This window comes from Convolutriloba macropyga, chromosome 3 (genome assembly GCF_964194025.1).
Source record: "Convolutriloba macropyga chromosome 3, txConMacr16.3, whole genome shotgun sequence".
NCBI classification, from domain to species: domain Eukaryota; kingdom Metazoa; phylum Xenacoelomorpha; order Acoela; family Convolutidae; genus Convolutriloba; species Convolutriloba macropyga.
The window spans coordinates 27,091,421-27,161,125 of NC_134470.1; the positions used below are offsets into that span (position 1 = coordinate 27,091,421).

Genomic DNA, 69,705 nt, shown 5'->3' on the forward strand with positions numbered 1-69,705 from the left:
GTAGCTTTTTCTGTTACGGTGAAAACTTCGGCCTATGAAATCGGTTTGACTAAGTCGAGTGCGTATGGCATCCTCAGATACGAATTGAGGTGATTTCTGATAAATGACCACAGAGTTTTGAAATTTGGTATGCGAGTTCGGAATAGTAGGAAAACCCACCTCCCAAAAAACTGGAGCTTTTTATTTGTGAAAAAGTTGAAATAAAACTCTAAAAAAACGGCCTTCAAATATGGGTAACAGTTTTTGGATAATTTTTGGCCCAATTCTGATATTTTCTAATTGATTGCAGAATTTTCCCTCAAATTTACTTTTTTGGAAGCGCAAAGATGAAAAGTAGGAGGTGACATGCTGGCCATGTGTAGAAAAAGTTAAAAAACATGTTTTACTTACGTAAAAATATTAAATGAAAATTAAAAGAAAAGGTTTTTCATAAAAAACTGTGGCCATTTCGATCTGGATTGTAGTGTTGGTAAACAAATTTTTTGATTAACCGGAAATGATGCGTTTTAAGTCTCATTTATAAAAAAACAAATTCAGGCAAAAAAGTTGTTTTAAAACCACACCAAATTCTAAAAAAACACAAAGTATTTTTTTAATGTGTTGTCAGGCATTCCTTGATTTCAACCATTTCCCAACCGTTTCCTTATCCAAAGAGTGGACTTTTTGAAAAGGACGCGATCTAAGCGATCTCTAAATGATCAAAGTGAAAGTTGGTTCAGAAATCACTATATCAATAATTTTTCTACTCAACCTTTTTCGAAAATCCAAAATGGGTAACGGTGAGAATTTGGAAGTCAAATGAGCAAGGGTTACAGAAATGTCTACAAAAATCACAAGATAGTGATCCAAAAATGCCAGTTCTAAAACAATGAGATCTTTCAATTATTATCTGAGAGGAAGTTAAGTTATGGCACGCATCAAAACAACGCTTCTGAAGCAAAACAAAACGGCTATTAGCAAAATTTGAGATCAGTTGGTCGAAAATGAGAAAAAACTATTTGAAAAATTTGATAGCAGCAAGAAGATTTTCTAATTGTCTAAAGAAAATAAACAAAATAATATTTAGTGTCTCCGTATGCAGGTTGCACGTTCTTTTGAAAAAATCTTTTAAAGCACTTTTCTCTGATAATCAATTTTTTTAAAAATGGGTACGTTGTTCGAGATGTTTATTTGGCCATTTCAAAAAAGTTTTTCCCTAAAGAAGAATGAACTACAATTGCACTCTTTCTTAGACTTGGTTTATTTTTGAAAAAACCTCTCCATATTGGCCAAAACTAAACCCTATAAAGAATAAAAAAAACAGAAAAAGCCTTATGCGTAAGAAAACAATTCTACGACAGCAAAAGTAAAAAAACAAAAAAAGTTATAATGTTTTCATTTTTCTGATCACGAATTCTTTTAATTTTTACTCAAACTATTTCAGGGCATCGAGACACCATTTCTTGAAAAAAAAAAACAAACTAAAATTGGCAAAAAGTTGCCAAAATCTGCACAGATGTTAAAACAACATATACAAAATTGAACTACACTTGAAGCTGTTTAACTTTGTTTTTGTTGAAACTCAACGCCCTATTCTGTTTCTCAGGTTTTTTAAAAAACAATTATGGATCAATTACTTCCTCTAAATATTTTTGAGACAAAAAAGTACATATTTCAATTTTGATCAGAAAATGGAATATGGGTAATGGTGAGGTTTTCGAACTCATATGCGCCAGGATTACAGAAATGTTTCCAAAAAGACAAGTTAGTGATCAGAAAATGTCAATTCTAAAATGCTAAGGTCTATCAATTATTATCTGAGAGGAAATTAAATTATGACACGCATCTTCTGAGGAAAAAAAAACGGCTATTATCAAAATTTGAGGTCAGTTGGACGAAAATGAGAAAAAACTATTTGCAAATTTTGATAGCAGAAAGAAGTTTTTCTGATTGTCTAAATAAAATAAACAAAATAACATCTAGTGTCTCTGTGTGCAGGTTGCACGTTCTATTGAAAAAGTCTTTTAAAGCACGTTTCTCTGATAATCGTTTTTTTTTTCAAAATGGGTACCTTGTTCGAGATGTTCATTTGGCCATTTCAAAAAGTTTTTCCCTAAAAGAAGAATGAACTACAATCTTAAAATGCCTTAGACCTGGTTTATTATTCAAAAACCTCTCCATATTGGCCCAAATTCAACTCAATAAAAAATAAAAAAAAACAGTAAAAACCTAATGCGTAAGAAAAACATTTCTACGAAAGCGAAAGTAAAAACAAAAAAAAGTTAAAATAATTTCATTTTTCTGACCAACAAAATCTTTTAATTTTTACTCCAGCTCTTCTAGGGCATCGACATACCCTTTTTTGAATAAAAACAAACCAAAATTGGCAAAAAATTACCAAAATCTGCACAGTTGTTGAAACAACATATACAAAATTGAACCACACTTGAAGCTGTTTAACTTTGGTTTTGTTAAAACTCGACGCCCTATTCTGTTTCTCGGTTTTTTTAAAAAACAATTATGGATCAACTACTTCCTCTAATTATATTTGAGACACAAAAAGTACATTTTTCATTTTTGGTCGGAAAGTGGAATATGGGTAATGGTGAGGTTTTTGAACTCAAATGCGCCAGGGTTACAGAAATGTTTACAAAAAAGACAATTCTAAAACTCTGAGATCTTTCAATTGTTATCTGAGAGGTAGTGAAGTTTTGGAACGCATAAACATCGTTTGCTGCAAAACATATACAAAACTGAGCAAAGAAAACAAGAAAAATAGAATTTGGACACAAAAGTTGGACCTTATCACAAGAGACCTAGGACAACAATTCTAAAATGAATAAAAAAAACACACAGTGCTAATTTCACTGTAAATACGGAGCCATTGACACTAACAAAAGATTAAATGTTGCAACATAAGCTTTGCCTAATTCAACCTTAACGTTTACAGTAGAGCAAAGTTTTATCAGGACAAAAGCTGAAACAAGTCACAATTTATACTGGAGCAATTTCTGGTTTCTGCAAATAGATTTAAAATGACAAACATAAACAGCATTTTTTTCGTCCGCCAAAAAAATGGGGGAATATCCCGAATTGGAGGTTAAGCCTCCAATTCGGGCGGTCCCCCATTTTTTTGTTGAAATTTTTTCCTTTTTTTCAAGGTTTTCATGTAAAATCCAACTTTCTTTGCCAATAACAGGCACACTGTTGCCTACACAAATTTGAAATTTTTTTTCGGAACCCAAGAAATGATCTTTACACTTTGCTGGAAAACTTAAACAAAAATGGGCAAAAGAGAACAAGAAAAGTAAATTTTGGACACAAAAGTTGGACCTTATCACAAGAGACCTAGGCCAACAATTCTAAAATGGATCAAAAACGCACACAGTGATAATTTCACTAAAAATACGGAGTCATTGACACTTACAAAAGATTAAAGCTTGCAACATAAGCTTTGCCTAAATCAACCTTAACGTTTACAGTAGAGCAAAGTTTTATCAGGACAAAAGCTAAAACAAGTCACAATTTACACTGGAGGAAATTCTGGTTTCTGGAAATAGGCTTAAAAAGACGAACATAAGTAGCAGTTTTTATGGAGGCCCAAAAAAGGGGACCATCCCGAATTGGAGGCCAAGCCTTTAAGTCGGGCGGTCCCCCATTTTTTCTTTGAATTTTTTTCCCTTTTTTTCAAGTTTTTCAAGTAAAACCCAAATTTTTTGCCAACAACAGGCACACTGCTGCCTACACAAAAATTTGAAATTATTGTTAGAAACCCAAGAAATGATCTTTACACTTTGCTGCGAAACTTAAACAAAAATGGGCAAAAAAGAACAAGAAAAATAAATTTTGGACACAAAAGTTGGACCTTATCACAAGAGACCTAGGTCAACAATTCTAAAATGGATCAAAAACACACACAGTGATAATTTCACTGTAAATACAAAGCCATTGACGCTTACAAAAGATTAAATTTTGCAACGTAAGCTTTGCCTAAATCAACCTTAACGTTTACAGTAGAGCAAAATTTTATCAGGACAAAAGCTAAAACAAGTCACAATTTATACTGGAAGTGTTTCTGGTTTCTGAAAATAGGCTAAAACTGACGAATTGTAATAGCAGTTTTTATGGCGGCCAAAAAATGGGGGACCATCCCGAATTGGAGGCCAGGCCTCCAATTCGGGCGGTCCCCCATTTGTTTTCTCTGAAATTTTTTTCATTTTTTCAAGTTTCTCAAGTAAAATCCAACTTTTTTGCCAATAACAGGCACACTGTCGCCTACACACAAAATTGAAATTATTGTTAGAAACCCAAGAAATGATCTTTACACTTTTTTGCAAAACTTAAACAAAAATGGGCAAAAGAGAACAAGAAAAAGAAATTTTGGACAAAAAAATTGGACCTTATCACAAGAGACCTAGGCCAACAATTCTAAAATGGATCAAAAACGCACACAGTGATAACTTCGCTGTAAATATGGAGCCATTGACTATTACAAAAGATTAAATGTTGCAACATAAGCTTTGCCTAATTCAACCTTAACGTTTACAGTAGAGCAAAGTTTTATCAGGACAAAAGCTAAAACAAGTCACAATTTATACTGAAGGAAATTCTGGTTTCTGGAAATAGGCTTAAAAAGACGAACATAAGTAGCAGTTTTTATGGAGGCCCAAAAAAGGGGACCATCCCGAATTGGAGGCCAAGCCTTTAAGTCGGGCGGTCCCCCATTTTTTCTTTGAATTTTTTTCCCTTTTTTTCAAGTTTTTCAAGTAAAACCCAAATTTTTTTCCAACAACAGGCACACTGTTGCCTACACACAAATTTGAAATTACTGTTAGAAACCCAAGAAATGATCTTTACACTTTGCTGCAAAACTTAAACAAAAATGGGCAAAAAAGAACAAGAAAAATAAATTTTGGACACAAAAGTTGGATCATATCACAAGAGACCTAGGTCAACAATTCTAAAATGGATCAAAAACACACACAGTGCTAATTTCACTGTAAATACAAAGCCATTGACGCTTACAAAAGATTAAATTTTGCAACGTAAGCTTTGCCTAAATCAACCTTAACGTTTACAGTAGAGCAAAATTTTATCAGGACAAAAGCTAAAACAAGTCACAATTTATACTGGAGGTGTTTCTGGTTTCTGATAATAGGCTAAATCTGACGAATTGTAATAGCAGTTTTTATGGCGGCCAAAAAATGGGGGACCATCCCGAATCGGAGGCCAGGCCTCCAATTCGGGCGGTCCCCCATTTGTTTTCTCTGAAATTTTTTTCATTTTTTCAAGTTTCTCAAGTAAAATCCAACTTTTTTTGCCAATAACAGGCACACTGTCGCCTACACACAAAATTGAAATTATTGTTAGAAACCCAAGAAATGATCTTTACACTTTTTTGCAAAACTTAAACAAAAATGGGCAAAAGAGAACAAGAAAAATAAATTTTGGACACAAAAATTGGACCTTATCACAAGAGACCTAGGCCAACAATTCTAAAATGGATTAAAAACGGACACAGTGATAATTTCGCTGTAAATATGGAGCCATTGACGATTACAAAAGATTAAATGTTGCAACATAAGCTTTGCCTAATTCAACCTTAACGTTTACAGTAGAGCAAAGTTTTATCAGGACAAAAGCTAAAACAAGTCACAATTTATACTGGAGGAAATTCTAGTTTCTGGAAATAGGCTTAAAAAGACGAACATAAGTAGCAGTTTTTACGGCGGCCCAAAAAAGGGGACCATCCGGAATTGGAGGCCAAGCCTTTAAGTCGGGCGGTCCCCCATTTTTTTCTTTGAATTTTTTTCCCTTATTTTTCAAGTTTTTCAAGTAAAACCCAAATTTTTTGCCAACAACAGGCACACTGTTGCCTACACAAAAATTTGAAATGATTGTTAGAAACCCAAGAAATGATCTTTACACTTTGCTGCGAAACTTAAACAAAAATGGGCAAAAAAGAACAAGAAAAATAAATTTTGGATACAAAAGTTGGACCTTATCACAAGAGACCTAGGTCAACAATTCTAAAATGGATCAAAAACACACACAGTGCTAATTTCACTGTAAATACGGAGCCATTGACGCTTACAAAAGATTAAAGCTTGCAACATAAGCTTTGCCTAAATCAACCTTAACGTTTACAGTAGAGCAAAATTTTATCAGGACAAAAGCTAAAACAAGTCACAATTTATACTGGAGGTGTTTCTGGTTTCTGAAAATAGGCTTAAACTGACGAATTATAATAGCAGTTTTTATGGCGGCCAAAGTAATGGGGGACCATCTTGAATTGGAGGCCAGGCCTCCAATTCGGGCGGTCCCCCATTTGTTTTCTTTGAAATTTTTTTCATTTTTTCAAGTTTCTCAAGTAAAATCCAACTTTTTTGCCAATAACAGGCACACTGTCACCTACAAACAAAATTGAAATTATTGTTAGAAACCCAAGATATGATCTTTACACTTTTTTGCAAAACTGAAACAAAAATGGGCAAAAGAGAACAAGAAAAATAAATTTTGGACACAAAAATTGGACCTAATCACAAGAGACCTAGGCCAACAGTTCTAAAATGGATCAAAAACGCACACAGTGATAATTTCACTAAAAATACGGAGTCATTGACACTTACAAAAGATTAAAGCTTGCAACATAAGCTTTGCCTAAATCAACCCTAACGTTTACAGTAGAGCAAAGTTTTATCAGGACAAAAGCTAAAACAAGTCACAATTTATACTGGAGGAGTTTCTGGCTTCTGGAAATAAGCTTAAAATAACGAACATGAATAGTAATTTTTATGGCAGCCCAAAAAATGGGGGATCATCCCGAATTGGAGGCCAAGCCTCCAATTCGGGCGGTCCCCCATTTTTTTCTTTGAATTTTTTTCCCGTTTTTTTCAAGTTTTTCAAGTAAAATCCAAATTTTTTGCCAACAACAGGCACACTGTTGCCTACACACAAATTTGAAATTTTTATTATTAACCCAGGAAATGATTTTTACACTATTTGCTGCAAAACTGAAACAAAAATGGGCAAAAAAGAACAAGAGAAATAAATTTCGGACACAAAAGTTGGACCTTATCACAAGAGACCTAGGTCAACAATTAAACATAAACTTAAATAAAAATGGGCAAAAGAGAACAAGAAAAATAAAAATAAACAACTGCTCTTCAAAACTTCCCTCAGAATGATAGTATTTTGAGCAATTTTAAGTTTTATTTTACACGTAATCAACAATAAGAAGTGACAAGCAGAAAAAAATAGTTAAGACAGGCCACAGAATTTAGGCTCTTTGCAAAGTTTTTAACCAAGTAATAAAATCAAAATCCATCTATTGCTTCGCGCTCTGAGTACACAGCCAAACATATTTCTTTAAATGACGTTCAAACAAAGTATTATCTACTGACAAAACTATGGTAAAGCGGGCAACAATATCTGCAGCATAGATTACATTGTTACTGAGAGAACGGAAAAACGTGTGGTAAGAAACACAACAAACTGCACCAATCAAGAAGATATTTAACGTTTTTCTCAAATTTCTATTTTTTGAATTCCATAGAATTGATTCGTAGTCCGAAATACCCGCAATTTTTGCGATGAAAGGGCAACCCACAAGGTTAGTAACGCTGTAAATGAGCCGGATTATAGAATGTAAAATCTGCATTTTGTTGTAAAAATTTGACATCACATTTCGAACAGACAGATGGAATTGACTGAAATTGTCTACGCTTCTTCTGTAAAAAGCACTCAAAATTCTGTGAGTTCAGAATCAATTAAAATTTGTCTTCTGAAGTAAGCTTTTGTAAATTTTCTCTAATTTTCAGTAAAAAAGAAGCTGAGCACTGTTCTGACGCGAATGAAACGAAAAGACAACTCACCAAAAAAAATTTTTTAAGCAAAAAAACACAATTCGGAAGTAACGACACATTTTCAACTTTTTCCTCAAAAAAATAGTTTATCTAGACTTATTATCGACCTTTTTTTCTGATTGGCCACAAAATTACAAAATACTACCCAAAATTTATTCTAGTCAAATAAGTCATATTTTTGTGATCGAAAATGGATATCGGGCCAAAAAGCAAAATAGTCGTCAAAACAAAAGTGTAAAATGGGCACTCTCGGATCTTAATACGGGTACCTACTTCAAAACTTAAGTTGGTCATCTTAATATGGGTAAGGGTAATTTCTGTAGCCAAAGTGTAATATGGGTGAAAAATGGACCATGTTACTACTACTACTACTACTACTACTACTACTACTACTACTACTACTACTACTACTACTACTACTACCACTACTACTACTACTACTACTACTACTACTACTACTACTACTACTACTACTACTACTACTACTACTACTACTACTACTACTACTACTACTACTACTACTACTACTACTACTACTACTACTACTACTACTACTACTACTACTACTACTACTACTACGGCCGACTTGAAAATGGGGTAAGCGATCCACGGATTACGGATTTGCTCGGAGATTTCTCATTTCAGTTCCCAGAGCTCAAATAAAGCTTGTTTTCGTTAGCCAAGATGTTAATCTAGCCAAAAATGAAAATAGCCCTATTTGAAAAGCATTTATTTGATTTTTATTAGGCTTTAAAAAATTAAATTATTTTTGAAAAAACTGCACTTTCTCTCAATTTTATATATAAAAGTTACTTTTTCTCATCGTAGATTGATAGTCAGGCTTAAGAGCTTTCCAGAAAAAATTTTTTAAATCATTCTAGCTCTCTTATTTGATGTTTTATTGAACGAGCGCAGTAGGGTGACATCCGCGGCCAAACAGTAAGGGAAATTGAAAACTCTGTTTCTTCATAAAAAGCTAATTTTTTTGATTTTTTCTTTCAATTTTGGTGCTGTATGACTAAGTTCTGGCATTTTTTTTCTTGTAGTGCAGTTGCGTTTAGTGCCTGGAAACGACCTAATTTTTAGGTCATAAAATGAAAGTGAACCAAACGAGTGACCACTGAACTGCAAGAAAAGTGGAATGAGGCAAAAACTCAAAAATGAGTCCTGTAGTCTGAAATTTTGCATGACGACTAAAAATAGTCATACAAGACAGGTAACATTTTGCTGGATTCTAACATCTATGAAAAACCCAGAAAAAAAGGTTTTTAAATTCTTGACTTGAATTTGGGTACGAATTTTTTTCATAATTTTTGGCCGGATGCGAATATCTGGAAGACGATTGATTTTAATGAGCTCAGCAAAGTATTTATGGAACCTCAATTTCAGAATGCTATCCGAGTTTAAAAGGGCCGATTTTTTGATTCAAATAGCATAAGAAAAAATGAAAAACAATTTCGAACACCAGAAGCAATTTCCGACGAGACTCAGCAAAAATAAGGCCATTCACAATTTATGCTACTGAGGATTGTGCTTCAAAATGTTTTGAAATAAACATGTTAAGAGTCAGCGATCTGGCTATTTTCAGCTCCCAATTCTAAAAATAGAGTTCTAAAAATTATGTCAAACTCTTGCCAAGCAGCAGAAAATTATTAAATTTGATAGGTCGTTTTTGCATTTTTTTATTTTCTTTTTAATGTTTTCAGTTTGCTTGTTGGGTCACAAAGCTTACCGAAAATAATTTTTTTAATACAACTTTTCACAGGAAAAGCCGTTTTGTTGTTGTTTTCAGTTGATTTTGATTTTTGGAAAAAACTTGAATTTGGGTACATCGCAGTTTGTTGAAGTCAAATTGAAAAAGATGAGATCCGGCATGGAGAAGATTGGTATAACAATATAATAAGAATTAATTGTTTTACAGTTGCGAAATTCAGAGCTTTCAAAATTTTTTTTTGCGGCTTTCGGATTGAACATTTTTGTGACATCGATGAGTAGCCATTTTGAATTTGAACACTATATCCATCGATGAGTAGCCATTTAAACACTATATCCACTCATCTATTTATTTGAAGAATTCTAGTTATGCAGATATGCAAAACCGAATTAGTTGCCAGTTTTTGATCGTTTAGGCACGTTACGGGCCTCTTGCAGCGTCTACTGCAAGAACGTAAAATGTTGAACTCAGTTCGAGATAAGATAGGTCTTGGTCCTCAAGATCTCATATGAGTCTCATTTTGAAGCTCAGTACACCTTCTATTCAAAACTGGATTTTGCAACATCCGTTATAATAGTGGATCCATGCAGGAATTGATTATAATCCAAAATTATAAAGTTGGAATATACAAGTTGAAAATCGTAAATGGTCAGTTTTATTAGCCTTTCTATGCTTTTAAAACAGCAGAACCACATTTCTACTAAATTTATCACACAATGTTAAAAAAAAAGTTTAGTCGGCATCAAGAACGTGATAATAAGGTCTCGAGAGACTTCCAGCCAGGTGTTTATTTTAGTTCAAATAATTTTTGTTTAATTAGTTTCTTCACTGTCTCCCGTCACGTTGAAATATAACTAGCGATCAAATAACGCAAAAAACAACGTTCAATAGAATATTGAGCTAGAAATAGCTCACATAAGTGACAGAAGCTAAAATTGTACGTTTTGCGTAACGACAAGATCAAGCTGAGACTTCAGCTCGAGATAATCTTCTAATTTCTTCAATTTGGGTTTTTTGGTTAATTGTAAAGTCGTTTTACACTCAATTTTTTTTCAAAACAGTCCTATTCGACTCAATAGGTAACAGTTGCGACTTTGGTTGAATTGCAGACAATTGTTAATATAATTTTTAGGTATATCTTCATAAAGTTTATTAAAACTTACTTTCTGCTAAAAAAATTGCAGATATCATTTTCTTTATTGTACATCACCTGACTGAATACGTGTTAATTTCAGCAATCAAACATTCGTTTTAAAAAGGCAAAATTAAAACTTTTCAGGGGGATCAAGAAATAGGGGATCTTCCCCAGTTGACAGCCCCACAGAAAATTTGTCAAATAACAAAGTTTTAAAAAATACAAGATTTTAGTTGTTCAAAATTTTGAGAAGGATTTATGCCTTTTAGTTAAATTTATGTGTTTTAAGTAAAACTATTGTATTGGCCGCAACAAAAAATCAACCATACCCATTTTTTTGTCGAGTCATACTACTCATATGAGTAGACATCAAAATGGGGATCGGGCCAAACTGTAATTTGGTCTCATTTTGAGAACTTGAGAATGGGCATCACAAAACTGGAATTCGGGTCCGACGATTTTAGCTCGGAAATGGGCACTTGAAATTGGGTACTGAGATTCTGTAGCCAAACTTGAAAATGGGCCAAAAATGGACCAATTTCAAGTTAGGCTACAGCTACCACTACTACTACTACTACTACCACTACTACAACTATTACTACTACTACTACTACAACTACTACTACTACTACTACTACTACTACTACTACTACTACTACTACTACTACTACTACTACTACTACTGATACTACTATTACTACTACTACTACTACTACTACTACTAAGTTTACCTAGATTTTGCAAACAAATTGTTCCTTAATGCAACTCACTTTGAATCTACCTGCAAACAGATTACAGTTGTAGTAGTAGTAGTAGTAGTAGTAGTAGTAGTAGTAGTAGTAGTAGTAGTAGTAGTAGTAGTAGCAGTAGTAGTAGTAGTAGTAGTAGTAGTAGTAGTAGTAGTAGTAGTAGTAGTAGTAGTAGTAGTAGTAGTAGTAGTAGTCGTAGTAGTAGTAGTAGTAGTAGTAGTAGTAGTAGTAGTAGTAGTAGTAGTAGTAGTAGTAGTAGTTGTAGTAGAAGTAGTAGTAGTAAAATTTCGTGCAATTTTTCAGTTGTACCTTCATAGAATTTTTTTGCAAAAATACTTTCGTGTTAAATTTAACTGCAATAAACATGCGCAAATTGCAGTTAAGATTACCTAGAATTTCAATTTTGCAGGTAGAAGTTTACGTATGTTTAATTGCAAACTACCTAGAATTTGCAGGTAAAACACCTAATTTCTCACCTGCAAAAAAATTTCTGGGTAAATTTAATTGCAAGGTGCTCGTGTTTTTTGCAGGTAAATTTATCAAAAAAAATTTTTTGCAAGTAAAATCCGAGGCGTTTTAAGGGCATTATACCGGTAGATTGCACTTAAATGTACCTTGTACCTGCAAAAAAGAATTTTAGGTAAGTTTAGATTAAATTTGGGCATGTTTTTTTAGGTTAAATTCTAGCAGGCGTTAACTGCAAATTCTAAGCAACTAGCAAGAAATTTTACCTAGAATTGCAGTTAATGCAATGTGCTTGCATGTAGATGCTATTTGAGTTATTTTGATGAACAATTAATTGCAAAACATAGCCAAATTTACTTGCAGTTTATAATCATTTTACACACAAATTTTAGGCTGAAGAGGCAAAAGTGAGCAGCTAGTGTCAGGTGTGCAAAAAATACCTGGTATGACCAGGTCATCAGTTTTGCATTTCCCATTATAGTTTAATTTTTACGTGGGTCTCAGCTCGCCAAGTAGATAAGAGACAACTTAAATAAAACCACCAACTGGAATGCAACCACAAGGATTCGACATTAAGATCAAGGATAGTCATTTTGAAGCACAAACAATTGTAATTAATCAAAGCTAACCTAATTTGTTGCATGTTGAGTTACATGTTTTACATGAATAATGCATGAGTAGAAATAGATTAAAAGCTCCGGAAAGAAGAATGACCACCCAAGATCCACTTTCCAAAGTGAAAATATCAAATTTTTTTCCGGAGCCATGAGAAAGGAACAACAGAAAACCATAAACATAAATCATAACCTTACCGACCAAAGAGAATTTGAGGCTGATAGGGCAGTGCCCTCTGTATAAATTACTCCATTTATCTGGCGGAACACTACTCCAATAAGAATTTGTACAGTTAAAACCTTAGTAAGGCATGCTTTTTGTGAGGGCGGTACCAAATTTTTAGCCATGTAAACAAAAATGAAAAGCCGAGAGAGCATGCCAAAAAACTATATACCGACAACAAGGATTATAGCTGTTAGTACTGTTATGGCATTATAATTTCCGCTAAATGTTTCCAATTTTCTGCTGGGACTGACTTAGTATCATTCTAATCTTCCATTGAATCATATTAACTAAACTTAATCACAGTTTTTGAATGTTTCTTCACGGCAAAATCTACATACCTAGTATAAAATTGCCGTTTGAGTTTGCAGGTAACATTTAGGTAACGTTTTCTAAGTTAATTTCACGTGTCATTTTTTCAGGTAATGTTATCTGCAATTTTCCTTACCTGCAAACATTGCAAATAAATTTACCTGGATAGTTTTAGAGTCTACATCGACAACTAACATTACTACTATTACCACTGTGACTTCGATTACTAATATTTCTACCGAATACTATTACAAATATTGCCACTTTTACTACTATTACCCCTTTTACTACTATTACTACTGATAATACTAATACTACTATTACTACTATTAGTTCAAATATTAATATTACTACTTGTGCTACTGTTACTGCTTTAAATACTTTTACTACTGTTGCAACTATTTTCTAATGTGAGTACTGTTACTACTTTAACTAGTACTACAACTGTACGTAGGGGTTGCTTTGTATGCTTGGGTGCCTAAAATTTGTGTCTAAAGAGAATGTAACATCTCTAAGAAATGCAACCAAAGCACTCTTGAAAATATGAAGCTCTAATCAAGTTAGTTTATGAAACGACTCATGCCCAACCCATGAAAAGACCAAGCTAAAACTTAATTTGTTACAACAAGACATTAGCTGGACCCATGAAAATACTTTAGCTCAACTTTAAATAGGTTCTGGATTGTCTATTTATAGTTATCCCACTTTTCATGTAATTTCATATGGCGATGTCTGAACCCGGAAGAAATAAACTGAAAAAGTTAAAAGAAACTAATTTGAACTCATTTGAAACGTCTAGATGGTTAAGCAAATTCAGCGCTTTTCAGTTGACGCATTAAAACCAGTAGTATGATCAAATTCACATTGTTTCCTGAAAAACACCAACTTTGTTCAGTGAGAAACAGCTGGTGTCTACAATTTGGAGCCGCAGACTGCGTGGTCCAGACTTATTCTCTCCTCACAAATCACTAAGAGTCCAAAACAATATATTCTCCAAGAAAAACAATTATAAAAATTACTAATTAGAAAGGAAGAAAAGGTAGTGCCGAAAAAGTGTCCCTGAGGGAATTATCTTTCCCAAATTTCCCATTCATAGAAGATTGGAACCTTCGTCCAGTTCTTTCATCTTTTGAGACCTTAGAAATTAACCTCAGATTTCTGATCAATATAACAAATTTCAATTTCTTAAACAATATTCTGGGAACAGTTGATTTATCGGTCTTATGTACATGTGAGAGCCAGTATGTTTCCAGCTAATTTTGATTTTGGGACAGTGAATTTATTCTTAGCTGTTGTTACGTTTGCTTGTTGTTACTCGGAACTATTCCCAGTCGCAGACAGGTACGCCTGTGCGTAATTGTACTTGAAGATTTTCGATATAACTCTTGAATAAATTCTGATATAAGTGTTAGCTATATTTTTATATTCTTACAAAAATCCCAAAAAGTACCATAGTTTTTCCAAAGTATACTTTTATTACGCGTGTACAATTATTCATATAAATTCAAGTCAACATCTAAAGATCGAGTTGATTTATTGGCACAAACTGGTCACTTAATAATTAGTTCTTTATTTTTGTCATTTATCAATAAATAAATTAAAAAGTAAACAGGAATAAAAGCAATTATTATTTTAGACAGCAGGTCATATACACACTGAAAAAATGTGAGCAAACTGTAAATTTGCCTGAACTCTGTTTTGAGATAATCTCAGGTTCAAGTGAACCTCGGGTGTAAAAACCTTGTCAGAAAAATTAAAATTTTATGTAGCTATTCAATACAGCATCTACGTTTAAGATTATGAGAGCAGAAACAACAGTTAATTCGAAGTTTACAAATGCTAATTTTTTTTGCGAAATTTGCGGCAGTGTGTCAAAATAAATGTCAAAACTATAAATGGCTTTAAAAGATCAACCACTTAAAAAGATCAACCACTCTAAATGGCTTAAAATGATCAACATACGCCAAACGCTATCAAACGTTCTGTTTTTCGAATGCTAGCTTCCAACTATTTTGTGTCCGTAATTAGTTGATTAAAACTTGAAGAACTAACTTTATAAATGCTTTTCCCAAACCCGAAAAAGAGTTCAGGCAGATTTTTTTGGTTAAAGATTTTTAATCCAAATATTACAGAAAAATTTCAGGTATTTTTAACTGAATTTACTAGGTGTTATTTGGGTAATTTTACTTGAATAACGTCAGCAGTTTTTAGTTATTTTGTACATGAAATTTTCAAGTGACATGTAGGTGAAAGAGACCCAAAACAGAAAACCTTTATTTTTTCAGGTAGTTTTTTTTCTGGTAAGATGAGGTACGCTGGGCAATTTTGTGGTGACGTACGCGTTCCAATTTTTCCAAGTTATATTTTTATGATGCTGATGGCAAAGCTTGTTCTGGATCAAAAACACGAAATAACAAAAAATCTTTCCTCCAATTCTTTTCGTGCAAAAGCTAGGGATCGACTCTATCTGTATTGTTTACATTGGTTGCTCGATTATTAAAATTTTTCGTCAATTCGATACCAGTTGGTCTCATAATGGTAGCTCAATTACCGTAAAGGGGTCTAGGAAATAAACCGAGTGGGGGTTTTTTCCGTGGTTTTTTTCCGCAACCTACCGTAAGGTTTAGGCGGCTGCAGGTTCAAAGTAAAAAAGAGAAATTACTTTCAAAGATCAGATATGGCCAAGAAATTTTAAGAAACACAAAACAAGCTGTTATGTTTTTTTTTACCAGAATTTTTCTGAAAATCTATTTTTTACCCTCACGGTACTCAAGTTAAATTGTCAAATACGTAATGCGTTTCAAAATTTTCCTGATCATCCTGGTAACTCTCCAACTGGAAATAGCCCAAACGGCCGGAGATTTGATACTATGAAAGTTTTCACTCCAGGATTTACTGGGAATGGATGCACCAGGCTTTGGCGTGTATTACTCTGAAGTTGGAAAATTTTTTGAATAAATTGCTTGAAATGGGATTCCTTTGAACATTAAGTTTACGATTTCTACTTAAATTTTTTGAGATTTTGAGATTTTTTTCTGATTGCGTCAAAAAAATTTATGAACAAATTCGAACTACTATCTATCTTTCAAATAGTTTGCCAAAAAAAAATTTCAGCAAATTTCTATCTTGTACTACGTATTTCAAAAACTGAAATTTTTCACATTAGGAACGTCATCAAATACGTTCAAGAAATGATGGGAAGACTCAGCAATAACTAAAGTGAACTACCACTCAGAACGAAAATTTAAAAAAATAGATCTTAGTTCAAAATACTGCATCCCAATATAAAAACTTGCAATTTAGGTAAGTATTCTACCAATACTGTAGTAAAAAAACTCAGCTAATACGTTACTCGAAACAGAAGAAAAGTTCTGATAGAAGCTATGAAGTTAAAAATCCCCCTAAATGGGGAAAAGACCAGAATGTAAGCAAAAATGTCTTCAAAACAAGTTTGAAATCTTTAGGACTTATCAAAAAGAACTATTACCGCCCATATGAGGATCAAAGTGCGTCAAGAACTTCTTTTTGAATGTCTTCAAGGAAACCATCACTTATGAAACTGTAGTTGCCAATTATTGGTAATGTTGACTGAAAGTCATTTTTACATTTCTTGTACGAAAACTGTCTGTCATCAAAATGTTTACTGGATAACCAGTCCATCAAGTCTAATCTCAGTTAATATTCTGTTGCTCAGTTATGCCACTTTCAATTAACCCCAATTTTTTCATGTTTACCTTTTGTTTGATTGATATATGTTGTAGAGAAAACCAAACTTTGTTGAAATACTACAGAAAATTTGTCCATCTTTGTTGAAGATTTATTTGTATGCTTATAGACTCTTTGTACTCTTCGTATGTTTTCATTTAAACGAAAGTTGCAACCCAATGCAAATAAAAGGTATCATGAATCCTCTAACTGAAAGCAGATTCAGCAATTCCTATCGTCTAAATCTTATTGTAATAAAGAAATGAGAGCAAAGTGTTGACGAACAAGACGTTTTTTTCCTTTTTTGGCCGAAAAACCACATTTCAAAAGTTCTTGTAGAAACCATATTTTTACCACAAATCTTAGCAAATGAGAATAGTTACGATCAAATTTGGTATTATATGGAGAAATTTTTGAGACAAGGAAAATTTATCTAATCAGAAAAACTCCATTTTTTCTGAATTTGACTTCGAGCGCTTCGGTGAAAAATATATTTTAGAAGTTATTTAGAAAATCATCGACTTGATTTGCTCCTAATAAAGCATAAAGAAACAAGTTTTCAGAAGCCAGTTTTTGAACCAATTTTGAAGATCTACCCCAGTCTAAAACCACATTTCAAAATTTCTTACAGAAACAATAAATTTACCACATAATTGAGCGAGCGACTGAGAATAGTTACAATCAAAGTGAAGATATCTTTGAGACAATAAAAAATCTATTCAGAAAAAAACCCCAATTTTTTTTAATGAAATTGACTTTGTGCGCTTCAGTCAAATTTATAGTTTAAAAGTTATTTTAGGAAATCATCGACTTCATTTGGGCCTAACATAGCATAAAAAACGAGTTTTCAGAAGCAAGTACTTTGAATCAGTTTTGTAAGATCTACCTCAGTCGAAATCCACCTTTCAAAAAATTTTGAAGAAACTATAACGTTACCACACAATTGAGCGATTGAGACTAGTTACAATCAAATTGGAGAAGTTTTTGTGATAACAAAAAAATTATCCATTCATAAAAAACTCACAATTTTTCTGAAATTGACTTCAAGCGCTTCAATCAATTATATAGTTTGAAAAATAATTTATAAAATTATAACTTATAAAATTATAAAATATAAAATCAACTTCATTTGCTACTAACATAACATCAAGAAACAATTGTCCAGAAGCTATTGCTTCTAAAAATTTTTGTTAGATCTACATCAATCGAAAACCACATTTCAAGATTTCTTGTAGAAACTATAGTTACAATCAAATAAGAGAAATTTTGAGATCTACCAAATTTGTAACATTCACCTCAGTCGAAAACCAACTTTCAAAAGATCTTGTAGAAACTATAAATTTGCCGCACAATTGGGCGATTGAAAATAGCTACAATCAAATTGAAGAAATTTTTGTGATACTAGATATTATCCCTTCAGAGAAAACTCTCTTTTTTTCTGATATTGACTTCAGGCGCTTCGGTCAAATATATAGTCTAAAGTTTAAAATTGGAAATAAAGGAGTTCATTTGCTCCTAACATAGCATAAAGAGACAATTGTCCTGAAGCTATTACTTTTCAGAAATTTCGTTAGATCTACACCAGTCGAAAACCACATTTCAAAAACTCTTGTGGAAACTAAAAGTTTCTCGCATAATTGAGCGATTAAGAATAGTTACAATCAAATTGCAGAAGTTTTTTTGATAATAAAATTTTATCAACTAAACTAAACTCCAGTTTTTTTCCGAGTTTGACTCCGAGCGCTTCAGTCAAATATATAGTTTAAAAGATCAAATAGAAAATCATCGACTTCATCTACTCTTAACATAGCATAAAGAAACAATTGTCCTGAAGTTTTTAGTTTTCAGAAAATTCGTTAGATTTACACCAGTTGAAAACCACCTTTCAAAAAATCTTGTAGGAAAAAAAAGTTTCTCACATATTTGAGCAATTGAGAATAGTTACAATCAAATTAGAGAAATTTTTTGGTATTAAAAAACTATCAACTCAACAAAACTCCATTTTTTCTTCAGATTTTGACGTAAAGCGCATCTGTCAAATTTATAGTTATTATTATAATTATAAAATTAGGAAATCATCGACTTCATTTACTTCTAACGTAGCATAAGGAAACAAGTTTTCAGAAGCAACTACTTTGAACCAATTTTGTATGATCTACCTCAGTCGAAAACCAGCTTTCAAAAGTTTTCGCAGAAACATTAACTTTACCAAATTATTGAGCAATTGAGAGTAGTTACAGTCAAAGTGAAGGTATCTTTAAGACAAAAAAATATGTATTCAGAAAAACACCCCAATTTGTTACAGAAATTGACTTTGAGTGCTTCAGTCAACTATATAGTTTATAAGTTTTTTTTAGGAAATCATTGACTTCATTTGGTCCTAACATTGCATAAAGAAACAAGTTTTTGGACGCTAGTACTTTGAATCAGTTTTGTAGGATCTACCTCAGTCGAAATCCAGATTTTCAAAAAATCTTGAAGAAACTATAACTTTACCATACATTTGAGCGATTGAGAATAATTACAATCAAATTGGAGAAACTTTTGTGATTTTAAATATTTATCACTCAGGAAAACTCCAGTTTTTCTCCAAAGTTCAACTTCAAGCGCTTCAGTCAAACATATAGTTAAAAAATTTGTCTAGGAAATCATCAACTTCATTTAAAGATAATCATAGCATAATGAAATAAGTTTTCAGAAGCTGGTAATTTAAACCAATTTTGTATGATCTACCTCAGTCAAAAACCACCTTTCAAAAGATCTTGTAAAAACTCTAAAACACAATTGAGCGATTGAAAATAGTTACGATCAAACTGGAGAAGTTGTTGTGTTAGTAAAAATTATCAACTCCATTTCTTCTCTGAGTTTGACTGCAAGCGCTTCAGTCAAATATATAGTTTAGAAGTTTAATTAGGGAATCATCGACTTAATTTGCTCCTAACAGAGCATAGAGAAATAATTGTCAAGAAGCTATTACTTTTGAAAAATTTTGTTAGATCTCCACCACTAAAAATCCACATTTCAAAAATTCTTATAGAAACTAATATTTCATTACTTAATTGAGCGGTTGAGAATAGTTAAAACAAAATTGGAGAAGTTTTTGTGAAAATAAAAAATTATCGACACAAGAAAAGTCCAGTTTTTTCTGAATTTGACATCAAGAGCTCCGGTCTAATATATGTTTTAGAAATTAAACTAGGAAATCATCGAATTAATTTGCTCCTAACGTAGCATAAAGAAACAAGTCTTCAGAAGCATTTTTTGGGAACCAATTTTGCCGAAAACCAAAATTTCAACTTTTCTTGTAGAAACTATAACTTTACCACATAATTCAGCAATTGAGAATAGTTACCATCAATTTGGAGAAATTTTTGTGATAATAAAAAAAAAGTCCATTTAGAAAACATCAGCTTTTCTCAGAGTTTGACTTCAAGAATTTCTGTGCAATATATAGTTTAGAAGCTTAGTTAGATAATCATCGACTTAATTTGCTCCTAACATAGCATAAAGAAACATGTTTTCAGAAGCTAGTACTTTGAAACAATTTTGTAAGATCTACCGCAGTCGAAACCACTTATCAAATTTTTCTTGAAGAAACTATGATTTTACACATAATTGGGCAAGAGAAAATAATAAGAAATTATCCACTCAGAAAAAACTCCAATTTTTTCTGATTTTGATTTTAAGCGCTTCAATCATTTATATTGTATAAAAGACAATTTAGAAACTCATCTATTTCGTTTTCTCTTAACATAGCATAAAAAAACGATTTTCCAGAAGCTAATACTTTGAGGAAACTGTATTAGAACTACCCCTGCCGAACACCACATTTCATAAATTTTTGTAAAAATTTAAATTCACCGCATAATTGAGCAAATGAGAAAAGATACAATCAAATTGGAGATATTTTTGTGATAATAAAAGATTATCCATTCAGAGAAAATTCCAATCATTCTCTGATTTTGACTTCAAGGGTTTCTGTCAAGTTTATAGTTTAAAAGTTTATTTTGAAAATCATCGACATCAATTGATCCTATCATAGCATAAAAATCTTCTCCAGAAGCTAGTAATTTGAAGAAATTTCGTTAGATCTACCCCAGTCGAAAACCACATTTCAGAAATGTTGGTGGACACTTTTAATTTTACCAGATAATTAACCGATTGAGAATAGTTGAAATCAAACTGAGGATATCTTTGATGCAATAGATAATTATCTATTCAGAAAAAAAACTCCATTCTTTTTTCTGAATTTTACATCAAGGGGATCTGTCAAATATATAGGTTAAGAGCTAATTTAGAAAATCATTGACTTCCCTTGTTCCTATTACAGCATAAAGAGACAATTTTCGAAAAGCTATTTGTTTGAAGAAGCTATGTTAGAACTATCCCAGTTGAAATCCACACTTCATAAAATCTTGTAGAAACTAAAACTTCACCACATAATTCAGCAAGTGAGAATTGTTACAATCAATTTGAAGAAATTTTTGTGATATTAAAAAATTATCCATTCAGAAAACATCAATTGTTCTGTGATTTTGACTTCGAGTGTTTCAGTCAAATTTATGGTGTAACAGTTAAGTTAAAAAATCATCGACATCATTTGATCATATTATATCATAGAGAAAAATTTTCCATAAGCTATTACTTTGAAGAAATTTTGTTAGGTTTACCCCAGTCGAAAACCACATTTCAAAAATTCTTGTAAAAATAATACCTTTACCACTTAATCCAGCAATTGAGAATAGCTACAATTAAATCGGAGAAATTTTTTAGACAATGAAAAATTATCAATTCAGAGAAACTCAAATATTTTTCGAATTTTTCTTGAATTCCTTTTCTTGAATTTTGTTTTTTGTTGCTCAGATGTCATTTTTGAAGTCAATTTCCTCTTCTCTCGTTATACAGTCTTGATTTTTTTTCAAATAAATCAGGTTACATGTTGCTTAAAACAATGAGACATCCATTCTGACAGAAAGCAGATAGTCGAAATAATAATTGTGCTCTGTAGTAGGGTCATGATTTTGCTGTTCTCACATATCTTCCGATACGCATCTGAACGAAAAAAGTTCAATGCATCAAAACTTATACATGGTTCAGTATTTGATGGGTGGGAACATAGGAGGAAAGGTACATCAATCTCTTTATAGCATTTAATGTCAGGGATGTCACTAAAAACTCTAATACAAATAGCCTGAAGACAAGTAACCCGAAAAGTATAAAGATTTGAGAAAAGTGGCCATTGTAATTCAAAAGTCATAACCTTATGAACTCCCAGGATGAATTCCGCGACCCAAGACAGGTATTGGCCAGACCGACCATACCCAAAACAGGCCTTGGTCAGACCGACAATACCCAAAAATAGGTATTGGCCAGACCGAGCAGACTTTGGCCACCACTGACCAGACTGAACAGACTTTGGACACCATTGGCCAGACTGACCAGAAATTGTCCAGACCATTGGGCAGACCGAACAGACCCTAGGTCAGACCGTTGTCCAGACCATTGTCCAGACCGTAGGCCAGACCATCCGCCAGACCGTTGTCCAGACCAATGGCCAGACCGAGCAGACCCTACGCCAGACCCTTGTCCAGACTGTAGGCCAGACCAAACAGACCAAGATATTGGTCTTGGCCAGACCGAACAGACCGAAATATGGGCATTGGCCAGACCGAACAGACCGAGATATTGGTCTTGGCCAGACCGAACAGACCGAAATATGGGCATTGGCCAGACCGAACAGACCGAGATATTGGTATTGGCCAGACCGAACAGACCGAAATATGGGCATTGGCCAGACCGAACAGACAAAGATATGGGTATTGGCCAGACCAAACAGACCAAAATATGGGTATTGGCCAGACCGAACAGACCGAAATTTGGGTATTGGCCAGACCGAACAGGCCGAAATTTGCATATTGGCCAGACAGAACAGACCAAAATATGGGTATTGGCCAGACCGAACAGACCGAGATATTGGTCTTGGCCAGACCGAACAGACCGAAATATGGGCATTGGCCAGACCGAACAGACCGAGATATTGGTCTTGGCCAGACCGAACAGACCGAAATATGGGCATTGGCCAGACCGAACAGACCGAGATATTGGTCTTGGCCAGACCTAACAGAGCGAAATATGGGCATTGGCCAGACCGAACAGACCGAGATATTGATCTTGGCCAGACCGAACAGACCGAAATATGGGCATTGGCCAGACCGAACAGACAGAGATATGGGTAATGGCCAGACCAAACAGACCAAAATATGGGTATTGGCCAGACCGAACAGACCGAAATTTGGGTATTGGCCAGACCGAACAGGCCGAAATTTGGATATTGGCCAGACCGAACAGACCTAAATATGGGTATTGGCCAGACCGAACAGACCGAAATATGGGTATTGGCCAGACCGAACAGACCGAAATATGGGTATTGGCCAAACCGAATAGACCGAAATATGGGTATTGGCCAGACCGAACAGACCGAGATATTGGTCTTGGCCAGACCGAACAGACCAAAATATGGGCATTGGCCAGACCGAACAGACCGAGATATTGGTCTTGGCCAGACCGCACAGACCGAAATATGGGCATTGGCCAGACCGAACAGACCGAGATATTGGTCTTGGCCAGACCGAACAGACCGAAATATGAGCATTGGCCAGACCGAACAGACAGAGATATGGGTATTGGCCAGTCCAAACAGACCAAAATATGGATATTGGCCAGACCGAACAGACCGAAATTTGGGTATTGGCCAGACCGAACAGGCCGAAATTTGGATATTGGCCAGACCGAACATACCGAAATATGGGTATTGGCCAGACCGAACAGACCGAAATATGGGTATTGGCCAGACCGAACAGACCGAAATATGGGTATTGGCCAAACCGAACAGACCGAAATATGGGTACTCGCCAGACCGAACAGACTAAAATTGCCATTGGCCAGACGGAAGGCGCGACCCAAATTTTTTCCAGACCATTGTGGACGGTCGCACCGGACCCCCCCCCCCCTGTCCGCAACCCAAGTTGGTCTGGCCAATACCTGTCTTGGGTCGCGGACTTCATCCTGGGCTCCTGTTTTTCTGTATATGAGAGTTATAGCGTCAATTATCTTTATTAAAATGGAAGTTAGAAAGTATTAAATTTATGACAGTATCCTTCATCAAAGGAAAGTTCTTTTGAAAGGCAACTACCTTTGGTCGACCTGCGCGAGGCTTAAATATTGAATCGCGTTTTGTTTTTCAGGCATATAAACTTTGACAACATTCAGGTGGATGTCAGACTCTTGAATAGACAGACCACAGCTTCTCACATCCTGCACACTCGCCTGCAGTGCGCAATGCGTTGCAATAGGATGCCATCCTGTCAAAGCTACAATCTGTGTCATGAAAGGATATGTGAGCTGTTTAATGTCGACAGGTTTGAGCTTATCTTATAAAGATGCTGACGTATCTATAGACACAATGCATGTTTTTTAGTTTCATTAATCCGTTTCAAGGCAGCTTGCCGATGATGAGGTGCTCCTTCAGGATAAGACACACGAGAGCAACAGGGTGGGCATGGGTGCTAAACAGCACCCCCTAAACAGATTTTTAATTCGTCGAATATATACTAGCACTTTTCTTTAATTTCCACGATTAATATTAACAATTTGAAATACTGTGTGATGCTACAATTCGAGTTACTTCCTGAAATTTTATAACATAGAAATTTTATGAGTTTCCTAGTCGTCCGTTCATATTGTTTCTCCATCATGTGTTATTTCATTGCATGGTCCATGGTCACACTCAGCTTGCTTCCGTACGTGCCCCAGCTGACCTGTCTTTCTTGGGAGCCATATCCAGGAACCACATATGGTTCCATACAGCCCACACAAAATTTTCTCATTTGATTTTGTTCTTGTTGACAAGATTTTCATATATGATTCTTATATGGTATCCAAGAGTCAGTTATGCTGAATTTTGCGTCCTTTCAACACCCATACATCGCTTATACAGCAGCTCAGCTTTGAGAGCTGGACACGACTTATGGCGCATTTGTACCATATATGATTCTCTGATTCTCACATGGTTCTTATATGGTTCCGGCATGGTTTTTTCATGAGTCTCATATGATATGTGGTTCCTACATGGTTCTATCTTGGCTTGATTCTTGAATGGTTCCTATATGGCTACTGAAGGGTTTAATCATGATTAGTATGCGGTACATGGTTCTTTTATGATTCTTGTATGGTAAATGGTTCATACATAGTTCTTTTATGGTTCTTATATGGTCACTACAGGGTTGTTGTCATGATTAGTATGTTCTAGGCAATTTAAAGATTCTTTTACGGTATATGGATCATATATGCTTCGTGCATGGTTTTCACTTGGTTCTTGTATTGTTCTTATACAGTTACAACAGGTTTTTTCGTGAGTCGTATGCGGTACACGGTTCTTTTATGATACTTATACGGTACAAGGCTCATACGTTGTTCTTGATTGATTCTTATATGGTTTAAACAGGTCTTTTCTTCATGATGCGTATGCAATACATGGTTCTATCATGATTCTTGTACGGTTAATTCTATATAAATTGTTCGTTCATGGTTCTCACTTGTATGTTTCTTATATGGTTATCAAATATTTTTTTTCATTATTCGTATCAGTTACATAATTCTTTCATGATTTTTGCACGGTACATTGTTCATACTTTGCTTGTACATGCTTATCACTGGATTCTTGTATGTTTCCTATATGGTTACTGCAGATTTCTTTCATGATTCGGTATGTGGATGGATCTTATATGGCTACTTCTGCATTTTTCCGTGACTTGTATGCGGTGCGTGGTTCCTTTATGATTCGTGTACGGTATATGGTTCATACATGGTTCATGTATGGTTCTTATAAGATTACTACAGGGGTTTTTTCATGATTCGTATGCTGTAGGTTATTTCAGGACACTTGTCCGGTACACGGTTCAAACATGCTTCGTATATGGTTCTCACTTGTTTCCTGTGTTGTTGTTATACGGTTGCTACAGTGTCCTTTACCGCTTTGTATGCGGTACTTGGTTTTCTTATAATACTTTTACGGTAGATGGTTAATATGTGGTTCGTGTAGGAATTTTATAGGGCTAATACAGGTTTTTTCATGATTCGTATGCGGTAAATGATTCTTTCATGATTTTTGTACGCTAAATGTTCTATAAATGGTTCGTTCATGGTTCTCACTGGTTCTTGTATCGTTCTTATATGGTTAATGAAAAGTTTTTTTTCTCGTAAAATACATTGTTTTTACGTGGTTCTTACAGGCTTCTCACTTGTTTCTTCTTGTTTGGTTCCGATATAATTAAAACAGTTTATTTCATGATTCTTATGCAGTATCTGGTTCTTTCATGATTCCTGTACGGTACATGGTTTATAAATGGTTCGTTCATGGTCTCACTTGGTTCTTGTGTGGTTCTTAAACGATTACAAAAGGTGATTTTTCATGATTTGTATGCGTTAGATGACTTATTCATGATTCGCGTAAGGTTTTTGGTTCCTACACGTTCGTGCATGCTTCTCACTTTGTTCTTGTATGGTTCCTTTATAATTACAACAGTGTTTTATCTTCAATCGCATGCTGTACCTGCTTTTTTATGATTCCTATACGGTAAATGGTTTATAAATGGTTCGTTAATGATTTTCAGTTGGTTCTTGTATGTTTCATATATGGTTACTAAATGTTTTTTTTATGATTCTTTTGCGCTACATAATTTTTTCATGAATTTTGTACGGTACATTGTTCATACTTTGTTTGTATGCTTATCACTTGGTTCTTGTATGTTTCCTATATGGTTACTGCAGGTTTTTTTCTTGATTCGGTACGTTGATGGTTTCTATATGGTTACTAATGGAATTTTTTGTGTTTCATATGCGGTGCAAGGTTCTTTCATGTTTCGTGTACGCTATCTGGTTCATACATGGCTCATGTAGTGTTCTTATATGATTTTTGCAGTGATTCGTATACTGTAGGTTATTTCACGATTCTTGTATGCGGTAAGTGGTTCCTTCGTGATTCCTGCACGGTACTTGGTTCTTAAATGTTTTGTTCATGGTTCTCACTGGGTTCTTGTATGGTTTCTACATGGTCACTTATTAATATTTCTCCTAAGTTTTATCGTTCGTACATGGTTCGTACATGCTTCTCACTTGGTCCTTGCATGATTTCTGTGTGGTTACTGTAGTGTTTTTTTAATTCGTTTGTGGTACGTAGTTCTTTCTTGATTCTTGTACGGTATATGATTTATAAAGGGTTCGTTCATGCTTCTCACTTAGTTCTTGAATGGTTCTTAAATGGTTACTGAACTGTTTTTTTCATGATTCGTTTGAGTTATATAGTTCTTTATGATTTTTGTACGAAACATCGTTCATACATTGTACATACTTTTCACTCGGTTCATGTATTTTTCCTGTACGGTTGCTGCTGTTTTTTTCATGATTTGGTACATGGATGGTTTTAATATTGTAACTTTTTCGGGGTTCGTTTGCGGTGCATCGTTCTTTTTTGATTCGTATACGGTATATGGTTCACGTATGATTCATATATGATTACTACAGGGATGTTTTACATGATTCGTATGCGGTAAATGGTTCTTTCATGATTTTTGTATGCTAAATGTTCTATAAATGGTTCGTTCATGGTTCTCAATGGTTCTTGTATCGTTCTTATATGGTTAATGAAAAGTTTATTTCTCGTAAGATACATTGTTTTTACGTGGTTCTTACAGGCTTCTCACTTGTTTCTTGTTTGGTTCCGATATAATTACAACAGTTTATTTCATGATTCGTATGCAGTATCTGGTTCTTTCATGATTCCTGCACGGTACATGGTTTGTAAATGGTTCGTTCATGGTCTCACTTGGTTCTTGTGTGGTTCTTAAACGATTACAAAAGGTGATTTTTCATGATTTGTATGCATTAGATGACTTATTCATGATTCTCGTAAGGTTTTTGGTTCCTACACGTTCGTGCATGCTTCTCACTTTGTTCTTGTATGGTTCCTTTATAATTACAACAGTGTTTTTTCTTCATTCGCATGCTGTACCTGCTTTTTTTATGATTCCTATACGGTAAATGGTTTATAAATGGTTCGTTAATGATTTTCAGTTGGTTCTTGTATGTTTCATATATTGTTACTAAATGTTTTTTTTTATGATTCTTTTGAGCTACATAGTGTTTTCATGATTTTTGTACGGTACATTGTTCATACTTTGTTTGTATGCTTATCATTTGGTTCTTGTATGTTTCCTATATGGTTACTGCAGGTTTTTTTCTTGATTCGGTACGTTGATGGTTTCTATATGGTTACTACTGGAATTTTTTGTGTTTCATATGCGGTGCAAGGTTCTTTCATGTTTCGTGTACGCTAACTGGTTCATACATGGCTCATGTAGTGTTCTTATATGATTACTGCAGTGATTCGTATACTGTAGGTTATTTCACGATTCTTGTATGCGGTAAGTGGTTCCTTCGTGATTCCTGCACGGTACTTGGTTCTTAAATGTTTTGTTCATGGTTCTCACTGGGTTCTTGTATGGTTTCTACATGGTCACTTATTAATATTTCTCCTAAGTTTTATCGTTCGTACATGGTTCGTACATGCTTCTCACTTGGTCCTTGCATGATTTCTATGTGGTTACTGTAGTGTTTTTTTAATTCGTTTGTGGTACGTAGTTCTTTCTTGATTCTTGTACGGTATATGATTTATAAAGGGTTCGTTCATGCTTCTCACTTAGTTCTTGCGGTGCATGGTTCTTTTTTGATTCGTATACGGTATATGGTTCACGTATGATTCATATATGATTACTACAGGGATGTTTTTCATGATTCGTATGCTGTAGATTATTTCATGACTCTTGTACGGTACATGGTTCATACATGATTCGTACATGGTTCTCACTTGATTCATTTATTGTTCTTATACGGTTACTACAGGATTTTTTCGTGGTTTGTAGGCGGTACTTGGTTCTTTTACGATTCTTGTAAAATAAATGGCTGATACGTGGTCCGTGTATGATTTTTGTAGAGTTAATACAGGTTTTTTTTCATGATTCGTATGTGGTACCTCGTTCTTTCATGATTCCTGTACGGTACATGGAGCATAAAAGGTTCGTTCATGGTTCTCACTTGTTTCCTGTATCTTTCTTATATGGTTACTAAAAAGTTTTTTCAAGATTCTTATGCGTTACATGGCTCTTTCGTGATTCTCGTAAGGTACATGGTTCATACATGGTTCGTACATGCTTCTAACTTGGTTCTTGTTTGGTTCCCATATGGTTACTACAGTTTTTTTATGACTCGTTTGCGGTACGAGGTTTTTTCGTGATTATTGTACGGTACATGGTTTATAAATGGTTCGTTCGTGGTTCCAACTTGGTTCTTATATGGTTGCTATGTGGTTTCTAGAGGGTTCTCTTCACGAATTTCTAGAGCAATGTTGATTTTTTCCGTGGTCAGCTATATGGTTGCCAAGTTAACATAAACACCATATATGGCTTCGATATGGTTGCCAAGAAAAGTTTATGGTGGTCAACCCTGGTGCTTATACGTACGTGCAATTATAATTATTTAAAAATTAACACATCACCTTTAAAACGCGCTAATTAAATTTATAACCCATTTACGTGCTAACACCCGATTAACAGAATCCTGTTCCCTGGCACTACGGAAACGTGCGGATAAAAGATCCCAAATGTCTTTAGCGGAAATGGATTCAATATCACTTAATTTGTTGACATTTTAGACCAGATTAATTGAGCATATTTTTAGCCTTTACGCTGAACTGACTATATCACATGATGTTGGATGCATTGATGGTGGAATGAAACGAGACACTCATCCCAGGTGCATTGAAGGTGGTGGACAGGAGAGGGACATCCAGAGCAATATTTCAGGGAATTGCCAAATCAACTGGAAAAGGACAGATGGGATCTGGGGCCCCTGGGACGAAAATGTCGAAATTGATACAGGTTAATCTAAATCTATTCTGTTGCATCCCTCGTGACCCCCCCCACACACGCACACACACACACACACACACACACACACACACACACACACACACAAACACACACACACACACACACACACACACACACACACACACACACACACACACACCTCAGATTACCCAGGTTGAGGTCCAGACTCAATTTTTCGTCTGATCAGAATTTCCAGACCGAAATTGTCTCTGACCAGACTTTCCAGACGGAAATTCAAACTGATCAGACTTTCCAGACCCAAGTTACCTCAGATCAGACATTCCAGACACAAAAAGTCTCTGATCAGACTTTTCAGACCAAAGGTGTTCTGATCAGACCATCTTCAGACCATGGTCCAGACTCAAATCCAGACCATTGCTCAGACTTTAATCAGACTGAAGTGCGCACGAAACCGGTTCCGATCAGACTCAAGTGCCCTGAAATAGTCTGATCAGAGAAAGATTTTGCTTATGAAAAAATCTCCTAATTTTGCTATAATTTATTCATTTCAATTATAAAGTATTGCTAAAGAAAACGAAACCCAGCTGTTGAAAACAAATTTTATTTAGTGTACCGTTTAGTGTATATTTCTGACTCAATGGATGAGTTTAGACAGCTTTTTACAAAAAAACATCGTGGTGTCCAGTTGATCAAAATTTCTTCTGAAGGGGACCGGTCTCTAATATCAGCTGGACTCCTTTTTTTTCTGATCAAAGCTATCGGATTTTAGATGAATCTCTGATCAGAACGCCGCTTTATGGCTGCTTCTTGGCAGAGCCAACATCTCTCAGTAAAAAGAACAAAAAAAGAAAAAATAATGCGCTCGAAATGGTCCCTGATCAAACCCAATTGCGTTCAAAAACATTTCTGATCAGACCCAAGTGCGCTCGAAGATGTTTTGATTAGACCCAATTGCGCTCGAAGTCGCCTCTGATCAGACCCAAGTGCGCTCGAATCCGCCTATGATCAGACTTTTCAGACCAAATCCACCTCTGATCAGACCATCTCCAGACCCTGGCCCAGACTGTAGTGCGCTCGAACTTCCTTCCAGACAATGTAATTTCGGTCTGGCCACACACGGGTGTGCGCTCGACTTGGTCTGATCATAAACCAATTTGGGTCTGGACCTCAACCTGGGTAATAATCAAGGATCAAACGTTTTACCGTGTCTTGGCTCACCCAATTTTAGTTGCCTAGTTATTGCTGTGCACGAATTTGTTTGTCACTCAATGAGAGGGGACAATGCTCATTTCTTCCGTTCAAACCGATTGTGTGGGTTGATGATGACGAAATTTTGAAGACCCGATTGTGAGGGTTTCTGGGAACAAATAAAAGGCAAATACTCAATTTATGGGCACAACGCTGATCGCAAGAAAACTTTCTGAATTTAGAAATGATTAAAACCATGATTTCCCCGACCAAGCATACCTTGAGTTTATGCTAAAAATATCAAAAAAATGTAGACTATGGCCATATCGACTAAGAGCTCGTGTCAACTGATAATAACACGCTGCATAGCGACATATAATTTCTTTCGATGTAGTCTCAAGCTCAAGACCAACATAGACCAGAATGATTTGGAGGTGCGGACAAGGGTTTCAACGCAACAAGATTATTTTTTGCATAAAATATTGGTCCGTATTCTGCCCCCAACAGTGTTTTTATGACCCTATAATTTTTTTACTCTTTTTGCCCTTATGAATTTTACGTGCAGTTCCAAAACAACAATTCTGTGCATAAAATTTCAAAATTCTGTACTTTATTTTAATGGTACCGTACTTACCATAAAACGCCATTAAAAAAAATTTTGGACCGTTTTATGGTTTCAAATTTTCCAAAAAATTTCTGTATTTCAAAATTCCCGATTTTTTGAGGTTATCTTCCAAATATAATCAAAAGACCAATGTCAGATTCACTAAACGTCAAAAAACAAAGAGTCCACTTTTATGGTACCGTATTTACCATAAAACGCCATAAAAATCCTTTTTATGGACCGTTTTATGGTTACAAATTTTCCATAAGGAATTTTGTGTTAATAAATACCCCAATTTTTGGGGATATTTTTCAAATTATTTCAAAACTAAGTGGCAATGCCAAGATGCAACCAAATTTACGCGTTCCTACAGTTTTGTCCACTTGTAAAATGGAAAAAAGTTTTCTTGACAGTTTACGAGTCAAGAATTTTAATATTCATTCATTCCAGAAAAACAAGCACAATGCACGCATTTCATTTATACGAGATGGCACTGCATTTTACGGCCTTGTTGAACAATTTTATTCAGCCAGAGATGTCAACTATGCGATCATTTCTACTTTTAAAGTTCTGAAGACAGAAAAACCTGAAGACGTCAGTCTGAAAATTTTCTTCTATTTTGTAGTCGAGTTGTCTGGAAAACAATCTGATTGTAGTGCTTCTCAAATTTTCGGAAAAACGGTCAAAATTTTGTATAACTCAAAGACTTTCCTCATCCCATTGCTAGACGTGTTTGAACATGATTGATCATTTTCGAGATTAATTAATACAAAAGTATTTGTTTATCGAACTTTTTTATTGTGTAGTTTTTTTCAGATAATAAAGTTTGCGTCTTATTTATTTTTGCTCACCTATTGAGAAGACAAATGGGTAGATTTAAATTAGAAAAAAACAGTCTTGCCTTAATATTTTCTCTCTGTTTGCTCCAAACGACAGCTGTACGTTTATTCATTTTAGAACTAAGCTTTAGATCAAAGCCACACGTCAACTCTAAGTGTTTAGGTAATAGTAACTTATCAACCATAGAATGTTACATAATGGTAAACTTACAAACCATAGAAAGTTCCGTAATGGTAAACTTACAAACCATAGAAAATTCCATAATGGTAACTTACCAACCATAAAAAGTTCCTTAATGGTAAATTGACAACCATAGAGTTCCATAATGATATATGCCAACCACAACACGACCATCATTCTTTTTATGGTAACATACAAACCATAAAATGGACCATTATGGAAAATTACAAACTATAGCAAGTTCATAGAAAGAAATTTTTTATGGAACTTTATGGGACCATTATGGAACTTTTTATGGTTGGTAAGTTTGGTCAACCCGGGCCGGGGGAGGGTTTGTAAAATTTATATTCCCACTAAGCTGGTGGTGCCAAAACAGAACAGATTCCCTATTTCTTTGAATGGAGTAAACCTAAATTAGGATCGGTTGGTCTCTTCCCCCTGAAATATAGTCCAGCCAACAATAAAAAAAAACAAATTCAAATTTGACCACTTCCGTGAAATCCAGATCACTGCATAGAATTTTCAAAGCCCAAGTGTCTAGCTTAAAATAATATGAAAGGCTCTTGTGCAAAAGAGTATCGTATTATACGGCGCTTAATATCCCAGTTTCAAGGGCGGATACATATCTTAAAAGATTTTTCTCAAGAGTGTTTCAAAACGATATCAATAGATGCAAAAACATGCCTCAACTGCAACGTTCTAAGTACAATAAGATAACGCCAATATTACAGTTTTTTCAGTGAGATAGATTTTTCTGTGTTGAAACGCGTTATATCTGCAACGTTTTAATATAGAAAATGATTTTTCGTGCTCAGGGAGCTTCTATAAAGTTTTAGTTTCTTCTTCGAAAATTTCATTCTGTGCATACACATTTCAAAACTTAATTCAAAACGATGTCTGGCCTATTATTTTCAGCAAAAAAGTAAAGTCTGGGTTTTATTGTACACGAAGAGCAATAAAGTTCAACATAGGTCACTCTGATTCAGCAACGAAACGTTCATTACTCAAGTCCAGGAATATACTAAAAAGCACATTTGAAACAAGTAATGCTTTTTGAACAGGTATCGAAAATTCATGTGGAATTGCGTTAACATAAATCTATCAGCTCATGAACATCTGAATTGAAACTTAGATATTGAGAGTTTAAGTAGTTACGAAAAATTAATTGTTTGTTCTCTGTAGGTAACGGTTCATTGGGAGGGACTAATTATTATTTTCATGAAAGATATGATGGGTAACCTAATCAACAGAAAAAAACTGCAAAATAAAGGGGGGGGGGAACTTAAATTGTCAGAAAAATGATTTGGTTAATAAAATCTGATTATTTCATGTTGCAATTATGCACGGGTTTGGTTTCTAGGTACAAAGACGAAACGAGTGGAATTGTATGAGAAATAATTAACAGCAAAAAAGGGTAGTTGAAATGCTTTCACGATGAATTGAAAACAAAAGAATCTCATGTTAAACATCGTTTGTTATGTATACTAGCAAGACACTTTGGATCAAAACTCATTAAGCAATTATTTGACGACAAAGTGTTCGTTGTATATCAGAAGTGATATTGCGATTGCGGGGAAAATAGATATAACGCATGTAGATCTTTGGATATACTGCAAGTAGTTCTTGAAATTTTTATATTCAAATTGTGTCATTAAGGTCGAATATATCCGGTTCAACTTTGGGGAAAAGAAAATTTTGTAATGGAAAGTGTGCTGAAAAAACCTAAAATTTTTAATTTAAAGTGGAGAGATTCAAATTTTGTTAAATAAATTGGTTAATAAGATGCAAACAACAAACGAAATGAGCAGCTGAACGGCTGCGCTCTCCTTCTGACCGCTTTTTAAACAGATAGAAGCTTTGATGTTAAACATTGATGACTACCGTTCTAAAACATCCTCAGGATTAAACTGTTGACTCAAACTTATTAGTTTTCTTTCGTATTATTTGTTTCCTACTCATAACTTATAACAAAAAGTATCTTACTACAATTAGAAATGGTTCATCTTGGGAGCATTTGGATGCAGTTTAACAACTGTGCGGTGAGGTTAATGCGATCTAATCCGGTAAGACAACCTTAGAGTTGAAGGTGAGAAACCTCAAGAAGATGTGTAATGATTTGAATGAACGACTTAGGGATATGGAACGATACTTAAGCAAGGATTGCGTATCACTGAAAAATCTTCCTTTTGACGGACTTAAACGTAGTAGATTTTCGAATTTATTTAGCCTGCCGTAAGGATTAATGCCATTAGCCATTGTTAAGCTTGTCCTGTTCGACGACAAACACCAAGTCTATGCCTCTCGCTGAGAATTGAACAAACCAATGAATCTATAAAAATGGGAAAAAGTTGTATATCAATGAGTGGTTAACAAATGTGGACGCTAAGCTAAGGCAATCTTTGTCTGAAATGGGCTATATAACGTCGTCAAACAGCTGTGTAGTATCAGTTAAGTGCTTGGAGAAAATGGAAATACTACTTACGTGCCTGTAAATATTGTTAAAGAAGTTAAAGAAGTTTAGTTCAGAAGGAATAGCTAAACAAAGAACCAATAACAAAAGAACAGCTCAACAGGTATATGATGATGAAAGAATGAAAGAATCAGCCGACTGTATGCCAGTCTTTCTCCTGATATAAAAACGGGTCCACACAAAAATGCCCCAGAACGTTCGACGGAAAGCTACGGTGGCTTCTAACATAACCCAAGCGTTCAATTAACTCCCAATACTGAGGATAACGAACTCAATTATTCATGTTTTTGTTCTTGTCTAATAATGAAGATTGAATTTCTCAACAGAGACCTCGACTTTTTCAACCGAATCTCACGAAGCATGTCTATTTATGTTCATGTTTCACTTTTTTTTAAAAAAAAAACGCAAACATCGGACACAGGCGGTAAAAGGCATCCCAATTTTCTTTGATTCCTTTTTATTATAGCCTCAGAGTTAATTCAAACAATAATTCCTTTGTCTCTGACATTGATATGAACCGAAACTTCAAATGGATAATTGGAAAAAATGTTACCTATTAAAATAAAATGAATGATTGTGCTTTCGAGGACTTGAGATGCTCTGCATTTCCTCTCAATTCTTTTAATTTGGTCTCTTTCATTTAATGGAATATAAAATAAGAGTGATCATGTAAATCTCACGTTTTTCAGCAAATTCTTGGCGCTCGACCAACATTTAAAACAAAAAATCGTCAACACGAGAACCATATTTGAAGTCAACTTTTAAGAATTATTTTTAAAAAACGGGACCGCAAACACCATGGGTCAAAGATTGATTGGCGATCATTAAAAAATTGCCTATAAACTTTACTAAACAAAACTGACAAATTAGGTAAAGAAAAAAATTTGTAGTGGCTCAAGGTGCATTTTAATTTAAAAAGCAGCTACTGTTGCAGATCATTCGCTCATAAAAACAGAACATTCTCATCAATTTTGGAGTAAATAAAAGAACCCGAAATTGTTTGTTTTAGTGATAATTGGCTAAATCGAAAATCTTAACCTGAATTATACAAACTTGTAAGTTTCAATTCGTTGCGCTATACTAACAGAACACGAAGAGGGGGAGGTGTTGCATCTTTTTACAGTTATAAGCTCAATCATGAAATGTTTTGTGAGACACAAGAGAATCATCTACAAAATCAAACAACAAAACTAGCCTTAGTGAATAAGAAGAATTTCATTGTCGCAGTTATGTACAGGACACTATATTGCTCCGTCTGTTCATTTTTGGACATTGTGTAGCAATGGTTGGGGCTTCTTAACATAAAGCACCCATCCACACATTTAATTTGTGGGGATTTTAATATTGATTTATTGACTAATAATAAAGACAACAATGAACTCGTTTACTACAATTTTTGACCGTAATTTTATTTAAAAAAACATGTGTAACAGAATCACATCCAATTCAACTTCCTGTATTGACTTGGCTTTCGCAATTTTTGAAATTGAAGCGAAAGTCTATGAATTAAAAATTAATGATCATTCCGCATTATTCACAGAACTACATTTCCTTTGTGGTAAAAATTCTTGTAACAACAAAAAAACAAAAAAGAAATGAGAAAATGGAACGAGTTAAACAAAAATGAAGTGTTGCTAGATGCCAACTACTAGCTATGAAATTAGTTTTTGGAAGCCGCGCCGGACCTTTAATCAAACAAAATTGAGGAAAAATAGCAAAAATTTTTTGAAATAAAAAACGATCTCATAATAAAATTTTTGCCTAATAAGTATGCACCATCGAAATATGAAAAGCGTTGGATAATTAGCATGACTAAGAATGCCGTTTTGAAAAAAAAGTACACTTTTTAAAGAACAAAGGAGAAATCTAAATGAAGTCAATGCAAAAAAATTTAAGAACCAAGAAACATTGGTAAAAACTTTGTGCAATTAGGCAAAATCCCTATACTATAATCAAAAACTGTACTGTTCAAGCAATAAAAAATTTGAGAAGTTTTCTAATGTTTCAACGATTTAAAATGCAAAGATTATGAAAAAAGTTTCTGATTGTCCAACAGCAGACGATTCTAATAAATACTTTACCACGATTGGAAAAATTTTTTTTGTAAAAAAACCTGAAAAAGATTATCGCAATGAAACATCTTCTAATCTTCTATTGAATTTACTTTATATCTAGAGGACTGCAGTGCATTAGAGGATTTCATTTTATTGCCAGCCTGAAAGAGATGAAAAGTGCAGATATCTTTGAACACTGTGATTTCCCTCTGAAGAAACTAAATCCTGTCATTTGTGAATTTGGATTTCAATGTTGGTAAACCAGTGCTTTCTTTGTGGAAATTTTTCTGAAATTCTGAAAACAAGCAAAGTAATTCCTATTCAAAAAATGGGAAAATCAAACGATGAGCGTAACAATTGCCCAATCTCGATCTTTCCGGCTCTGATCAGAATATTTTGTTTGCCAAGTGTGAAATTTACGGATTGAGTGGATTGATTGGAAATTTGCTACGCTCTTGTTTAGAAAACAGAAAGCAAATTGAAAGCATGAACAGACAAGAGTCTTCGATTGAATTAGTAGGCACTGGGGCTCCCCAATGTAGTGTAATAGGTACCTTCTTGTTTTTCATTTATCTAAATGATCTAGGTGTAGATGAGACTAAATCAAACTTGACTCTTTTTGCTGACGACTGTAGCTTGCTTCACAATGAAAAATTAGACGAAGGTAACGAAGATGTAAATATCAAATATAAATAGTGTTTCAAAAACAACAGACTAACACTAAACAGTAACAACATTGTTATTGTTAATTTTTCAAATGAAGTTGATGAAATTGGAAAAAAAATGTTGACTAATAAAATTGCGAAAATGGCAGAAACCTTGGAATGGAAATTGACAATGAACTGAGTTTTGATATACACTAGGAAAAATTGTTAAAATGTGCTTCAGAGGTAGCATCTATTATATATCACATGCAAGCCTTTTTCAACAGCAACCAGATATACCAAGTTTACAAAACATACATTTCAAGATACATACCAATTTTTCAAGATTGAGTATTAATTTAGCACACTGCAAACAAATCACTTTTAATCAAATTCGAAAAGCAACAAGAACTGATAATTTATTGTTTAGAAATATGAAAGCCGTGCTAAAAACAAAGTTAAATTTAAAAAAGGTGCAAAAAAGAGGGGGTGGATAAATTGTTGCACGACTTTCGGGATTTGTATATTTTTGATAATGATCATCTCCTATGTTTATTCTGGTAGCATCTTCTTTTCTATCTAAAATAAAAAAAGCCAGGGCTTAATTTTAGGGTGATGTGGCCATAAAACTGGGGTCAATTTTTCAACTTTTTGTAATTATAACTGGAATGAGAATGATCAGCTGTTTGCTCAAGAGACATCACTTGAGGGACTAAATGTCTGCATGATGCTCTCTCAAGGTGTTGTAAATTTTTCTAAATACATGTTATGACTGTATTTTGACGTGGAAAATTTAGTCATAAGTAAGTTATTTTTGAGATAGGACAAATGAAATGTCATGTTAAGACTAGACTGAAAAGTACAGAAGAAAATATTGATTGCTTGGATGAAAGTTGATAGAGAGAGAGAGAGAGATAGAGGTTGGTAGGTGTTGTCGGTCAAAAAAATTCGGTTAAAGTTCGTCATCCAACCCACAACGCTCTAACATGTTACTTGCCAAAGCACAATGTGCATCAAAGTTTGAAAAATAGCACTGAATAATTGCATACACAACAAGAAAAACAGCGAGTGTTTTCCGGTAACTCAAAAATGATTGATTTCGTTTTTAGCAAAAAACGAAACGAGACAGTAACTGAAGATTTTCTGGTACTTTCATGAAAGAAATGAACTTTTTAACAGAGTGATAGTGTTCCTCTAAAATCGCACTCAAAAGTGAAAAATTCAAATTGATTGTCTTTTTTTTCAAATTATTTGCGCTGTTAATTATCGGTCAAGAAAAAAGAGTAGGAAGACCTAGCGTTTCCACGATTTTTCTTTAATTGTGATCACAAGGAGAATTGTTGAATATTATTCAATTTACAAAATTTACAGAGCAGATAAAGGTACTCACTGGGTAAGGAGGTCAAAAATCTAAAACTCCAAAAACAGAGAGACAAGAATGCATGAAATTGTAGTGGGATTATGGAACACGAATCATGAGTTTTATTGAAATTTAAATAACCAAACTAACTGGACTACAGAACTCCTGTCAACTTTTGCAAAGGAATACATAAGATAGGTTGCCTCTTATGACTGACTTTCAACGACCTCCTTTTCAAATATACGTTAGATCAATGTGGTATAAACAAAACGACGTCTTACTTATTGCTAAAAAAGTCTGATAAGGTTGATTATAGTGCTACTGGGAGGAAGAACTTGTTAAAGTTATTTGGTTATTTGGTCGAGGAATTGAATTGATTGAACTTTGGATACATATGGATAGATTTATGGAATTGGCTGGCATTAGTTTGAATCATTAGTTAGTATTAGACAAAAACATTCTCTCGACTGTTGACTTTATTCTTTTATCTGTTTCCTGCATTAACTTTACTAGTGACTGGTTTTTTTTATTGTTAATTAAAGCAAAGTTAATTAGCAAAGTTTTTGGTGACAAAACTACATTCCCAACAAGCAGAAGAACCACCAAACAAATCTTTTGGATTTAGGATAGATTTTGGGGCGCTAGCTGGTCTCCAGCTAGATGCCTTCTAACGACAAAAATAAAAAATTGTACAATTCAGTTCAATGAAATCAGTGGTAAAAATGCGTCGCAATTTTTTTTTTGCAAAAACCTTATGCGGTTACTTCTCTCTACGTTACTACGTAAAACTACAGGATGGTGTGGCTGGGTGGGGGTGGGCAATAGATCCCGAATCTCAGTAATAATTTTTCCACCCTCAGATGGAATAAATTACTGGTATTTCCCAATATAGACCCCCCCCCCCCAGCTCAGTGCGCAGATAATCTATGGCCCCCAATCATGGTAAATATACCAGGGCTATAATTTAATGGATTACAATGGGAAAGACCCAAAATTACGTGTGGATATTGTGAAAAAAGCTCAAACATGTAATTGCCTTGTTGTTTCGAGGAGATACCTACAAGTCAGTCCGATCACGTGTTTGCTTCGGAACGTTTCATGGTGGAATCGATAAATGCTCTGACATCGCATCTAAGCAATCAGAAATCAGTCTGTGGATTGTGCGAGAGAAAACTCGGAAAGTGCAAGAGCTAAATATTCTCTTCATTTTGGTGCAAAATCTTTAAGCTAAATTTCTCATAAAATATGTTTGGTCTCACGATTATTAGTGAAGGAAGGTAAGAAAATATGCAGAACGTGGGTAGGATTGCAAACGAATGGAAAATGATCTCAACGAGTAATTGCATTTTTATGCGTTTTTGGATGAACAAATTTAAAAAAACGGTTTTCAAAAGGAAGGGTTATGCAAAAACAATTAGTAAAAAATTGTCCAAAAATGGTTCGCTTTGTGATATATGAGAGCTTTGTCAGAAGGGTGGGATATCGCACTAAGATGATCTTTCTTGCGTTCATGATAAGACTTTCGTGCGTTTATCAGACCTTTAGTGCGTTCATTAGACTATTCGTGCGTTCATGTCCAGACTTTCGAGCGTTCTTCGTGTTTCCAAACTATGTAAGTTTGAACGCACGACACCCCCGTCGTGCGCTCATTTCGGTCGTGACATATCGACTTTCTATCTGGGACCTCAACCTGGGGTGTCTTTTCAGATTTCATCAGATCCTCGCATCGCCTGACTCCGATTGTGCAAGACGGCCTTTACCGGGGTGAGGTGGTGGAAATATGAATGGAAATTTAACGTCTCAGTTGCATGGTCTAGATTATCCTTTTGGTCGCCCTGGTTGCGCATTTTACCCCTCAAAAATACCCCCATTATACCCCAGTCTTGCATCGCAGCACCCCATTACCCCCCAAAATGATGTAAGAATTTTGAGGGAAATTGGTACTAATTCCCCCGATTACCCCTAATCTTACATCTTTTTTCGAGGTATAAATTCGCGATAATTTGAGTCATGGGCAGTTTGTCGTCAAGATTGTCTATTCACGGCGAATTTTGTCTGGATCAGGTGGTTCATATTTCTCCCACCTCAACTCAGATTATCCGATCTTAGCAAATGTTATCACTTTTACGTAGAGAACAATTATGAGGGTACAAAATTTGATAATATCTTACAAAAATATAACTGTTTAAGTCTTAAAAATGTACCCACTGAATTCCTGCAGAGTGAAAACTTGAACACTCAAAAAAATTTTTATATCTGAAAAATTTTTCAAAGTCAAAAAACAAAAGATTTTTATGAAAGTGGAAAAAAGTTATACATGAGCTTAAGTAACTCTGTATTGTAGCAGTAGAAATACTGAATGTACACCTTCAACCAATCAGAGACTATGAAGACACTATTCTCTTTTATATAGAGAAAACTGAACTAACTGCAGTCAGTTTATTAGTTAGATACACCATGTGTATACCATTGACTCCGGTGCTATACTTCTTAACCACCGGAATAATAGAAGTCTACTCTCAGTGTTTTACAGAGTCGGTTAGTCTTAGAGATATAGGTAAGTCTACTTCGCGCGCAGAAATAGGTAGCCCTAGCTCTTTATACTTTAAGGCTGTAAAAGGAGCCCACATCGGGTCTGCCTTAACTGGTGCGACCAGTGAGTTAACTGTAGAAAGAACTTACACAAAACCCCCTTTTCTCTCTTGAGAAAAAAAACTTAGAAATAGACTACATAGTTTTTTACTTTTTATTTATTTAAAACTAAAGAAAAAGGGGAACACAACCCCAAAAAAACAAAATTATTAAAATACATATTAATAAAAAAATAAAATGGATCATCACACTGATCATCCTTCCTCTAATATACCGACACACTCGGATGAGTTACAACTCGCAGTTCTCACTCAACACAACAGACGCTTAACACGCGAAATTCTACCCTTTGAAGTTAAACACTACCAACACCAAGATGAGTTAAATAAACTCTTAAATACAGCAAAACCGCTCAAATATCACTACTTCGCAGTAAAACAACAATCTATTCTCTCTTTACCAGAAAAGGCATCACAGAACCGCCCTTCTTTCATACTTAGTTGAACCGCCCTTCTTCCGAACCGCCCTTCTTTCACAAACCGCCCTTCTTTCATACTTAGTTGAAATTTACGGAGCTCAACTCACAAAAGGCTTAGTTCTTTTTATTTGTGATCCATTCACAAACAAATATATCTCGTTAACATACGATACTCTATTTCACCCACTATCAGACACACTATTTGAATTGCTTAACGGAGTATGGTCCGAAATACAGCCTTCGGATACAGAAGGAATATTTAGGAAGTCTTCTTTTGAATTTCTTAAACGCCTTGCATCTACACTTAATGCTAATGCTTTACACTCTCGAAAAGAAAGCGGCCACAAAATTGCTAGACAGGAAACAGAAGGATTCACTCACCTTCTGAAAATATATATAAGCTCTGTTACAGATGCAGACTTAAATGAAGAAGAGATTTTTCATTCTCTCACACTTTTAGCTTGGTATTTACACAGATTTTGGAAAAGTCTGGTAAGACACATCTTTCCAGCCACAAAATTAATAGAAACAGAAATCTACCCACGAATAATACCTAAATTGCCAGAAACACTCTACTATATTTATGACCCAAGTTGATTCGCACATAATTTTGTAAACTTTCCGGAAAAACAATCTGAAACCGTTCAAGAATTATCCATTAACCACCATAATTTTGAAATTAAAATTTATAATGTGGAAACAAAACCATTTGATAGTACAAACATTCCAGAAAACTAAATACTTCTCTCGAAGCTAAACCAATTGAAAAAATGGATATACTAATCCATCCTCAACAATCGGAAAACCGTATGAACGAAACTACTGAAACAGACTTCAACTTAACCTTGTTAGATGATGGAACACTCTTTTCAGCACATACGGTGAACACACTAATTGGTCTTGAGGATAATGACCAAAATTATAACCAGCATAACAACAATATTAACACTAATAATATTTCTACTACCAATACCACCGATAACATGCATTTTTATCAAAATCACCAACACAGACAACCTGCGAACTCGACTCAATTGACACAAAATTGAGATTCATTAAATACAACTTTACCAATATTACTGAAAGTAAACACACCTCTACCACGTCTACACGGACAAAACTCCGCACACTTTAACACCAAAACCATTATTCTTAAAAATTTAACCCAACCTACACATGGGACCAACGAAAATATTCAAATCACCCCACAACCATTAGTAAATATTGTTAGACAACTAAATTCACAAAATGCACAACAGAATACAAACGCACTGACTCCCTATTATTTACAAGCGGCGTCTACACAAACGCCATCACCTGTAGTCCGTACACAGATGATGTATCCCTATCTAGGCGGCTCGGTACCAATGCAACAGTCTTTAGGACCGTTTGATGGTACTGATCCTACCTATACAACAAAAGATTTTTTAAAAGATTTAACAGCAATTATGGCAATGACAGCAGGACCAGGGCAGACTGATTCACCATATCATGAAGCCTGGGTCTTGAAACGAATTGCATTGATCCAAACGGCCCTAATAGGACCAGCACAACATTGGTATTCACACCTACCACTGGATATAAAAAAGAACTGGCAGGCGGTGTGCCGTGAATTCCAGAAAACAATTGATAACCAACAATCGCAAACACAAGCGAAATTAGAACAAATGACTAGAAAAGCATATGTTAACATCGCCCCAGCTATGCGAATTGCACAAATGAATGACGCACTCGTCAAAGCACTCGATCCACAACTAGCTAGAATATCACTTAAAAATTTTGCAAATCACGAAATCAACCGCACTGGAACCACAACTCCCATTTGCACAACTGGTCGAAAAAAAACACCAAGAAGATATTACAAGATCACATATTGACCGACACAAATTAATCACAAACTCCACTCTTTCACCCTCAATTAATAATTTCTCTCTTGAGATAGATAACCTCACAGTAGATGATATACACACAATGGAACAAGATATTGCTCACGGGAGAAAGGTAGTACGACATAGGTACTCAAATGATCCTAACTTTAAAGGAAAACCACTTTTCCCAAAATTTTGCAAAAAATATTCACGCTCAGGACATAGTATTTCTATGTGCTTTGAAAAAATGTATACAAAACATATGATAAACCTAGTTTCCAAAACAAACATTTAATCAAGCAATGAAAGGCAATCAAAATCTTCCCAACAGACAAGTCACATCGAAAAACATGCCAAGTAAACCACTACCGTTTTCACATCGCTCTCGCAACAATAGCAGAGAACACCGAAAAAATTCTAGACACAGAAGTCCAAATTAGTTCTCACAAAATAACTCAAAACCCTACTATGGGAATAGCAATTTTAAACCACCGAGTAGAAACGGTTCAACATACCCACACCAAATTCTCAAAATAATTCCCAATAAAATTCCAGACCACAATCACCTCACTATAGCCGAGACGGAATTCGCTCACAACGACGGTTCTCACGAAATAGACTTCGTAATGCCAGGAATCACATTAATTCATTACTAGATCAAAAACAATACTCAAGAACAACAATCAAGGATAACACTGCTTCCAATACTGAAAGTACAGACACATCAAATGTCTCCGAGGAAACACTCCTCGAGCAACAGTTTAATTATTTAATTTTAGAACTAAGCCATGATACCCAAGATGAATATTTCAATTGCCAGGAGGAATGAAAAACTCTAACAGAAGAATATATTTTTTCTACCTCCTGTAAAAACAATATATGGGTACACCCACTTGCAATGTAAACACAACAAACGCCCGATCATAAGAAAACGGTTTATACAAATAGATTTTCTACTAGACTCTGGTGCAACACTTAAAATATTAAATACTGACAGTTGGAATGAAATCAAAGAATACCCTAAATTACAATTAAAAGCAACAACATTTGTTCTCTCAGCAGCAAAAAAATTCTAAAATACAGTCAAATGGTACAATAAAACTTACGCTATATCCAGACGTAACCGAGAGTCGAACTGTCAAAAACACTTCATTTACCTTCACTTTTCAAGTATCAAACACAAAATTTAATATTCTAGGTACACCTTTCCTAGAAAAACATGTCGATTCAAAAAAAGTTCAATTGATACACTTGAGATCAAAGATAATAATGATACAAAGTCACTAAAGTTTTATGGCTCTTCAATTTAACCTCCCCTGTACTGTTCACGATTCCTTCCAGTAAATGGAGATCATTCGATATACTTTGCACCTTCTCAACACCGAATTTTAACTTATTCTTTAACCGCATATGAATGTAAGAATAAAAATGCAAATGGTACTGTCCTTTATGTATCTGGCTTTTCATTCATACCACTACGAAAAAACATGTTCTTCTCTATAATGGATATAAATAATCTCGAATAACCCTGTCAGTCATTTATCCAAATACTAATACAAAACTCCTAAAATCACCCTCTAACACTCGTAAAGTGAATAATTGGATATGCACAACAAGATGTTTCACTCAATGACTATCAAACCACAAGATATCGCATAAATGAAATCACAGAATTCATGGATGCTTTTACTTGAAATTACCTCACACAAGGTACGTCAGAAGCAGTTAAAAAATTCTGTTGTTTAAATCTTAATAAACAATTAGAACGTGAATATAAATCACAACGACAGTTCTCACGAAATAGACTTCGTAATGCCAGGAATCACATTAATTCATTACTAGATCAAGAACAATACTCAAGAACAACAATCAAGGACAACACTGCGTCCAATACTGAAAGTACAGACACATCAAATGTCTCCGAGGAAACACTCCTCGAGCAACAGTTTAATGATTTAATTTTAGAACTAAGCCAGGATACCCAAGATGAATATTTCAATTGCCAGGAGGAATGAAAAACTCTAACAGAAGAATACATTTTTTCTACCTCCTGTAAAAACAATATATGGGTACACCCGCTTGCAATGTAAACACAACAAACGCTCGCGCCCGATCATAAGAAAACGGTTTCTACAAATAGATTTTCTACTAGACTCTGGTGCAACATTTAAAATATTAAATACTGACACTTGGAATGAAATCAAAGAATACCACAAATTACAATTAAAAGCAACAACATTTGTTCTCTCAGCAGCAAATAATTCTAAAATACAGTCAAATGTAACAATAAAACTTACGCTATATCCAGACGTAACCGAGAGTCGAACTGTCAAAAACACTTCATTTACCTTCACTTTTCATGTATCAAACACAAAATTTAATATTCTAGGTACACCTTTCCTAGAAAAACATGTCGATTCAAAAAAAGTTCAATTGATAAACTTGAGATCAAAGATAATAATGATACAAAATCACTAAAGTTTTATTGCTCTTCAATTTAACCTCCCCTGTACTATTCACGATTACTTCCAGTAAATGGAGATCATTCGATATACTTTGCACCTTCTCAACACCGAATTTTAACTTATTCTTTAACCGCATATGAATGTAAGAATAAAAATGCAAATGGTACTGTCCTTTATGTATCTGGCTTTTCATTCATACCACTACGAAAAAACATGTTCTTCTCTATAATGGATATAAATAATCTCGAATAACCCTGTCAGTCATTTATCCAAATACTAATACAAAACTCCTTGAGTCACCCTCTAACACTCGTAAAGTGAATAATTGGATATGCACAACAAGATGTTTCACTCAATGACTATCAAACCACAAGATATCGCATAAATGAACTCACAGAATTCATGGATGCTTTTACTTGAAATTACCTCACACAAGGTACGTCAGAAGCACTTAAAAAAATTCTGTTGTTTAAATCTTAATAAACAATAAGAACGTGAATATAAATCACAACGACAGTTCTCACGAAATAGACTTCGTAATGCCATGAATCACATTAATTCATTACTAGATCAAGAACAATACTCAAGAACAACAATCAAGGACAACACTGCGTCCAATACTGAAAGTACAGACACATCAAATGTCTCCGAGGAAACACTACTCGAGCAACAGTTTAATGATTTAATTTTAGAACTAAGCCAGGATACCCAAGATGAATATTTCAATTGCCAGGAGGAATGAAAAACTCTAACAGAAGAACACTTTTTTTCTACCTCCTGTAAAAACAATATATGGGTACACCCACTTGCAATGTAAACACAACAAACGCCCGCGCCCGATCATAAGAAAACGGTTTCTAAAAATAGATTTTCTACTAGACTCTGGTGCAACACTTAAAATATTAAATACTGACACTTGGAATGAAATCAAAGATTACCACAAATTACAATTAAAACTAACAACATTTGTTCTCTCAGCAGCAAATAATTCTAAAATACAGTCAAATGGTACAATAAAACTTACGCTATATCCAGACGTAACCGAGAGTCGAACTGTCAAAAACACTTCATTTACCTTCACTTTTCATGTATCAAACACAAAATTTAATATTCTAGGTACACCTTTCCTAGAAAAACATGTCGATTCAAAAAAAGTTCAATTGATACACTTGAGATCAAAGATAATAATGATACAAAGTCACTAAAGTTTTAAGGCTCTTCAATTTAACCTCCCCTGTACTATTCACGATTACTTCCAGTAAATGGAGATCATTCGATATACTTTGCACCTTCTCAACACCGAATTTTAACTTATTCTTTAACCGCATATGAATGTAAGAATAAAAATGCAAATGGTACTGTCCTTTATGTATCTGGCTTTTCATTCATACCACTACGAAAAAACATGTTCTTCTCTATAATGGATATAAATAATCTCGAATAACGCTGTCGTCATTTATCCAAATACTAATACAAAACTCCTTGAATCACCCTCTAATACTCGTAAAGTGAATAATTGGATATGCACAACAAGATGTTTCACTCAATGACTATCAAACCACAAGATATCGCATAATTGAACTCACAGAATTCATGGATGCTTTTACTTGAAATTACCTCACACAAGGTACGTCAGAAGCACTTAAAAAAATTCTGTTGTTTAAACCTTAATAAACAATAAGAACGTGAATATAAATCACAACAGAAAAATTCACCATACCACTTGGCGTCTCAAAATTCACAGAAACAGATAAAGAATTTCTGACCATGTTTAACTTTGAACACACAAAACTAACACAAACACAATTTGAAAAATCAGCACAACTTCTCGCACAGTTTAAAAAATGCTATGCAACCTCCAAATGTTGGGGAAATTAAAGTAGAACTAAACTTTCCCCTAAAAGCAACCGCTATCTTTAAAAAACAAACAGCTACCCTCATTCCACTCCAATTACAAGATAGAATACAACACTTATTCGACATCTTAACACATTTTGACATCATAGCACCCGTAAATACAGACTCTCTAACTACCGGAAATACATTTTTTTATCCCTGTAATCATCCTTAAAAAGGAGAATCACTCAAAATCCTCCTAGATGCTCGTCAATTAAATACAATGATTGACGAAACCAAATGTAGTGTGCCCATAGAACCAAACCAAACCAAACCCCGAATTAAGGGACCAATATTTTCTATAGCCGATATGAAAAGTGCACTTAACCAAATGTCACTTGATAAACCATCACAAGGGCACACAAATTTTGTAATTGCTGGACATCAATATTGTATAAACCTCTGTTCTATGGTATTTCTATTGGCCCAGCAGCTTTCTCATTCTTTAAGAGCAGCATTTTCAAACCACTCATTAGGAAAAACAAAATAATTACTTATCTTGTTGATGTTTTCATCCAAGATACAACAACAGACACAATGTTACAAACACTCGATCAATATCACAATATTCTACAAAACGAAAACCTCAAAACCGCTCCAGATAAGTCTTTCTTTTTCTTAGACTCAGTTAAATTTTCAGGACATCAAATTCAAAATAATCACACTCTTTCACTTAAATCAAAAATAGACGGATTTTTAAAGTTACAACCACCCAAAAATAAAAAAGAAGTTCAAAATTATGTAGGATTTATCATTTTTACTTCAAAATATATATATAACCTACAAGTCATTCTCAGACCGTTTTTATCTGCAACTACGTGATACAACAGATTTTATATGGACTCCTGAGTTACAACAAACATTTGAAAGAGTGAAGAAGGAACTTACGGACCAAACACTCCGCCTTGCGATCCTTAACTCAGAAAAACTCTTTTATATCCTCTAACTATGGCATTGGAGCTGCACTTCTTCAAAAAAATCAATTTTCAAGCATAGAACTTAGACTTTCCACCATTCTTCGTGAATGTTCCTCTATCATCAATGAACTCTCAGAGCACGAGTTCCTCATCCAAGGATCTAAACACCCAATAATATTATACACTGATCAAAAACCATTTTTATTCTCATTCACACAGAAGAATAAACAAAAAAAAGAGAGTTTATAAATTTCAACTAATTCTAATGAAATTTCCAAACTTACACATAGTTTGGACAGAAGGAAAAAACCTTTCACTTCCAGACTTGCTAAGTCGCTCACTAACGGCTAAAACACAAGACGAACACCGCCTCGACACAGTTGAAATACCCGATTCAATTGAATTCTTTATAACACACAATCAAAATACACACCCCATACAGTGTCACTACGCTGTATCAAAAAAAAAAATTAATCCAATATCTTCAAACAGCCATGTAGAATCACCACACTTTCCAATCTATCTACAGATTAAAGACATTTTTTTCAAAGTACAGTTAGAAAATGACCTTTATCTTCCGGTTTCATATCACGAGTTTCAGACCAAAGCAAAACCCTTGGATAATATACACCAACAAAATACAACACTTTAAAATTAACTGCTCACTCCTAGAAATTTACCCAATCATACAACACACGGATGTTACTCTAAACACAAATAAAACAGAAACCTTCACACAATTTAATCACGATGCAAATTATGCCGAATTAATAAATACTATAAAGTTTTCACTCTCAGCAATGGATGATTTTATCCCCAAAATCTCCAATCCTCTAGAATTACTTCTACGAAGAACAAACAGAGATAAATGATATGCTTCTCTATGAAGCGCAACAACAAGACCCAGTTCTCAGACAAATTCTACTTTGGAAGCTCAACAAAATTTCCCCCCAAACCCTTTCACTAACTATACGAGCGAATATAGTATTACTACACTCTTATAGTTGTTTCCAAAATTTAAGCATTAACGAAAGTAATAATCTCTTGTATTACATACAAGAAACAACTTCACCGAAAATTTGTCTACCACTCTCTCTTCACCTAGTCATCTCTTATAAAGCACACTCTCATGATCTTTCAGGACACACTGGTCGGGAAAAAACACACGCAGCAGTCACAGAAAATTACTATCTGCCGAATATTAATACATGGATTGCAATACTTACACAAGATTGCTTGAATTGTGAAACTAGCAAATCCATGCCAAACCTCTTAATGGCACCACAACAACCATTTTTAGAAGTTTCACCACACTTCAATCGTCGTATTTCAATGGACACAAAAGGTTCTGATGGGAACTCTTACGTCTATGTTATTGTAGACGCATTTACGCACTATGTTGTACTCCACCCTTCACCCAAAAATGATGCCGCTCACACACTCGCAATATTATTTGACCATTGGACCGTCAAATTCGGAATACTCGATATTTTGGTAACAGATAATGGAAATGAATATATTAATGGAAAATTTTTACATTTCTGCCGTACATATAATGTACAATTTAAACCACGTACACCATATGCACCGTGGTCTAATGGACTCGTTGCAAACAGTAATCGCCAATTGAATACATTTCATCGCAAAGTCTTAGACTCACAATATGACACGTGGTCGCAAAAAGTAAAAGTAATTCCGTTTGCATTCAATTCAAAAGTTAGGACCAATATGAATCTTTCACCATATGAACTTGTATTTGATCAAAAAAACCAAAGAAACCCATAATGTTCAATCTATCTTCCACTACAGACGGCTTAGGGAACGGTAAACCCACAGAATATTCACCTTGTAATTCTTTACCTAACCATACACATACTGACCACTTAGGTCATCACCCCCAAAATAAAAAGTTACAAAAAATAACCTTTCCGCCTTGGTTCCTCAATCGTGGAAAGATACACTCTGAAGTTTATACTGAAGTACACAATTAATTAAACCAAAACAAACATTTACGAACATTTATAAATCGCCGTTTTGAAACGGCACAACCCCTTAAAATTCACACTTATGTTTTGGTCGTAATTAAAGAAGCCACACAAATCGGAGTATCAAAAAAGATCCAACCACAAAAGGTCGGAACTTACAAAATTATTGATACTCCCGCATTAGTTACCTACAAACTAGAAGACTTTTCTGGTAAACAAATCACCCGTCATAGAGGTAATATAGTACCATATTATCCGAAAGAACTTTTCGTTCAAGAACAAATGGAGAAATACTTCTCGGATAATTCCCTTTTAAAACTTCATCCTAAAAAGCCGACGATTACCAAGTTTAAGTCTGTCTCGTTCAGTCTAGAAAATCCAAACATACCATCCACAAATGACCTTCACCCAACTACCTTGTAACCCGTCTGAAACAACCGAAAACACTTCGGAAAACTACACTACAAGAAACAATCGTTTTCGACGACAACCAATAAAAGGCTACAGAGACTTTATACCACAATAAAAAACTTCGGCTTCACGAACAACGAACATCTAAATACATATACACTTCACTATTAGATACACACCAGATCACTCCTCTATACACAATTTAGCTTAACACGCTAAATGGCTAGTAAATATAATTCCAATAAAAACACAATTCCGTCGTTCTCTTTCCATCGTTCCTTCACCCCTATCCCCCGTAATACAATTACTTTCACTGGCAAAATTAATTTAACCCCTTAGTATAGTAAACAAATCACACGGACTATCTCTTCACCTGCTACTCTAGCAGAACCACAAAAACAAACCGCTCCATCAGGAAATGAAAAGAAGGAAATACAGACCATTCCCCACGATAATAATAAAAAAGAAATTAACTAAAAACTAAGTTAATAACCGACCCACAGCTCGGTCTGGGAACAATTCCCTAATCTCATTTATTTGCCAAGATATGACTCGACAACTTTTTGCAACCAAATAAAAAGTCGTGGTCCGGGGAAATCATATCGACTAAAATCACTTCTCATCCCACCGCTCTCCAAAACTATTTGCTTCTCTCTTCTCTCTTCTTTCTCGAATATTCTCTAAACTTAACTCTTTAGAACTTCTCTCTTTCACTCTCCTATTTCTAAACTTAGAAAAATCTCTCTTTTCTCTAAGTTTTAAATTCAAATTTTCACTCTTTCCTCCTTAACTATAAGAACTGTCTCACAGTACGAATCGTTGCAATCTTCGACCTCTGCTATCACAGCACAAAAACAACAGCTCACAGAAGCTCTAAACTGTTCTTCTCACGGAGGCAACCACAACAATCAACTACTCCTTTTCAGTCTCACAGCACTGAAAGCATCCTTCTCGACAAACTTCACCAGGTATACAAATAACTTCTCAACACAGACTAGAAGTATTGTTTAAAAGAACACCTTACGCGGATACATTTAGATATATTCAAAATTTGAGGCCTAAACAAATCCGCTTTCAAGATATCTTTTACAATCTTCACCAGAATTTATCTTCAGAATTATATTCACACCCTTGTTGTGACTGGGTCTTCTATATTAGAGACTTCAATAACGAACACATTGTTTTTTTTATCTCCCAATTTTTCCACCACAAGCAACACCAAAACTTTCTGAAATTCTCTATAAAGACATTGTCTACAACGTTAATCGTGACGCTATCCGTATGATATAAAATATATTAAGAACTCCTCAGGTTGGATGAGCAATATCAACAACTTGTCAAACAACAACAATCACACCAACAACACAACAAATGAAATTGTATACCCCCTTATTATCTGATAATAATTGTTATCCCCACCTCTACTGACTAAAAAGTTTATTATTGCGATACTTGCCAAAGATTATCGTCACAATATTGTGTCCTCTAATCAACAATCCAACACTATTACAGGTGCTACCCCGTCTCAGAAACGCCTAGTTGCTCATACAGCGAAGCGACTAAACAATCAACAACCAAAAGTCATCATTTAAACTCTTTACTAAGAAACCACAAACACAAGAAACTGAGGAACACCCATACTCATCACTACTGCCAAATCTGCAGATAGACCTCGTCCTAGTGGAAACTCTCCCCCACTTTACCCCACAATTGGTAATTCCATATACCTCCCATCAAAGTCAAACGCAAAAACACCAAACGCAAGCACAACAGCAACAAAGACAATTCCAACAAATAACCACACAAAATTTATTGCCATACTCTGGTTTTCTCCCAAATACAACACTTCCTCCACCCACACTGATACCAGCTCCTCCACGAGCAACAAAACCTGAAATACTCAATTATTCAAACACTCCACAGTTTTCAACTCAACCAATAAATTTTGCAAACACATACAAAACTCATAGTTCAGAATTGCCACAGCCAATTCACACTGTTTCAAATATAAGCGACACCACACATGATAATAGCCTACTTTCTGACACTTCTATTTCTGATCCAATTAGTTCTCATTTTTCTTCAATTACTCCATCACAAATTGCGAATAATCTTGTTAATCCGCCACAAGGACCAATAACAAATATTGAACGTTTACTGTCAAAAGCAACTGGAACCACTCTTTTAATATAGTCAATTCATCACCTTCGTTTCAAACTTCACTACCGCTCAGTTTCCCGGGTACACCGCCGATTATTACTCTAAGCTCAAACTCATCTTCACCAGAACCTGATCAACATTCTCACCACTGTATTGGGAAACAACCCAAAACGACAGGAACTTACCCAACCCTACAATTAAAACTAGATCCTAAGTTTATTGTTCCCCCCGCCCTCTTTGGAGACCATAACAACGGCGAAAAATTACATAGTTGGGCTAAACAAAGAATATCTAAATCATACAAGATAACACCTGTACAAAAACAACGAGCTCACGAATTTTTAAAGCAACCAAAAATCACCTTCTCTGTTGAAACTGTTGTTGAACGAGACAAACTTACTTTTCACCCACAAGCTGCAGCACCACCTATCTTTATAGTTGAAACCAACCCATCACCCTTTATTTGTCAAGAAATTCACTACAAATTCGACAGATACACAAAGAACACAGCAGGATATTTTGTCTTCCATAATCCACACTCTTGACTTTCTTACACATGTCCACTACAAATTTAATTTTCATACTCCTTAATTTAATCTTTTAATGTCCACTCACAATAAAACAACCAATTAAAGTTGACCAAAATAATATCTCCACACCGAAAACAGGCACACAGGATCTTGCTGTCACACATTATGATTGTTCCCCAAAACATATCACAAGTATGCAGTATTATAAGCTCAATAAAATTGGCGAATGTAAGATCAAATCAGCAGATTTTCAAATCCTCCCCGCCCAAGTACAAATGTTTTCACAAATTCGAACACTAGAAGTACGCGCTTATGCCATACACGCTAAATTCAGCGACAATGAAAGTTTTTGCAACAAAATCTCACTCAAAAGAGGTTTTAGGTTTGATCACGATAATTGGTATGTTAACAATATGAAAAAACCTCTCTTTCCCACAGAAATTGAAGCTTGTAGAAAACTTGCACGCGTTGGTATCATAAGTAAACACCACTACCGCCCTCAAATGATAAAATTCGATGTACTTGACGACCCCCGCTGGCAAGCTAATATAGAAGAAAAACGAGGACCGTTTTCGACTTGACCGTTATAGACCCTTCGCCTTCCAACACGGAAGCTTGGTCTATAATCCACGAGATCATAATTGGATTCCTAATGCCACAGATAACCTCTGGGATAACTGTCCCGGTAAAAACCCAGAACACGAGTATCATATCATACACTAGGATGGTCACTTCAATTAACTAACATCACCCTCACTGTTGATGTTGCCTCAGAACACTTGTACTATGGCAAAGTTCGCATTAAGTGCGATTTAGAACGAAGCGATTGTCCTCCAAATCACGCTATTAAACTCACAGTCATTTGGGAACCCGAAAACCACTGCCGTATTTTTGATGTTCGTAAATCATACGCACGTATGATTAAATTTCACAAAACGATACTTCGTTGAAACACTTGAAAACAATGAAACTAATTCTGGCAACAAACACATGCCACACATGTATTCTAGTAGTTTTCAAAAGCACTTTTATGATGAATCTGCATTTTCAGGTTTTGAGGTCCTCAGAAAACCTCTCTACAATTGTAATGAAGATCGCCAATATTATGCCACCCAATATCAAGATATGTTTATACAATACCGAGAAGTTTTTAATTTTGTCTCGGGCAAACCGTCACCCGACTTTGATTGCATACACATAATATTCCCTAAAGGAACACTCTCTTTAACACCTTACACGCAAGCAAACATCCCTGATGGATATGTCATCCCAAAAGAGTCAAAATTATACCACAAATCAGAAAAATACGAATTATTCCGAAAACAAAATTGGTTTGGTGCAGTTCACCTTAATGTTCAGATCGACGCAAAACTCGAATACATGATCAGTCGGGTCATGCTCGAAATGGATCATACAGATTTAATTATTTATATAAAAAATCACATTCTCTGTTGAAATTGTTGTCGAACAAGGCAAAATTATTTTTCACCCACAAGCTGCAGCACCACCTATCTTTAGAGTTGAAACTAACCAATCACCCTTTATTTGTCAAGAAACTCAATACAAATTCGACAGATACACGAAGAACACAGCATGATATTTTGTCTTCTATAATCCACACTCTGGACTTTCTTACACATGTCCACTACAAATTTAATTTTCATACCCCTCAATTTTTTCTACTCAAGTCCACCCCCAATAAAACAACCAATTAAAGTTGACCAACATAATATCTCCACACCTAAAACAGGCACACAGGATCTTGTTGTCACGCATTATGATTGTTCCCCAAAACATATCACAAGTATGCAGTATTATAAGCTCAATAAAATTTGGCGAATGTAAGATCAAACCAGCAGATTTTCAAATCCTCCCAGCCCAAGTACAAACCTTTTCACAAATTCGAACACTACAAGTACGCGCTTATGCCATACACGCTAAACTTAGCGACAATGAAAGTTTTTGCCACAAAATCTCACTCAAAAGAGGTTTTAGGTTTGATCACAATAATTGGTATGTTAACAATATGGAAAAACCTCTCTTTCCCACAGAAATTGAAGCTTGTTGAGAACTTGCACGCTTTGGTCTCATAAGTAGTTACCATTACCTTCCTCAAATGATACAATTCCATTTACCTGTCGACCCCCGCTGGCAAGCCAATATAGAAGAAAAACGAAGACGTTTTTAAATTTGACCGATACAGACCGTTCGACTTCCAACACGGAAGCATGGTCTATAATCCACGAGACTCTAATTGGATTCCTAATGCCACAGATAACCCCTGGGCTAACTGTACCGGTAAAAACCCAGAACACGAGTATCATATCATACACTAGGATGGTCACTTCAATTAACTAACATCACCCTCACATTTGATGTTGCCTCAGAACACATGTACTATGGCAAAGTTCGCACTAAGTGCGATTTAGAACGAGGCTACTGTCCTCCAAATCACGCTATTAAACTCACAGTCATTTGGGAACCCGAAAACCACTGCCGTATTTTTGATGTTCGTAGATCATACGCACGTATGATTAAATTTCAAAAACGATACTTCGTTGAAACACTTGAAAACAATGCAACTAATTCTGGCAACAAACACATGCCACACATGTATTCTAGTAGTTTTCAAAAGCACTTTTATGATGAATCTGCATTTTCAGGTTTTGAGGTCCTCAGAAAACCTCTCTATAATTGTAATGAAGATCGCCCATATTGTGCCAACCAATATCAGGATATTTTTTACAATACCGAGAAGTTTTTAAAATTGTCTCGGGCAAGCCGTCACCCGAATTTGATGGCACGCACATAATAGTCCCTAGAGGACCAACCTCTTTAACACCTTACACGAAAGCAAATATCCGTGATGGATATGTCATTCCACAAGTGTCAAAATTATACCACAAATCAGAAAAATACGAATTATTAAGAAAACAAAATTGGTTTGATGCAGTTCACCCTAATGTTCAGATCGAGGCAAAACTCGAATACATGATCAGTCGGGACATGCTCGAAATGGATCATACAGATTTAATTATTTATATAAAAAATCACATTCTCTGTTGAAATTGTTGTCGAACAAGGCAAAATTATTTTTCACACACAAGCTGCGGCACCACCTATCTTTAGAGTTGAAACTAACCAATCACCCTTTATTTGTCAAGAAACTCAATACAAATTCGACAGATACACGAAGAACACAGCATGATATTTTGTCTTCTATAATCCACACTCTGGACTTTCTTACACATGTCCACTACAAATTTAATTTTCATACCCCTCAATTTTTTCTTCTCAAGGCCATCCCCAATAAAACAACCAATTAAAGTTGACCAACATAATATCTCCACACCTGAAACAGGCACACATGATCTTGTTGTCACGCATTATGATTGTTCCCCAAAACATATCACAAGTATGCAGTATTATAAGCTCAATAAAATTTGGCGAATGTAAGATCAAACCAGCAGATTTTCAAATCCTCCCAGCCCAAGTACAAACCTTTTCACAAATTCGAACACTACAAGTACGCGCTTATGCCATACACGCTAAACTTAGCGACAATGAAAGTTTTTGCCACAAAATCTCACTCAAAAGAGGTTTTAGGTTTGATCACGATAATTGGTATGTTAACAATATGGAAAAACCTCTCTTTCCCACAGAAATTGAAGCTTGTTGAGAACTTGCACGCTTTGGTCTCATAAGTAGTTACCATTACCTTCCTCAAATGATACAATTCAATTTACCTGTCGACCCCCGCTGGCAAGCTAATATAGAAGAAAAACGAAGACGTTTTTAAATTTGACCGATACAGACCCTTCGACTTCCAACACGGAAGCATGGTCTATAATCCACGAGACTCTAATTGGATTCCTAATGCCACAGATAACCCCTGGGCTAACTGTACCGGTAAAAACCCAGAACACGAGTATCATATCATACACTAGGATGGTCACTTCAATTAACTAACATCACCCTCACCTTTGATGTTGCCTCAGAACACATGTACTATGGCAAAGTTCGCATTAAGTGCGATTTAGAACGAAGCTATTGTCCTCCAAATCACGCTATTAAACTCACAGTCATTTGGGAACCCGAAAACCACTGCCGTATTTTTGATGTTCGTAAATCATACGCACGTATGATTAAATTTCACAAAACGATACTTCGTTGAAACACTTGAAAACAATGCAACTAATTCTGGCAACAAACACATGCCACACATGTATTCTAGTAGTTTTCAAAAGCACGTTTATGATGAATCTGCATTTTCAGGTTTTGAGGTCCTCAGAAAACCTCTCTATAATTGTAATGAAGATCGCCCATATTATGCCAACCAATATCAGGATATTTTTTTACAATACCGAGAAGTTTTTAAAATTGTCTCGGGCAAACCGTCACCCGAATTTGATGGCACGCACATAATAGTCCCTAGAGGACCAACCTCTTTAACACCTTACACGAAAGCAAATATCCGTGATGGATATGTCATTCCACAAGTGTCAAAATTATACCACAAATCAGAAAAATACGAATTATTAAGAAAACAAAATTGGTTTGATGCAGTTCACCCTAATGTTCAGATCGAGGCAAAACTCGAATACATGATCAGTCGGGTCATGCTCGAAATGGATCATACAGATTTAATTATTTATATAAAAAATCACATTCTCTGTTGAAATTGTTGTCGAACAAGGCAAAATTATTTTTCACACACAAGCTGCGGCACCACCTATCTTTAGAGTTGAAACTAACCAATCACCCTTTATTTGTCAAGAAACTCAATACAAATTCGACAGATACACGAAGAACACAGCATGATATTTTGTCTTCTATAATCCACACTCTGGACTTTCTTACACATGTCCACTACAAATTTAATTTTCATACACCTCAATTTTTTCTTCTCACGGCCACCCCCAATAAAACAACCAATTAAAGTTGACCAACATAATATCTCCACACCTGAAACAGGCACACATGATCTTGTTGTCACGCATTATGATTGTTCCCAAAACACGGAAGCATGGTCTATAATCCACGAGATCAAAATTGGATTCCTAATGCCACAGATAACCACTGGGCTAACTGTCCCGGTAAAAACCCAGAACACGAAAATCATATCATACTCTAGGATGGTCACTTCAATTAACTAACATCACCCTCACATTTGATGTTGCCTCAGAACACATGTACTATGGCAAAGTTCGCACTAAGTGCGATTTAGAACGAGGCTACTGTCCTCCAAATCACGCTATTAAACTCACAGTCATTTGGGAACCCGAAAACCACTGCCGTATTTTTGATGTTCGTAGATCATACGCACGTATGATTAAATTTCAAAAACGATACTTCGTTGAAACACTTGAAAACAATGAAACTAATTCTGGCCACAAACACATGCCACACATGTATTCTAGTCGTTTTCAAAAGCACGTTTATGATGAATCTGCCTTTTCAGATTTTGAGGTCCTCAGAAAACCTCTCTGTAATTGTAATGAAGATCGCCCATATTATGCCACCCAATATCAAGATATTTTTATACAATACCGAGAAATTTTTAATTTTGTCTCGGGCAAACCGTCACCCGACTTTGATGGCATACACATAATATTCCCTAAAGGAACACTCTCTTTAACACCTTACACGCAAGCAAATATCCGTGATGGATATGTCATCCCACAAGAGTCAAAGTTTTACCACAAATCAGAAAAATACGAATTATTCCGAAAACAAAATTGGTTTGGTGCAGTTCACCCTAATGTTCAGATCGACGCTAAACTGGAATACATGATCAGTCGAGTCTTGCTCGAAATGGATCATACAAGTTTAATTATTTTTAAAAAAAACTCTGTGACTGAGATCGCGATTTGAAACAAAGAGCTTTCATTCTACTGACACAGAAATTCCCTCTAGTTGGCTATAATATCACAGGACAGCGACACACATTCGCTACACTTAAAAGCCAAAACCTAATTTCACTCTTCCAATGTAAAGTTGTTTCATCACCCCTTTATGTATTAGAAAATCAATGCTTCGAACTTATTCCTATATACTACCAAAACAAATTACAATTTGTAGTCCAAATCACCCGCAAGACCTTACTTTGGTCTATTAAAGCACCATTTAAATCCGAAAAATTTTGATCAACAAATATCACTCGACGCAGACGGCCATGACTCATATCGCTTAACACCCTACATAATTAAGGGGCGAAACCCCGTTAAAACTTTCACGCCTGACGAAGTTGAAACATGCTTCACCCACGCAGATTTTACCGCGCAACAACTCGGAATATACAGTCAACATGACTGGACTAAGTCAATAGACAAGATGAAATTTAACCAATTATGCGATGACAAGGTCGAGAAATTCGAAGTAGCACGAGCAGTAAATTTTGCAGATTTTGAAAACAAACACAATTAGAAGCACAATTGTCACAATTATGCACTGAATATAACGATTACTTTAACAAACTCTTTATTAACAGCAAAAAAATTCACCCTCCGCCGTCTTGACTGGCGTGACTTAATCAATGGCAAATATTTAAAAGAATCCCTCATAGGAAACTTCGGATACCCTTGGTACGTATTAAAAAAATAGCCATAATATGGACTGTTTTTAATTTTTTTTCAGTGCTTTTTCGGCCTATTTCGTAGTGCAATTAACAACTATAATATAAAATCACTTTTAGGACTCAATATCACATTGTCTAAAATTATAACCTCCGGATTTTTTGGAGTATTTTCACAAAAAATATTCCTTGTATTGCAATCCGATTCCACACAATATAAACCACCATCACCCAAAAAACGACGTAGACATTCAGTTCACAGTTGCACTCCTCACTTTCGTAATGAATTGAATCTATTACACAAAAAGTTCGAGAACTTCTATATCAGATCGACGCAAAACTCGAATACATGATCAGTCAAGTCATGCTCGAAATGGATCATGCAAGTTTAATTATTTATGTAAAAAATCACCTTCTCTGTTAAAATTGTTGTCGAACAAGACAAACTTATTTTTCACCCACAAGCTGCAGCACCACCTATCTGTGTAGTTGAAACCAACCCATCACTCTTTATTTGTCAAGAAATTCACTGCAAATTCGACAGATACACGAAGAACACATCAGGATATTTTGTCTTCTATAATCCACACTCTGGACTTTCTTACACATGTCCACTACAAATTTAATTTTCGTACTCCTTAATTTTTTCTTTTGATGTCCTCTCCCAATAAAACAACCAATTAAAGTTGACCAACATAATATCTCCAAACCTAAAACAAGCATACAGGATCTTGTTGTCACACATTATGATTTTTCCACAAAATATATCACAAGTATGCAGTATTATAAGCTCAATAAAATTGGCGAAAGTTAGATCAAACCAGCAAATTTTCAAATCCTCCCCGCCCAAGTACAAATCTTTTCACAAGTTTGAGCACTACAAGTACGCGCTTATGCCATACACGCTAAACTTAGCGACAATGAAAGTTTTTGCCACAAAATCTCACTCAAAAGAGGTTTTAGGTTTGATCACGATAATTGGTATGTTAACAATATGGAGGAACCTCTCTTTTCCACAGAAATTGAAGCTTGTAGAGAACTTGCACGCGTTGGTCTCATGAATAATTACCACTACCGCCCTCAAATGATACAATTCGATTTACTTGTCGACCCCCGCTGGCAAGCTAATATAGAAGAAAAACGAGGACCGTTTTCGACTTGACCGTTATAGACGCTTCGCCTTCCAACACGGAAGCATGGTCTATAATCCACGAGATCAAAATTGGATTCCTAATGCCACAGATAACCACTGGGCTAACTGTCCCGGTAAAAACCCAGAACACGAAAATCATATCATACACTAGGATGGTCACTTCAATTAATTAACATCGCCCTCACCTTTGATGTTGCCTCAGAACACATGTACTATGGCAAAGTTCGCTTTAAGTGCGATTTAAAACGGAGGCTACTGTCCTCCAAATCACGCTATTAAACTCACAGTCAATTGGGAACCCGAAAACCACTGCCGTATTTTTGATGTTCGTAGATCGTACATACATATGATTAAATTTCAAAAACGATACTTCATTGAAACACCTGAAAACAATGAAACTAATTCTGGCCACAAACACATGCCACACATGTATTCTAGTCGTTTTCAAAAGCACTTTTATGATGAATCTGCACCTTCAGATTTTGAGGTCCTCAGAAAACCTCTGTATAATTGTAATGAAGATCGCCCATATTATGCCACCCAATATCAAGATATTTTTATACAATACCTAGAAATTTTTAATTTTGTCTGGGGCAAACCGTCACCCGAATTTGATGGCATACACATAATAGTCCCTAAAAGACCACCCTCTTTAACACCTCACACGAAAGCAAATATCCGTGATGGATATGTCATCCCACAAGAGTCAATGTTTTACCACAAATCAGAAAAATACTAATTATTCCGAAAACAAAATTGGTTTGGTGCAGTTCACCCTAATGTTCAGATCGACGCTAAACTGGAATACATGATCAGTCGAGTCTTGCTCGAAATGGATCATACAAGTTTAATTATTTATAAAAAAACTCTGTGACTGAGATCGCGATTTGAAACAAACAGCTTTCATTCTACTGACACAGAAATTCCCTCTAATTGGTTATAATATCACAGGACAGCGACACACATTCGCTACACTTAAAAGCCAAAAACTAATTTCACTCTTCCAATGTAAAGTTGTTTCATCACCACTTTATGTATTAGAAAATCAATGCTTCGAACGTATTCCTGTATACTACCAAAACAAATTACAATTTGTAGACCAAGTCACCCGCAAGACCTTCCCTTGGTCTATTAAAGCACCATTTAAATCCGAAAAATTTTGATCAACAAATATCACTCGACGCAGACGGCCATGACTCATATAGCTTAACACCCTACACAATTAAGGGGCAAAACCCCGTTAAAACTTTCACGCCTGACGAAGTTGAAACATGCTTCACCCACGCAGATTTTACCGCGCAACAACTCGGAATATACAGTCAACATGACTGGACTAAGTCAATAGACAAGATGAAATTTAACCAATTATGCGATGACAAGGTCGAGAAATTCGAAGTAGCACGAGCAGTAAATTTTGCAGATTTTGAAAACAAACACAATTAGAAGCACAATTGTCACAATTATGCACTGAATATAACGATTACTTTAACAAACTCTTTATTAACAGCAAAAAAATTCACCCTCCGCCGTCTCGACTGGCGTGACTTAATCAATGGCAACTATTTAAAAGAATCCCTCATAGGAAACTTCGGATACCCTTGGTACGTATTAAAACAAAAGCCATAATATGGACTGTTTTTAATTTTTTTCAGTGCTTTTTCGGCCTATTTCGTAGTGCAATTAACACCTATAATTTAAAATCACTTTTAGGACTCAGGATCACATTGTCTAAAATAATAACCTCCGGATTTTTTGGAGTATTTTCACAAAAAATATTCCATGTGTTGCAATCCGATTCCACACAATATAAACCACCATCCCCTAAAAAATGACTTAGACATTCAGTTGACAGTTGCACTCCTCACTTTCATAATGAATTCAATCTATTACACAAGAAGTTCGAGAACTTCAAACGACATTTCCTTCTCCTGTACACAATAAGTGAAATAAACACCACACCTCCACTTTACCAACTTCGATCTATCAATGCTTTGAAACACCAATTGACTCTCGCACAAAACCAGATTTTCAATTTCTACACTTACACACTTTTCAACGCAATAAGCGCAAACGCTCACGTGTAATTGCTCTTTCATGAGACTCTTGAAAAAGATCCTGACTATCAGGAAATTCCAGAAGAACTCCTTTTTACACTTCCAAGCACTCGCCTTTAACACCTTTTTTGTTTTAGTAACTCCACTGCAGTTCCCACCCACCAGGAAGGAGGCTCACCAATTCCTCCAAATGTCGACATTACGGCATATGATCTCATCATGCTGGAGGTTGACGACATTCTGCCCTCACCCCACAACCGACTTGTACTGGCACCTGCAGTACCCGAGCCAGTTTGTGAAATGCAAACACCGGCCCTCTTCACAATGAACCAAACTTCTCCACATCCACAGTCTGTGGATACCGCAAATTATGAACGAGTGAACCCACTGCCTTCAACCACCACCTCTTCCTCGAGCTCAGGTGAACTTCACCTGTATATTGACAGTGACAAGAGTTTGTCCTCGATTTCGATCGGACAGGCCAGCTCGTCACAAGAGATGGGGCATGTACAAATATCACAGCCACCCTCACTCAATTCCACTGTCCACATGGTATCGTTATCACAACCACCACCTCAACAGACGAGTATTCCTTCTTGGGCTGATGAAGGGGAACAATCGGGTCATTCCACACCAGAGACAGTCATCCACAATTGAGCATACTTGGGAAGGATTCGTGGCTCACGACCACGATGGCAGCCACTGGTGCATCCACCACCAGTCATGCCTACACCACATCTACAACACCCACCCGTGTCCTCACCGCGGTACGGGCCAACAATACCACCTCTTAGGCCTCAACAGCCTTCTCCGCACTCACCAATTTACGATCGTCCTACTTCAACGGATAATTATCCGTGTACTGACCCCTCACCTCGAAGACGTCCACAAGCCACGGCACACGAGACCTATCCAGTTCGCTCTTCCCCCATACAGGCTTCACAATCGCCTGCTAGGGAAGCGATCCCTTCTCAAGGCCCACAGCCCTCATCAACCGGTGGTCGAGGAAATCCCTTTGCGCTGACACAAGGCATCACCTACCGGTCTTAGGGACCGAACTTCTGTTTTCACGAATTCACGAATCCCCTTGGCATCAACACTCTGCAAGGAATTCATGTACCGGAACGGATAAATTATATCTCTACCCCGCCTTAACATACCCTGAAACCGACAACCAGTTCCTGTTCTCTGGGACAACTTGAAAAAGAGTATGTTCAAGAAGGCCGGGATAGAGACCTCCCCCTTCAATGTCTTCATTTCCTTCTCATTAATCGATTTTTAGAACGCTTTTGGCATCTGTTCAAGTACTTTTTTGCACTTGCGGATCGCCCAAATGATTACCTCAACACTTTTTGTCAACCGCGACAATACGCCATATGAAATTTACGCCAAATATGATCCCTTCTACCTCCAATTTGGCTTCTTACATCATACACAGATGGGTGTTAATAACACCACCCACAAAGTGAATAGAGTGAAGATGCTTCACAGCATGCACAACTATTTATTTGTGCAACAGCATTTCCAACACACCAATCCAATCTTTCGCTTGAATTCGCGTCTCCAATATGCCAACACTAAACTCTCGTCGCCCTATTATATGAACTACAGCTACATTAATCAACCTAATTTTTGTGAAGGCACCCTACGTAATTTTGATCCGATCAAAAATTACTTTATCTTATCTCCCCTCTATGCAAAGAAGAACCGCCCCATCCTCGTCCCGATAGAGTATCTGCAATGCGTAGAAGGCGGTGCCACGAAGTTTGCCTATGGACACACTTTCAACCTCCTCTACAGGGACTGGATGGTGGGCAAATGGGATAACCGCGAACCATCACAGGAAGAGCAGCAAATATTCAACCACCTCCTCGCGTTGCAACCCAACTGCAACGTGGGTTGGTATCCCGGTGCCCTTGCTGCCTGTCTTGCACGAGATCCCTAATTTCTCGCCTTCTTTCGAGACCCGGAGAATCGCGCACTGAATTTCCAGTTGGGGTATCGAACGTAGGTCACAGTCCTACAACACACTTCGGGCTCACAGTCCCACAAACTCCGAGACTCACTGTTCTCACAAGAACTCCTCATTCACTTTCTATTCTCTTTATTTTTATATTCATTTTCTCTTTTTTCAATTCTTTATATCTTGATCATCTTTCTTTTCCACAAGACTGAAGATTAGCAATCAGTTCTTATCTTCTTCCTCCCGATCGGGACCTACTATAAGAAGGTGTTAAATTTAACCAATAGATTTAATAGGGAAGGTATCTCACATAGTAGCTAAGAGATGGAATTCCACCAGAAGGTAAGCTTGTAAATCCAACTGGTTCAAACATTGTACTAAGTGGAGATACATAGAAATCTCCTCGTACAAACCAGACAGAGACTACGGACTGCCAGCAATCCTCCAACTGGGAACAAATACTCACTACTTGACAGTGAGAGCAGTTGGGCATACTCTAACAGGACAGACGGCACTGGCCAGCACACCCTGTAACTGGCACCCTTACTGGTTCTACAATCAAGACGAACCTCTTCACTGACGACACTTGTCACTACTTCACTGGCAGGGATTCCAGACGACGACACATGTCATAACCCACTTCAGAGAGGCACAACTCAACACATACTCCACACTATATTTCAACGAGGAGGACACATTCAACGTATTTCTGCTACACTTCGCAAATTGGGATTTGAAACTCTCAATCCTGGTTGGATGTAGCAGTAGAAACACTGAATGTACACCTTTAACCAATCACAGACCGAGAAGACACTATTCTCTTTTATATAGAGAGAACTGAACTAGCTGCAGTCAGCCTTTTAGTTAGATACACCATGTGTATACCATTGACTCCGGTGCTATATGTCTTAACCACCGTAATAATAGAAGTTTAATCTCAGTGTTTTACAGAGTCGGTTAGTCTTAGAGATATAGGTATAATACGACATAAGGAACGGTATCCCATAGACTTTTTGTGTAGACATAGAAGCTAACATATCCATAGAAATTGAAAAACATCAAGAACATTTCTTAAAAACAAAATATGTGCCTATATACAACATTAAATAAGTCTTTACAACATTAAATAAGTCTATACAACATTAAATAAATATTTCTGGTAATTCAACCAAGTTTGGCCACTGTTCTCGCAAGACTTTGCCATGGTTTTTGAAGATTATTCACAATTTGTCATGATTTTCTGTCAAAAAACTGCTATGTGACTTGCAGCATTCCTTTTGCAAGCTTCTTGAACTACTAATGACACGTTTTGCAAGAGTGTTGTATATACTCTTGCATCACACTAAATGAAGTTCAGGTAATATATGGAAAAAATCACTTTTACTGAAACATCACGCGCTACCTTATCAAATGTTAAATTACATCAATTATACGTATAGAAATAGACGAACAAAACGGTAACATACAGTAACTAATATATTTTGCCAAAAAACTAAGGAGGTCTTTTAAACAAAATAGTTTTTTTAGCAGTGATAAGAAAAAAATGACCATGATCCACGTTCAATTTGTTGTTTATTGAGAACTGAAGACCAACTTTTAACTGGAATCTTTACGGTCAGAGCTCTCTTTGTCAAAAAAAATTAATTTAACAAGCACAAAATTAAGGATGAATTTTTTGTTGATGGTGCATATTTGTACTCGATGCGGTAGAGAAAATGAAGATATGGTATTTTTTCCTTAACAGTTTTCAGATAAATTTTAATCTTAACTATTTTTACCGTTATCTTAAGGTTACCCTTATTCCGGGTCGAGGTGGCACCGCCATTCAACGCAAAATTATGTAAGATGAGCGGTGAGTGCAGTGAAAAAAACCTTTATTGCCTGGTAGCGATGAAATTACATAAATACACCGCTTTGAAAAAAATTGTTCAAATTATGTAAGATAAGCGGTGGATGCGATGAAATTACATCAATTCACCGCTTAGAAAACGCTTCGAATTGTCTTTTGTTCAACGAAGTTAAGATACATTTATTAAAAGACGCAGGGAAAATTTTTCCACGAATAATCTTTTTGATACTTTTTTTTAAGCGGTGAATTTATTTTATTTAACCACTAGAGTAAGCGGTGAACTTACATAATTTCACCGCATTCAACACATTTCACCGCTAAAATTTGTAATTTCACCGCTTTTCTTACAAAAGTTCAACGCGCATGTTTTACATAAAGGAGAGTGAATTTGATTTAATTGAAAAGCAAATATGCTAGAATTTTGTGAGAAGTTGCGCAGTGGAAGAAGAAGTGGTTGACATGCAGGAGGTGAGAGGTTCGAATCCGTTCAAGGACGGTAACTCGTAGTAAGCGGTGAAATGTGGCGACTTTTTGTAAGTTCACCGCATTTCCTCGCAAAATTATGTACGAACTTTGGGGTGAAAACACCAACTTTCACCGCTTATCTTACATATTTTTCGGATTTTTTCTCCACCCGGGATAACATCTAAGTGTTATGTGTTAACCTTAGCTACGTTAAAGTAAATTTACTTGAGCGTTATTTAGTGTGAATATTAGCATATTAAAGACAGCCAAGAGAAGATAAAAAAAATGAAGCCCTAGAAAAACAAAAAAAACTTTAAAAAGCCCATTTATTTCCTGCGGATGACCCATATGCTATCTATCATACGGCAGAAAAACCTGAAAGGCGTAGCTTTGAATCGCGTTTTCTCATTTGGAAACTATTAGTTGGTTTTTTGGGTTGTCATGTGATATTAAACAATCTGTGGCAACATATATACTTGCAATTTAGGATTTGCCTGTTCATTAATTGAAACAATTATTGACACTTGCACTTACCATTTTTTAAAACCAGAATGAGTTTCGACTCTGCTCAGAACTACTGTGTGAATGCTAATGGTGCGGTGATGTACGGCAGCAACATCCAAGAAATTTCGGACCAGTTATCGGTTGTTGGCAAAAAACTTGGAGGTCAATTTTGGGTAGATATTACCAGCTTCAAAGAATCTGGTTGGAAAGACAGGTAGGACGCGTTTGTTGAGTACAGTTGGCATAAGCGAAGAAGGTGTTCAGTTTTATGCTTCACAGGAGAAAAAAATGATATTAGTAGGCCCCACCCCTTTCCCCAATAGGTTATACATAAAACAATCTCCAGATATGATTAGTTTCTAAGCTGATTTTCGAACAAATTTCTATTGTGCAGTGGATCATAGAGCAGCGGATTAAAAACATTACAATAGCTGCATACCCCCGCCCGCCCAACTCTAATTACTCCCGTTTTTTTGCAGTTAGCCGCTGAACTGCCATCAACTCAATTTTTACAATTATCTCTCAAACCAACGCTCGAAATCAAATTTAATGAAGCAAATGAATAGGATGTCAAAGTTCTTGTTTTGTAGAAAAATGCAGATATGCAAGCAATTTTGCTAACAACGTTCTTAGAATCATTTTTCATGATAGGGGGTAACCAACTATATCAGAAGATACTTTTAAGTAATCTGATCCCTAATATTCAACTTTTTGCAACATTAAGTTCTAAAGCAAAGACAAAAATGTTTTTTTTTGTGGAAGTCATAGTTCAGTG

General features: G+C 35.5%; 1 protein-coding gene across 1 annotated transcript; it reads left to right on the forward strand.

Moving 5' to 3' along the window:
* Nucleotides 1–25,527: 25,527 nt before the first annotated feature.
* LOC142336588 (uncharacterized) lies at nucleotides 25,528–40,292 on the forward strand. Its single transcript, XM_075385497.1, has 3 exons — nucleotides 25,528–25,580; nucleotides 29,554–29,753; nucleotides 40,117–40,292. The coding sequence occupies exons 1-3, from the start codon at nucleotides 25,528–25,530 to the stop codon at nucleotides 40,290–40,292; spliced, it is 429 nt and encodes a 142-aa protein (XP_075241612.1).
* The last annotated feature ends 29,413 nt before the right edge of the window (nucleotides 40,293–69,705 follow it).

Bases quoted from the DNA above. Each gene is read 5' to 3' on its own strand.
- LOC142336588 (XM_075385497.1), top strand. From the start codon at position 25,528: ATGTGGATGGATCTTATATGGCTACTTCTGCATTTTTCCGTGACTTGT. The intron at 25,581-29,553 runs GTGCGTGGTTCC...GCATATTTTTAG, and splicing joins TTTTCCGTGACTTGTATGCG to CCTTTACGCTGAACTGACTA. The intron at 29,754-40,116 runs GTTAATCTAAAT...TGTTGTTTCGAG, and splicing joins AAATGTCGAAATTGATACAG to GAGATACCTACAAGTCAGTC.